Here is a 67,141-nt window from a genome sequence, read left to right on the forward strand (position 1 = left end):
ATAGCACCTGGCAGCCCCAGTTATGGACCAAGACCCCATTGTGCTAGGCGCTGTACAGACAGAACAAAAAGACTCCAAGCAGGATTTACGAAGGCTGAACATATTTTCCAAAAGAAACAAGTGACCCAAGTGCTAAACCCGTGACTCTTTCTACCAGGCTTTTGTGTGTGCCATGTGATCAGAAAAAGGGACCGGGAGCTAACTGCAGAGGTTTTAGAGTTTAGAGCAGAACCTGAACTCATAGAGCAGGCTGAACTGAAACAGAAAAGCTCATGTAGTGCTGAGGTCAAGCTGATCAAACTGCAGAGAACTCCCACCTAGTGTTGGAACTGGAAAAAAATGCTATAGAAAGCAATTGAATGTATTTTTTTTCTCTCTAGTGATTTCACCCTTGCAAATTCTAAACTTAGCAAGTGTATCTCAAAGCCAGACTCTGAAAGTGTGGTTTTAAAGATGAATAATGTCATCTTGGGGTTCTTTTTACAGTTGAAAAAGGAGCAGAATTAATCATTTTTCCATTGGCTATGAAGCCATGCTAATGACTGGGGCCATTTACCACACACTTAAAGAATCACAGCTTAAAATGTGTCCTGCTTAATTACATACTAAAATTGCAATACCCCATTTAAAGCTGAAGCTGGGTTCACATAATCCACTCAATTTAAATTACATCTCAAGTATTCTGTTTGGCTTTAATATGCACAGAATAAACACTGCAGTTAATGACCAGATGGGCTCTTTTACCAACATTATATTTTTGTCTTTATATATGAGATTATTCAGTCAGTCTGGCTTAATATGGCTAGATTACATTACAATATATATTGTAACCAGATTGGAACAAATAGCAGATTTTTTTAAAAAAATACTTGTTTGAATTTTAAATCATTTTGATTTGAACATTTTTGTGATACATATGACACACTCAAGCAGCAGAATAAGAACAATGGACTTCAAAAAAGCACACTTTAAGAAACTCAGAGAACTGGTAAGTAAGGTCCCACAGGAAGAGAAATCTAAGGAAAAAAGGAATTCAGGAGAGCTCTTTAATTACCTGAAAATTTAAAAAGTGGAAACATGGACAAATTGCTAAGGATTAGTACCAAAAAAAAAAAAAAAAAGCACAAACATGTAGGGGCAAATTCAGAAATTCTGAGGCACAAAATAAGTTACACCTAGCAAGGGACATAAAAGGCAATAAGAGATTCTATACATACATTAGGAGCAAGAGAAAGATGAAGGAAAGTGTAGGTCCCCTACTTAGCAGGGAAGGAGAGCTAATAACGGATGACTTCTGGAAGGCTGAGTGTGTTAATGCTCATTTTGCTTCAATCTTCACTAAAATGTTAAGTGTGACCAGATGCTTAACACAATTAATATTAACAAGGGGGAAGGATCACAAGCCAGAATAGGGAAAGAATATTCAGATAAGTTAGATGTATTCAAGTCAGCAGGGCCTGATGAAATTTAACGTAGGGTATTTAAAGAACTAGCTGCAGCAATCTTGGAACTGTTAGCGATTATCTTCCAGAAGACATGGAGGATTGGAGAAGAGTAAATGTAGTACCTATCTTTAAAAAGAGGAACACAGAGAACCCAGGGAATTAAAGAGTAGTCAGCCTAACATAGATACCTGGAAAGACAATGGAACAAATTATTAAACAATCAGTTTGTAAGGACTTAGAGGATAATAGGGTTATAAGTAATAGCCAACATAATTTTGTCAAGACAAATCATGCCAGACCAACATAATTTCCTTCTTTGACAGGGTTACTGGCCTAGTAGATGGGGGCAGGTGAAGATGTGATATATCTTGATTTTAGTAAGGCTTTTGACAATGTTCCATATGACAGTCTCATAAGCAAGCTAGGGAAATATGGTCTAGATGGAACTGTAATAAGGTGGGTGCATAACTGGCTGAAAGAGCATACTCAGAGAGTAATTATCAATGGTTTGCTGTCTAGTTGGGGGGACATAACTAGTGGAGTCTCTCAGGAATTTGTCCTGCGTCTGGCACTATTCAACATTTCCATTACTGACTTGGATAATGGAGTGGAGAGTGTGCTTATACAATTTGCAGATGACACCAAGGGAGGGTTGCAAACACTGTAGAGGACAGGACTTGAATTCAAAATGACCTTGGCAAATTGAAGAATTGCTCTGAAATCAATAGGATGAAATTCACTAAAGACAAGTGCTAAGTACTGCTACACTTAGGAAGAAAAATCAAATGCATAACTACAACATGGGGAATAACTGGCTAGGCAGTACTACTGCAAAAAAGGATCTGGGGAGTTATAATGGATCACACACTGAAGATGAGCCAAAAATGTGAGGCAGTTGCCAAAAAGGCTAATATAATTCTGGGGTATATTAACAGGATTGTCATACATAATACCCGGGAGGTAATTGTCCAGCTTAACTTGGCACTGGTGAGGCCTCAGCTGGAGCACTGGGACCAGTTTTGGGTGCCACACTTTAAGAAAGATGTTGACAAATTGGAGAGAACCAGAGGAGAGCAACAAAAAAGATAAAAGGTTTAGGAAACCTGACTTACGAGGAAAAGTTTTAAAAAAACCAACTGGGTAGTTTTAGTCTTGAGCCTTCCAGTATGTTAAGGGCTGCTATAAAGAGAACAGTGATCAATTGTTCTCCATGTCCACCAAAGGTAGGACAAGAAAGACAAGAGGCAATAGGCTTAATCTGCAACAAGGGAGAGTTAGGTTGGACATTAGGAAAAACTTTCTCACTATAAGGGTAGTTAAGCTCTGAAATAGGCTTCCAAGAGTGGTTGTGGAATCCCCCATCACTGGAGGTTTTAAAAAACAAGTTAGACAAACACCTGTCAGGGATGGTCTAGGGATATTTGGCCCTGCCTCAGCACAGATGTAAGGACTAGATGACCTCTCGAGGTCCCTTCCAGCCCTACATTTCTATTATTTTGTATTTGCTTCCAGCAACATTCAAGTGCTGAAGCTTTACTTGTGAAAATACACACACAAAGCAAAATTTTAGCTCAAGTCTTGCACATTTGCTAAAAGTTAATTTTTTTTGTATTGCATATTCAATTCTAATTTTTTTTGCTAAGGAAGACTGAGAATTGCCAGTTTTATAATTTAATATTCAATTGAGAGTGAATAATTTCTACAATTAAAAATTAGCCAGTCAGGGAAACATGCCACGTAATTAACCAACATAGCAAGAACTGTGAATTGAATAGTTCAGTGTTCACAGTTTGAATGCTCTGCAGCCCAAGAATTAATCATTGAAGGAATTTGTGAATAATTTTGCATGACAAGTACCTTCTAACATTCTTAAATCTGTTCATGGATAATTCATGGACAAAAGAGTGAAATTTGTCAAATTATTTATTATTCATTTATCTTTAGTTGTAACCAACTCAGATTAAGGGGCTCCAGCCTAGGGGAAAGGCATGACAGAAGCCAATGGTTGAAAGTTAAAGCCATTCTGTTAAAGCCACAAATTTTGAACAGTGATGGTGAGTAACTATTGGAACAAACTATCTGTCCAGGGATGGATTCTCTGTCTCTTGAAGTCTTCAGATAAAGACTGGATGCCTTTCTAGAAGATATGCTCTAGCCAAAAAAGTTATTGGGCTCAATACAGCGTAACAGGGTGAAATGCTATGGAGGTCAGATTAGATCTAATGGTCCCTACTGTACAATACTGTGTTATTTTATTTTAATGGAAAGGACTGATGGTTCAAATCCTGTAGGTTAAGGTCCAGGAGATGCTAATATGGACAGCACATATGATGTTTTTCCAGTAACTTTTTATATCCCTTGTGGCATTATAGCTAAAACAATGACAGTACATACTACTTCCAACAAGAATAATGGAGACATAATTGAGGACTGGGGACTTGCAAAGTATGATAAACTGGGATTTGTCTGGGTAACAGGGAGTGAGTGAATCTGTGATGTCCACTGACCATCTGTAAATCTTATTAAACTACATGTCACAAAAGTGGTGTTTGCTACAGATCATCTGACTGTGCCCAAAGATTTTGCTGCAGTTGATAGCTCTGGTATAATATATGCAAACGTGTGTTTCAGGAGGAAGCCAGTTTTCAGGAAACAGACCGAGGTCTACACCAGGTACTTCTTCCTTCTCTATCGAAGATGGGGCTGTGCTCAGATTTTCCCGCAAGTTATCCCTGGTAACTACAGCTCATTGGCACACATCACATCTCCCTGTGCCAGAAAGATGAGGCCAGCCCAGACTGGGGAACAATTGCACATCACTCATAGTAGGCTTTACATTGCTAATCCATTGAGGGGAGTCTCTTTCTTTCAAACCATTTTTTTTCTTCAGAAGTATCCAGTCTTTCAAAGAGTAAATTCTTGCCTAAAAACAACTGACAGTATATTAGAGGCTTATTTAGTGACTCCCAGCCATTATTATAAGTCTTTGAAGTAATAGTCATTGGAATGTGTTGGAGAAATATGAAAAGCACATGTTCATCTCTGCAGAGATGCTTCCAGTGAGGTGCACTTACATCGCAAACATGACTTCCACATTTGCCAATATTTCTTTCACCCACTCCAAAATCTATCTCGGGATGTTTCACTAGTTCAAGGATGAGGATGTAAGAGGTGTCTAAAGTGAAACCTATCCCACCTCACATCACTGATTTCTCTTTCTACTGAAAGCATATTTCATGGAGAAATCTGAGATGTCACCTAGAGCCTAGTTCTCAGGGGTATAATCTACACATCTTCATTAGCTAGTGGTTGTAGAAAACTCTGTCACCCAAAGGCCAGTTACTGCCATCTTTGCCCCATGAGTTGCCCTCTCCATTTCAATTAAAGGTACTTTTATGTGAGAATACGTAACAGAATCTAGCCCTAAACAAGTAGCTGCAGTAAACAGAGTGTTATATTGCGATGCTATTAACCAGAGGAAGAAAAAATGTTTTTCTTAACCTCTGAGGATAGGACAAGAAGCAATGGGCTTAAATTGCAGCAAGAGAGGTTTAGGTTGGACATTAGGAAAAACTTCCTAACTGTCAGGGTGGTTAAGCACTGGAATAAATTGCCTAGGGAGGTTGTGGAATCTCCATCATTGGAAATTTTAAAGAGCAGGTTAGACAAACACCTGTCAGGGATGGTCTAGATAATACTTTGTCCTGCCACGAGTGCAGAGGACTGGACTAGATGACCTCTCAAGGTCCCTTCCAGTTCTATGATTCTATGATATTGTGTTGCACGCCTAACCACGGTGTGGTGGATCTATCTGCCAAATGAATACTCCTACTTCCTTTAAAAAATAACTCTCTGAATTTAATAGCCTACAAATGATCTCCTGCTTAATATATACTTATCTGTTTGCCATGCATACCATACCTTTTCTGTTTCTATAATCCCCTTTGTAAGATACAATAGTCATGTACACTTAAAAAAATTAGTGGTTGGGAAAACTTTGCCATTGGTTCTGCATTTTTCAGGGAGATTAACAGAGCTGAATTTCCTTCAGAAGTGGAGTGTGTTAGAAGTGCTTGGCTTCAACTTTTTCTTCTAAAGAAAATGTTCAGTACAGGATGAATTCTAACAATAGAAAGGGTCCTGTAAATTGGTGGGCCACTAATCTCTATTAGCTCACAGCAACTACACCAGCAAGATCTATAGTCCAACAAGCTGTCATGGTATTGTGTGAGAGAAAGTGTGGTCTAAAAGACAGAGAGACTGAGAGAACTCCTGGGTTCTGGTCTTGGCACTGGCATTAGCTTTGCTGTGTAAGTCAACCATGACCTGTCTTCCAAAAATGCTGACCCCTGAAATTGCTGGGAGCTCCAGTAGTTCACTACCTGGGAAAAATCACTCTATTAATTTTTTGTGCCTCAGTTTAACCACCTATAAGAATAAGTTTGTGACTCACCTACTTCACAATTCTTTGTTTTTAAAGTGCTTAGAGATCCTCAGATGAATGGTGTTACAGAAATACAAAATATTGTCTGATGAAAGTGAAATAGCATCCCCTCTTAATTCTGTACCATTGTGTGGCTCATCTTGTTCCTTGATCCCGTCAGGCTTATTGAGTTTCTTCAGTGTCAATGGCAATAAAACCTGCGATTTGTCCTGGAGCAAGCGAACACGTTTGTTCTTTTCTACTCAAAAGGACATATTCTTTCCTTTCAACCTAAATGTCATCACATCTAAAAGCAACAGAGGGTCCTGTGGCACCTTTGAGACTAACAGAAGTACTCGGAGCATAAGCTTTCGTGGGTAAGAACCTCACTTCTTCAGATGCAAGTCTGATATCACATCTAAAGAATCACGTGAGGCCAATATCCTGGGGACCATGGGTCAGCATTGGGGCACACTGTATGAAGGGTTCTCCAAGAAGGTAACACTACTAATGCACCTGTGGCGATCCTTTCGCTAAGATAAGGGTCCATGACATGCTTTTGTGAGTCAACCAGATGTTGATTTTTCATTCTACCTCCCCTCCAGTCTTCTTCATTGGAACCAACAAAAGATATCCATTGAGCAATCAAACCTGGAATTCAGCAGCCCACCTGATATATATTCATCTCTTCCTCTTGGGGTATTCTTTGAAGGTTTCTCTTGTACCTGCAATCACATCACACTACAATACCACCCCAAATTCCTTCCAATGTCAGTCATCACTCCCTCACTGAGTTCCCCATGGACTCTAATATTGTCCAGAGCCCATCATCAAACAGACAACAACTCTAAACAGCCATCTCCTTGCCTGGTATATTAAAATCCAGACCCTTCCAAAATAATTAAAGTCTTAGAGGCCATTATATGCGTTTTGATGTCCTGCCTCCAAGGCTGCAGGATACCTACCACATTCTTCTCCCACTTCCCTAAATTAGCATGCCTTTGCCTTTGCAATGTGAGGATGAGATTACAGAAACTACAGGAGTTTGCTCTCCTCTAAACAGCTCTGTTTGAAGTAGATTACTGGTCCAGGACAGACAAGGGAGATAGTGTTGCGGCCTTTACAGCTTTTGTTCAGAGTGAAAAGGAAAATATACAGTGACAGAAACAATCTTGACTTTGATCGTTGCCAGTTACAGGAAATCAAAACATAACCTGATGTGGCGGTGGGTGGAGGAAAGGGGGGAGGAGGAGAGATAAAATATTACCAGGTCAATTTCTGTGTTATTTTCTTAGATCAAAAGAGGATTGATAGTTTCGCTTTTATTACATTTTCCTTTTGTTTCTGTTTTTGGCTTTCTGTCTCCATTCCCCCGCTGCCAAAATCAATACAATAGGATAGGTGATGCTATAAAAATTTTTCCTTAATTTCTTTTGGAATTGGGTATGTTGTTTTGCCAACTGCAGTTTTGAGCCTTTGAATTCCCAACTTGGAGTTGTGCATGTGTCACTGAAGGCAGAATCCGGCTCACACTATATCTCCACATGTTTCACAGTTGGTATGTAAGGACAAATGTTATACCAATAGAATAAAAACCAGCAGGATCTTATTAAGAGGGGTAAGGCAAAGATGCCACATTTATTGTAAATATAATGATAAAGCAAAAGATAGAAGTAAACAACATTGTTTGACTACTTATTCCTATCACTACTTATTCCTTATATACACACACATATATATATAGAGAGAGATTCATTCACACAATCATTCATTCAAGTTTTGTATAGGTGTTATAGTTACCAGCCTAGAAGTTGCTCATGCCAAGTTACTGGCCAGGTATCTTGGTCATGAGGATGGAGCCGAGTCTGTGTCAGGTGCACCTGATGCTCCTGGAGGCTGGCAGCAGAACCAGAGACTCAAAGTCATCAGTCTTGAGAGTCCATTCTTATAGGAATTAATTCCTATGTTAGTCTATGGGAGCTGTTTCATCCTGCTGTTGCTGACTCAATCAGCAGATGGCACATTCCTGGACACATTCCTGGTGGCTCCAAACTGTCCAAAGTTTGTGTTTCTCATCCTTCCAGGTGATGGGGTGGATCCCAGTTTACCCTCCGGGGGTTTCTGGTCATCCTCTTGACACATTCTTCGGCCGATGGATACTCCCTTTCTAGGCTGGCACCTCCCTAACCATTCATGTATATCAAGCATTCATCAGCATACATTCCATATCTTAACCATATTTTAATTTACTGTCTCCACCACTTTTGGGGTGTGTGCTAATTCATTTGAGACTCCCGGCCCTTTAATCACAGAGGGTAGGGGTAGTGAAAGTCACTTAACACTTTAGAGTGTTTGTTTACATTGTATCAATTACTTCAAGAACAAAGTCAATTAACTTGTTTGTAAGTTTTACATAGTAATAAAGTATCTTTCACAGGATAGATACAATCAATGGTTTCTGCAGACAGTAGCTTACAAGTTTTAACAGAAGACCCAAGAGATTTTTGTACTTGGTGAAACTGTTGGATTTTAAAGTGTGGGGGACAAATTATGAGGGGGTCACTGTCACTTGGGGGAATCACTGTTAGTACCTTCTTTAATAGCCCTACACCTGATCTTGCAAACACTGAAGCACCTGAGTAACTTTCCCTACAGAAGTAATCCCCTGGGACCTGACTTCTATGAGTTTACTCATGTTCTTAAGTATTTGCTGGAGATGACCCAAACTTGATAATTTAATTTTAAATGACTGAAAATTCATTGCCTGCAGCTCTAAGTCTTATTTGTTTGCCAGGTTTTGAACTGACCTTTTAAATATTTTTTTCTTTGTTAACACGCAGTTATATGCCGTTGATTACTTTAATTGATAGCCGGCGCCCAGATGCCTTGCTGCTGGGTGATGACTATGGCTCTTGCTTTTATATACATAAAATAATATTTGTTTTACAGACCAAATGAAGATCCTAAATGCCTGCTGATCATGTACCGTGGTGCCAGGGCATGTATAAGAACTGCAAGAGATACATAAATGCTGTAATGACAGACAAACAGCACTAATACCTTTACTTGGCATCTGCAAGAGCATAATTGACCACCAAACCTCTACTGCAACTGATGTAAATGGGTTTCTTCTGGTTTCCATGGAGCAGCATAAAGAACATAACTGCTTGTACCTGCTAGGACAGGTACACACCCATTTTGTGTGTTCAGACAACCATTTGTGCACACATATGAGGTGGTTAGGTGACTGCCTGTGCAAATGCAGGTACACCTCTTCCCCGATATAATGTGACCCGATATAATACAAATTTGGATATAACACGGTAAAGCAGTGCTCTGGAGGGGCGGGGCTGTGCCCCGGATCAAAGCAAGTTCGATATAACGTGGTTTCACCTATAACGCAGTAAGATTTTTTGGCTCCCGAGGACAGCGTTATAGCGAGGTAGAGGTGTATTGCATGTGCAGCCGGCTCTGTGGGAACAATCAGCTGCATGTGCAAAAGTTAGTAAGTCAAACCAGAGGGCAGGGCAGTGCTGAAATTGTGAACCTCATTGTCACTACGATGCTATAAGACTGGCCAGTACCCAAACAACTGTGTCCAAAACTTTGGAGATGCAGAGTTTATTGACCTCCTATAACATAGTTTACAGGCTCACACTAATTGTACTACTCATCTCCCCTTGTGGTAAGAGGTTTGATCCTGTCAGTGGCTGAGAGGCTCATGGCAGATGCTTGTAGGAGATCCACTTTTCAGGATTGAGCCTTAGGATTTTATAGCATACATATTACAAATGCAGACATGATAGAGAACCCACAGTTATAACACCTGTTTCTGCTGCAAGCCCGTTGATCTTATCTATACTGCCTTGTGTGAAACAGAAAACGGTCTCATTTTACTGGGAGGAACCTGCAGGGTGAACTATTGCCTTAGCCTGGAAATGCTATCACCACACAATTCATAGAGAACCCCTGCCAGACAAGATTAATGCTCTGATTAACTGGGACAAAGGCCCAGATACCAGCCAGACTTAAATCCTTCTTGATCCCAGTAATGACATCACAGTGTGTAATGAAACTCATCTGTCGGTCAGCAGAAGGGAAACGTTAGTGACAGAATTAAAATTACATGAATGCATTTAAATGCTCAGGGCCTGATCTGTGAGTATCCATTACATGATCCAGCCCTGCTCAAGGATGCCTTCTTCTGCTGCATCCATGTAACTCCCATCAATATTACAGAAGGAGAAAACATTCCTAGTTTAAGGCCTGGAGGACATGCTTATTATTATTTCTATTACAGTACTGTCCAGAGAGCCCAAGTAGATCAGGGATTCCATGTGCTAGTTGTTGTACAAACATAGTGAGAGTCAGTCCCTGCCCCCAAAGAATTTACAATCTGTTTAAAACCAGATGCAACAAGTAGGAGGAATAAGTCTACAGGGAGGATGGATGTGGGTGTGAGGTTAACATTTTTTGCATACACTAGTTATATACTACTGGAGAGAGTTGCGTTAACGAAACAGTTTTAATCAGATTTGAATCAGCAGCAGAATTTATAATAGGTAGGGCCTGATTCCTCACTACCTTACACCTTGTGTCATTACTGACTCCTGTGCATAATAAGTGTAAAATGCTGCCAAATCTGCATGAGATTCAAAATGTAATGCAGAAGAGACTCAGACCGATATGGCCGGAATCTGATTTTACTTATGCCACGGATGTAGCTCCATTGACTTCAGCTGAGTTACTTCTGATTTATACTGGTGTAAACAGATCCATAATCAGGCTCATCACTGAAAAGGTGCATCTCTCAGTAATACAATAGAGAGTTTAAAAATAACTCCTCAGCTGCCATACTAACTTACATAAATGGTAAATCAGTTCCAGATTTACCACTAAAGGTAAACGTCCAGTAAAAGCTGTAATACTAAACAAGCCTGTCAGAGGTCAAGATCTGAAGTGTCTGACAGCAATGACGAGGCAGACGGACCTTGTATCTGGATTATTTGTGACAAGCAGGGATTCCCTGCTACTCCAGTCTCACTTGTGTCAATGACAAAATAAACGGAGAAGCCACATTATCCCAACTGTAGACACCTTAAATAAATGAAAGACCTGCCATTTACAGCTCACTGGTTATTTTTTATGAGCCTCCTCCATTTCAACCAGAGCTGCAAGCATAGATTTTTGTCCTGTGATAGTAGACAGCGCAATCCTTCAGTTCAGCCAGCATTTATTAGGATAAGCTGCAGTTCACTGTGTTTATTACCTTCGAAAAGAATGATGCAACCATCTAGTGAAGATAGTGAGAGATTTGCTGCCACCTTTTGGTGGATGCATGTTATGGAAGTAGAGTATCAAGTTATTTTACAGTGTAGTTCTCATCCTTACTCACCCATTATAAACACCTGCTTGCTCTGCTCTGCCTTAGCCCACCTGCCAAGTTCTCAATGCCCCCCACTCCACCAAGTAGCAGTGGGTCTCATCCCTTATTGGACCGTCCCACCCAGCTAGCACCATGTCTCTTTCTACGGGCAGGGTCTTGACAGCTGTGCCTTTGCTGGCCTGGCCTCTAGCGCTGGTCCGTTCCTCCTGGCAGATGTGTGTCATTGGGGCAGTGCCTGCCAGGCCAGGGACGTTCCAAATTTGATCGATCCCTAAAGCACTAACTTGATTTACCAAACTAACTAAAAGTAAAAAACATCAAGTTTAGGGATGAGTAGAGCTATGATTTTGATATATAATAAATAGGTATGAACCTCATCTCCCCAGGCCTGATTCTCTACAGGAAAAATGGCAGAGATTAGCTGCTAGATTTTAGCTAACTACAGGTACTTTCCCATCCACTATGTAGTATGTGCATTTGCAGCAGCTTTCTAGATGGCTTTGCCTTTCAGTCCCAGACTCTCTACTGGTTCAAGAATTCACTGGTGTCATGGCTTCTACAGCCTCATCCTCAGTGGTAACCTTTCCTTCTCCATCTCCCCTGTTCAGGGACAGGCTGGCCCACTTCTACAGTGTTTGGAGCTTGATTACCATGGATAACTAGGTCCTGAGCACCATCAGATTGTGTTATGTCAGACGGTTCCTCTCCATCTCTCTTTCCAGCTCTTTATCCTGTCCCTCTTCAGGGACAATGCTCCTCGAATGGGTTTGGGGGCTGTAGAGGAGGTCCATGTGCATCATCGGGGTCAGGGATTCTACTCCGAGTAGTTCCTGGTCCCCAAGGCCAAGGAAGAGATGAGAGCTACCGTTGACCTCCGTGATCTCAACAAATACATCAGATACATTAGATTCCTGTGGTCACCTTAGCAACTATCCTCCCCACCCTGAATCACAACTGGTTTTCTGCCCTGGACTGTCACCCACACAAAACTATCTTTAACTCATACACTCTAGGGCAGGGGTGGGCAAACTTTTTGGCCCAAGGACCACATCAGGGAATAGAAATTGTATGGAGGGCCATGAATGCTCACAAAATTGGGGTGAAGTGCGGGAGGGGGTGTGGGCTCTGGGGTGGGGCTGGGGATGAGGAGTTTGGGGTGTAGGATGGTGCTCTGGCTGGGACTGAGGGGTTTGGAGGGCGGGAGGGGGATCAGAGCTGGGGCAAGGATGCGGGAAAGGGTTTGGATTCTGGCTGAGGGTGCAGGCTCTGGGGTGGGGCTGGGGATGAGAGGTTTGGGGTGCAGGAGGGTGCTCCAGGCTGGGATCAAGGGGTTTAGAGAGTGGGAGGGGGATCAGAGCTGGGGCAGGGTGTTGGGGTGTTGGGAGAGGGGGCTCAGGGGTGTGGCCCCAACCCAGCACCCCGCTGAGTGGGGCCGAGCCATGTGGTGTGGCCCCAACCCTGCTCCCCGGCCGGAAGGGGGCTGAGACACTTGGTGCGGCTCAGGGGCCAGCTTAAAACAGCTTGTGGGCCAGATCTGACCCATGGGCTGTAGTTTTCCCACCCCGGCTCTAGGACCACCCACCCTTACCCAATTCCTAGGGCTCAGAGTGTAATTTTCTGCAGGTTTGCAGGACCTTTTACCAGTGAAAGAACCTGTGATAGGGCCTTCAGTGGCTGGGCAGCCTACTGGCTAGATGGTTGTTTAGGGACTGGAGAGGGGGACCTGCCCTCCTTTCCCTCAGGTCCTGGTTCAGAGTCCTGGGCCACTCACCCCCCAGGACTGGGGAGATGGATCTTGCTCCCAGCCATTAGGGGGTGGAGGCTCACTATTATCTGAGCTGCTGCGTATGTAAGTCTTTTAGTTTGGGGTGAGACCCTGGTAGTCCAGTTTCCCCACAGTTGGGGCTTGACAGTAGATTGCCCTTGGCAGGGGAAGAATTACTTGCTTCCAGTATCTGCGTTGGCAGGCAGGTTGCCTCTGTGCCTTCAGGCAGACACAAAGAGCGCTCCTGCCTCTTTGCCAATCAACCCGTGACTGAGCCAGGCGCCCTTCTTTTCTCCCTTTTCCAGGCCCGGCGTTGGCTGCAGGTATAATGGGGCGGGGCTAGCTGAACCCACAGGTTTGCTTTAACCCCTGCTGTGCCTGGCAGCCATCTCTCCGCTCCTTCACACATCCCCCCCCATAACCCCATTTGGAGTCTACCCCCTCCCCAACTGTCCTCCACCATCTTATGAAAAGAAGTCCGCATTCAGATTGGCTCTCCTGGATGCGGAAGGAGAAAGGTTGGAAGGAGAGGTACCATCTCATGATTCGGGGGTTTGTGTTCTTTATGGCATGAAGCCAGTGGAAGGGGGCATGGTCGGTAACTAAGGTGAAATGCGTGCCCAAAAGATAATAACGGAGTGAGTCCATGGTCCATTTTACTGCCAGGGCTTCTTTCTCGATTACAGAATAGTCCTTCTCTTGCAGGAACAGTTTCCTGCTAATATACAGGATGGGGTGTTTGTTGCCCCCTACTACCTGCGATAGAACCACTCCTAGGCCCCCATCTGAGGCATCTGTTTGCAATAAAAACTCCTTGGCAAAGTCAGAGCTGTACAAGACAGGTTCCTGAGAGAGCTGGGCCTTCAGAGTTTGAAACGCCTTCTCACAGGCTGTGGTCCACTGAATCCTTTTATGACTCTCGTTCTTGAGGAGATCAGAAAGAGGGCTGCAATGGAGAGGAATCCCGGGATAAAGCAGCGGTAATATCCAGCTAGTCCCAGGAATCGACATAGCTGCTTCTTTAAGGACGGCATGGGGCAAAGCTGGAGGGCCTGGACTTTGCTAATCAAGGGTCGGATTATACCTTTTCCCAATGTGTACCCGAGGTAGGTGGTCTCATGCTTCCCAATGTGACATTTGGTGGGGTTCACTGTCAGGCTGGCCTCCTTGAGGGACGTAGGACCGTGGTCACGTGTTTCAAATGGTGCTGCCAGTTGCGACTATAGATCACCATATCATCTAAGTATGTGGCTGCATATTCATTATGGGGGTGGAAAATTCGGTCCATTAGCCGCTGAAATGTGGCCGGGACACCATGCAAGCCGAAGGGCATAGTCTGGAACTGGAAAAGCCCGAAGGGGGTGGAGAAAGCGGTTTTTTACCTGGACTCGGGTGTGAGGGGGATCTGCCAATAGCCCTTCATTAAATCTAAAGTGGTATTCCACCTTTCCCAGCCGGTCGAGCAGTTCATCAATCTGAGGCATTGGGTAGGCATAGAACTTGGATACTGCATTCACCTTGTGAAAGTTTATGGAAAGTCTATGGTGCTTCCATCGGGCTTAAGGACCAGTACCACGGGACTTTTCCAGTCGCTGAATGACTGACTCCTCAATCACCCCTAATGCGAGCATAGAGTGGAGTTCCTCTTTCATGGTCTCTCTAAGCTTCTGGGGAAGGGGCTGGGGGTTTTCTCTGACCTTAACGCCTGACTCTGTCTGAATATGATGAGCTATCAGGTGAGTCTGCCCTGGTTGGGTTGAGAAAAGGGAAGAGAAGGCAGTGATCAGTTCTTGTGCCTGGCCTCTCTGCTCAGGGTTAAGATTATCCTCAATCATGATCATCCCGGGGTTTGAGGCCTCCATGGCCTGCAGGTCTAGTTTGGGCTTTGGTGGGTAGGGTGCTATTAGTAAGTCTTCCTGAGCTTTCCACGGTTTTAACCGTGGTGGTAGATCTGTTGTACCTTACGTTTGTCAAGTTGCTTGATTTCATAGTTCACCTGCTCCACACGCCGGATCACCTCGTATGGTCGTTGCCAGCGGGCAAGGAGCTTCAACGCCAAACTGGGCAACAACAACAGCACCCGGTCACCGGGCTGAAACTCCCAGAGGTGTGCCCATTTATTTAGCCGCTTCTTGGGTATCCTGGGCATGTAGGAGGGTCTCCCTGGCAAATGAACCTCGGGCCTCAATTTCTTCCGCAGGTTTAGCACATACTGTACCATGTTGTCAGCTTGGGATGGTTGCTCCTCCCACATTTCTTGAACCAGGTCTAAAATCCACCAGGGTTGCCTCCCATATAAAAGCTCAACTGGTGAGAAACCAGTACTTCTCAGACCGCGAACAAGAGAGGCGGGAGCAGCTGGTCCCAATGTCGGACATCCATCAGGATGAACCTTTGGAGCATTATTTTTAGGGTTTGGTTAAAGCGCTCTACCAGGCTGTCCGTTTGGAGATGGTATACAAACTTCGTAAGGTCTTGATCTTGAGTAGACAGCAAAGCTGTTTGAATGTTTGGGACATAAAGTTTGTCCCTTGATCTGTCAAGATTTCCCGGGGCACCCCGACTTGGGCAAAGATGTTCATAAGTTCCATCGCCACCCCCTTGGTGTTCATGGAGCGTAACGGCACTGCTTCGGGGTACCGGGTCGCATAGTCCACCACCACAAGGATGAACTGGTATCCAGTGGCGCTCTTCTCAAGAGGGCCGACTATGTCGACTCCAATCCGCTCAACGGGTACACCTACAAGTGGGAGGGGTCTCAATGGGGTTCTCTCAGCTGGTCGTGGTGCGGTGAGCTGACACTCTGGGCATGAGGCACAGAAACTGGCCACATCTCAGTAGATCCCTGGCCAAAAGAACCGACCTAAAATCCTGGCCAATGTCTTTTCCCTTCCAAGGTGCCCAGCCATGGGTATGGCATGGGTGAGCCACATAACTTCTTTCTGGTGAGGCCAGGGCACCAAGAGTTGATGTCAAACCTCTTCACTTGGTTGATCTTTCTCTGTGCAGTACAGATGGTCACCTTGAATCTCAAAGTGTGGGAACCATCCTGCTTGGCGGGGTTCGACAGTCTCCCCATTCACCACTGCCACTTGAGTGTATGCCCAGCTCAGGGTGTCATCAGTCTGTTGCTTCACCACAAAGTCAGAGAGGCAAGTCAGGATCTCTGATTCAGGTAAAGGGGTGAGTTCCCCTCCTGGCTGGGAGGGGTTCTGGTGGGCCCAAGTTGGCGCTGAGGCCTCTGATGCCCCTTCACCAGGGTCAGCAACCTCCCTCTCGCCCACAAGGGTCGCCGCTTCAGGCCGGCTGTGGCCGAAGGTAGGGTCCTTGACCGTTGGACGGGGGCCCCACCAGGTCCACTAACAATTCTCCAAAATAGTCCCAGTAACCGGGTAGGCCAGTGTCGGGGCGAGACTGACCATTAGGGGCTCTTCACATTTCCCTATTGTTAAAGTCACTTCTGTGTGGGGGTAGGTCCTCACATCCCCATGCACACATTGCAACATGATGGTGCCCTGAGTTGGGCTAGGATTAGGCACTACTCTACTTCATAGCCTGGTCTGGGCACACCCTGAATCTACGAGTCCCATCACTTCTTTCCCATTTACCTGCAGCAGGATGGTCAGGTTTGCTGGATCCCCCGGGTGCGCTCGTGCCTGCGGAGTCCAGATCTTCCCAAAGCTACATTCCATGAACGGGCAGTCTCTGGACCGGTGCCCAGAACGGCCACATGTGAAACCCCAGTCTTGCTCTTGGGTAGCGCATGGGGTTTCCTGCCTGGGTACATGAGTGGTCTGGTCGCGACGGGCCTCCCCGAGCTCTGGGCTGAGCAAGGGCCCTGGCCGGGCCGCTGATGGGCTGTGGTCTCCTGAACTGCGGGGTGAGTAACCAGCTCTGGGCCTCTGGATGGGGGGCGCTGGCGCCTCTGGATCCTCTAGCCCTCCGGAGTTCTGGTGGGGGCGTGGAGGCCGATGTTCCTCACGATCCAGGGGGCCCTGGGTGGTTTCATCCTTCAAGGGTGTGGAACTCTTGATTCCAGCCAACCCCAAAGAGGTTGTCATCCCCAGGGGGACTTGGAGGCTAGGTAGTTCTCCATGAGCTGAATGGCCTCCATCATGGTGTAAGGGTGATGCCGCAACACCCACTCTCTTCCCCCAGGGAGCAGGATCTGGACAAACTCAGGACCCGTTGTCTCAGCTGCTCCCTATGTAAATTCTTTAGTTTGGGGTGTGGCCCTGGTAGTCCAGTTTCCCCACAGTTGGGGCGTGGCGGTAGATTCCCCATGGCAAGGAAGACTTACTTGCTTCCAGTGTCTGCGTTGGCAGGCAGGTTGCATCTGTGCCTTCAGGCAGACATACAGAGCACTCCTGCCTCTTTGCCAGTCAACTCCTGACTGAGCCAGGCGCCCTTCTTTTTTCCCTTTTCCAGGCCTGGCACTGGCTGCAGGTATGGGGCGGGGCTAGCTGAACCCACAGGTTTTCTTTAACCCCTGCTGTGCCTGGCAGCTGTCTCTCTGCTCCTTCACAGAGCCTTACACAGTAATATTCTTATCCTCTATTTATGACAATTCCCAAGCAGAATACACATGCTAAGCACACAATGCTATGCTCACCAATCCTGATCAGGCAGGTGAACTTTCCCTGTTGGCCAGACAAGGTCAGTGTCGTCTGGATTCTGGTTGCTGCACATCACGGCCATGCAGAGGATTCTTAACAGCTCTGATCTTAGCCTGTGTCTTGGAGGTGACTTCTTCTTCCAGGTCTTTCCTTATTCTTCTGTTCCTTCTCCTGGTCTCCTTCTTGGACCCCAGTTTATATAGTGAAACTTGAGTCCTGCTTAGCTATTCCTTAACCAATTATTTTACTAAATTTTTACTAACCAATCATAACATATTGTAACAAAATTCTCTAATCAATCATACCCTACCACCTTCATTAATTTACACCTATCAAAATTAATTATGTAACAGACAGAAACAATCACAGAACCAAACAGAGATCATACAGACAAACAATAGGGAAGTGGGGACCATAATAACAAAATAATAAAGAAATGAGGATTTCATAACCACAATTATTGATAAGTGGTTTCTTGCCAGACAGACTGCTATCAAACTAAGGGTATGTCTACACTACGAGAGTAGTTCGATTGTACTTAAATCGAATATGTGGAATCGATATTACAAAGTCGAACATGTGTATCCACACTAAGGACAGTAATTCGACTTTGTGAGTCCACACTAATGGGGCAAGCGTCGACATTGGAAGCGGTGCACTGTGGGCAGCTATCCCACAGTCCCCGCTGCCCATTGGAATTCTGGGTCGAGCCCCCAATGCCTGCTGGGGAAAAAAATGTGTCGAGGGTGTTTTTGGGTAACTGTCATCATCCAACCGTCACTCCCGCCCTCCCTCCCTGAAAGCGCCAGCGGGCAATCAGTTCGCGCACTTTTCTGGTGAATGACAGCGCGGACGCCACAGCACTGCGAGCATGGAGCCTGCTGCGACCATCGCTGCAGTTATGGCCGTTGTCAACATCTCGCACCTTATTATCCACCTTTTCCAGAGGCAGATGCTGAGAAATCGGGCGAGGAGGCTATGGCAGCATGGTGAGGACATGAAGTCTGAGAGTGGCACAGACCTCTCACAAAGCACGGGACCCCGCACCGTGAACATCATGGTGGCAATGGGTCATGTTGATGCTGTGGAACGGCGATTCTGGGCCCGGGCAACAAGCACGGACTGGTGGGACTGCATAGTGCTGCAGGTCTGGGATGAATCACAGTGGCTGCGAAACTTTCATATGTGGAAGGGAACTGTCCTGGAACTTTGTGAGTTGCTGTCCCCTGCCCTGAAGCGCAAGGACACCCGGATGCGAGCAGCCCTGACTGTCCAGAAGCGAGTGGCCATAGCCCTCTGGAAGCTTGCAACGCCAGACAGCTACTGGTCAGTTGCAAATCACTTTGGCGTCGGCAAATCTACCGTGGGGGTTGCTGTGATGCAAGTAGCCAACACAATCGTTGAGCTACTGCTGTCAAAGTTAGTGACCCTTGGAAACGTCCAGGTCATCATAGATGGCTTCGCCGCGATGGGATTCCCAAACTGCGGTTGGGCTATAGATGGAACTCACATCCCTATCCTGGCCAGCCAGTACATTAACCAAAAGGGCTACTTTTCAATGGTGCTGCAAGCACTGGTGGACCATAGGGGACGTTTTACAAACATCAACATAGGATGGCCGGGCAAGGTTCATGACGCTCGTGTTTTCAGGAACTCTGGTCTGTTTAGATGGCTGCAGGAAGGTATTTACTTCCCGGACCAGAAAATAACTGTTGGGGATGTGGAGATGCCTATAGTGATCCTCGGAGACCCAGCCTACCCGTTAATGCCCTGGCTCATGAAGCCCTATACAGGCGCCCTGGACACTGAAAAAGAACTCTTCAACTACCGGCTGAGCAAGTGCAGCATGGTGGTGGAGTGTGCTTTTGGACGTCTCAAGGGGAAATGGAGAAGCTTACTGACTTGCTCTGATCTCAGCGAAACCAATATCCCCATTGTTATTGCAGCTTGCTGTGTGCTCCACAATCTGTGTGAGAGCAAGGGGGAGACCTTTATGGCGAGGTGGGAGGTTGAGGCGAATAGCCTGGCTGCTGATTACGCCCAGCCAGACAGCCGTGCGATTAGAAGAGCCCAGCGGGACGCGCTGTGCATCCGGGAGGCTTTGAAAGCTAGGTTCCTCAGTAAGCAGGGTAACCTCTGACTATTAAGTTTGTTTAAAGAGAAGCTGAACCTGCCCCCGTTTCTTTACCCACTTACTGTTGACTATCCTCTCCAGCTACATACCCCCCACTTCCAACACACGTTTAAAAATAAAATAAATGGAACTTTGTTAATGAACACCGTTTTCTTTATTACGGATTTCGCGGTAAAGTGTTGAAACTGGGACGCAGACTGTGGTGGGGAGCGGGCGTAGTGATGGAAAGAACGCTTCTAAACTTGAGGAATGACAGGCTCCTGCTCCTAGAGTGGTCCGCAGTGGTGGACTGGTTGTTTCAACGGAGCCTGCCACCCCTCCTTTTCGGGAATCTGTGTGTGGGGGCTATGTGACTTTGTGGCGGGGGAGGACGGTTACAGATCCCCTGCTGCGTGGCTCTGTGATCCAGGATAAGGACCGCTGCATAAGATCTCTATCCGCCCTCCCCTGCCACAAAGTCACATCCCCCCCAGAACATGAAAACCACCTCCCAGACTGACCAGGGTGCCTAGTGACTGTAATGTGTGTGTGACCTTCTGCTGAACCTGCCCCCGTGTCTGTACCCTGGTAAAGGTGACTGTCCTCTCCAATTTCCAACCCCCTTCCCCCCCTTCAAACACACTCTCCCCTAAAAGAACATGATGGAAACAGTAATTAACAGAAACGTATCTTTTATTAGCAACTACACAGTTAGGGGATGAAACTGGGACGGGGGCTTGGGTGAGGCGGGAAGGAAAGGACTTATCAAACTTTTGGGAATGAGAGCCTTCTGGTACTTGAGCAGTCTGCAGGGGTGGAGTGACAGTTTTCACGGTCCCTGCCGCCCCTCCTTCTTGGGACTTTGGGTGAGGGGGGTATGGGAGGGCGGTTAGAGATAGACTGCAGCGGGGCTCTGTCCTCCTGCCTCCGGTCCTGCAGAACATCCACAAGGTGCCGGAGCACGTCCGTTTGCTCCCTCATTAGTCCAAGCAGCGTTTGAGTCACCTGCTGGTCTTCCTGCCGCCACCTCTCCTCCCGTTCGCTGTGTGCTCGCTGGTATTGCGACATGTTCTCCCTCCACTGGGTCTGCTGGGCCGCATCGGCTCGGGAGCAGCCCATAAGTTCTGAGAACATGTCGTCCCGTGTCCTTTTCTTTCTCCGCCTAATCTGCGCCAGCCTCTGCGAGGGGGATGCCAGGGTAGGTCGGGAGACATTCGCAGCTGTGGGATGGGAAAAAGGAAGTGAATTCCTCACAAAGATAATTTTTTGTGAACAATGAACATAGTCTTTCTCTGTGAACAAGACCATGCACAGCGCCTATCACATGCGCACTCAGGACAAGGTCGAATTTTCGGCCTTCGCATTCAGTGCCTGGGGTCTTACAGTGGAGATCAGACAAGCGGGGCAGGACAGCGGAATTCGGGTAGCAGGCTGACATGGTAGCCGTAGACTTTTGGCTGCTTAAAACTTAAATTATAGCAGTGCCCTCCTTTCACGTTCAAAGCAATCCTCCTATCGTTGGCCAGTTCCTGCTGCCGGCAATCCGGCAAGCATGAACTCTGCCCCTGTCCCACCTCCTTGCGGCTGTCCCCGGGAAAGATCCCTGTATGCTGCCCCTCTCCCGCCTCCACCGCGTGGCTGTAAACCGCCGGTGACAGTTCTGTAAAGGAACAGGCAAGAAGTCCCAATAGTAACATTCACCTAATTCTAAGCAGGTCACCATGAGCGACATCACTCTGCTGAGAATTTCTGAGACCGAGAAAGAATGCATGCTGCGTGAAAGCCAGCAAAAACCAGGGCCGTATGCCGCCATGCTCTGCAAGGCAATGATCCCAGAATACTTGATGATAGCCTGGCGAGGAAAAGTTTCCTACCACGGAGGACACAATAAGGCCGCTCTCCCCAGGGACCTCATGCAAAGGCTTTCCAATTACCTCCAGGTGAGCTTCATGGAGATGTCCCATGAGGATTTCAGCTCTATCCCCGGACATATAGACCTTCTTTTCCAGTAGCTGCACTGGCAAGGACTAAAAAGTAGAGCGCCTAGGGCAAACTAATCATGATAAACCGGACATTGTTAGATTCTTTTGCAGTAGTTGCACTGCCAAGGACTAAAACGTTAAGCGCCTAGGGCAAACAAATCATGAAAAACCCATTGTTAATATTCCTGTTCTGTTCAAAATAAATGTTTACATGTTTAAAACACTTACTGACTGATCCTTCCCCTGATTCAGGGTCTGGGTTAACGCCTGGGAATGGTTGGTAGGGGATCTCTATGAGGGTGATGAAGAGATCCTGGCTGTCTGGGAAATCAGCGTTGTAAGCACTGTCGACTGCCTCCTCCTCCTCCTCACCTTCCTCATCTTCCCCGTCTGCTAACATCTCCGAGGAAGCGGCCGTCAACAATATCCCATCCTCAGAGTCCACGGTCAGTGGTGGGGTAGTGGTGGCGGCCGCACCTAGAATGGAATGCAGTGCCTCGTAGAAATGGCATGTCTGGGGCTGGGATCCGGAGCGTCCGTTTGACTCTTTGGTCTTCTGGTACGCTTGTCTCAGCTCCTTGATTTTCACGCGGCACTGCGTTGCATCCCGGCTGTACCCTCTCTCTGTCATGGCTTTTGAGATTTTCTCGTAGATCTTTGCATTCCGCCTTTTCGATCGCAGCTCCGAAAGCACGTACTCATCGCCCCACACAGCGATCAGATCCAAGACTTCCCGATCAGTCCATGCTGGGGCCCTCTTTCTATTCTGAGATTGCATGGTCACCTCTGCTGGAGAGCTCTGCATCGTTGCCAGTGCTGCTGAGCTCGCCACGATGTCCAAACAGGAAATGAGATTCAAACTGCCCAGACAGGAAAAGGAATTCAAATTTTCCCCGGGGCTTTTTCCTGTGTGGCTGGTCAGAGCATCCGAGCTCGGACTGCTGTCCAGAGCGTCAACAGAGTGGTGCACTGTGGGATAGCTCCCGGAGCTATTAGCGTCGATTTCCATCCATACCTACCCTAATTCGACATGGCCATGTCAAATTTAGCGCTACTCCCCTCGTTGGGGAGGAGTACAGAAATCAAATTTAAGAGACCTCTCTGTCGAACTAAATAGCTTCGTTGTGTGGACGGCTGCAGGGTTAATTCGATTTAACGCTGCTAAATTCGACATAACCTCCTAGTGTAGACCAGGCCTAAGTTTTCTTTAACCATCTTAAGATCTGTTTCTTTATCTGATGATAGTGGGTGCTATTAGGACGGGGTCTCCTTAACAGTCCCATGATTCTATGATTCTAAGTAACTGTCAGCTTGGAACATTAATACAAAGGCTCTGTTTTTAGAACAAATGGCCCCATCGCTATGCATGAACGCTAAGGTCCATCCATGCAAATCAGTTTACAGGGCTGAGGCTTTAATTTGGTAGTGTGTATTGTGCACAGCTTCCAAACTGAGTTGCTCCTGTTAGTAGGCAAACCTAGTACTGTGGCAACAGTAGCTGTGATCAGTAAAAACAGTGAGTGGCTGTCACTTATCTCCCATCCACAGGCATTTAAAAAAAACAAATTTTTACTTTGAATAATAAAAATAATAATAATATATAATCCTGCACTCATTGATGGGGGAATTGAAGGAGGCTAGTCCTAACAGCGATATTTATCCACAGTCTCTTTTTTACTTTCCCCCTTCCTAATGTTCTTTTTAATGAAATCCAAAAGTTTTTGTAATGAAATCCAAAACCAATTTCAGCTGGTTTCATGCTTTGTTACTCAGCCCACATTTTTGGTTTGTACGTCAAGCAGTTTGGCAAGGTGTGAGAACTCTGGTGTGCCACATTTTAAGTAAATTTACCTCTAATCTAATCTAATCTTTATAATGCACCCATCATACTAATATCTAGGCACGATCTACAATGGCGAATGAGAATAGCATTTTTCTATTTGAGCGGGCCACGATGTCCATCAAAAATTACTCCTTTTGACCTGAGCACTTTGCCAATATTTGGGGTCTTGCAGATTGTTTCCAGTAGGAGGAGAAACTGGTGATAGTGTCAGGTATTTCTTTGACACAATCCTATTTATTTACAAAGAATTCACACAAAGTCCTGTTTCACTGAATGCAGTAGTATCAAATGACAGGAGGCAATTTCCTTGCTCACACTTCCAAGCCTGCCTTTCCAGCCAGCCCAAGGTAGATTGCCTCTTTTTGGAACAACTCACAGTTCTTTGGGTTCGATTTCAGATTGGCAGCCTGAATCTTATCACAAACCATTTGTGCATGCACCAGAATGTCATGTAGGTATAATACGCAGGCTGAGAATGGGGTAGAAAACTGTTCTAAATGTCCTGTTTCTGGCTGGCCCAATTCCTCGTCCAAGTGACTGACTTCTTCCACTGTGGTCTGTGACCCTTTGATTTCTTTCTCAAGGTGATTTTTTAGCTCCTTAAATCTCTTCTAGCAAAATTCTAGGTAAGAGGGGATCTAAAACTAAAGCACCTCTTTGGTCTCCAAAGGAGACAGTGACTGGGGAATTTTCACCCATCCAAAAATGGTGGCAATTGTGTTTGAAACTTGGACTTCTGTAATTTGAGCAAGAACTCCGGATAGCGAGACAGGGGATGAGGTAATAATTAGTTTGGATTTCATTGTGGCTAATAATTGCGTAATAAATGCCAGGAAAGGCGTCCTATGAATTCATTCTGTGGAAATTCCCTTTAAAGATGTGGCACAAATAAGACAAATGGTTTTAGGCATCTGGTTTGCAGTAAGCAAGTTGTCTTACCTTCAGCAGCTTTTGAGGAAAAGGAAGATGGACAGTGGTTGAGACCTGCTTTAAAACCCAGGTTCTCAGAGGAATTTTAGCTGCTAAGGTTCTTGGGGGTGGGAAGTGGGAATGGATTCCTGTTCATTTACTTAAATGTTTCTGATAAATAGTAAGTATTAGAAAAGGGAACTAAAGTTGCAAAACAAGAACCAGTGGATCTAGTAAATACAAGGGAGAAAGGGGTGAAAGTGAGCTCCCAGAGTTCCAATACAGTGCTGTACATCTCAATGAGAAGCAGGCAGAGAGCAGCAGAAAAACCAGGAGACAGCAAGAGAAGCACTTGTAGTGTGGCCCTGAGGGAAAGCAAGAGAGAGTATTTTGGGCAGAGTGCTGGCTACAAAGGGAGGCTTGGGATTGTGAGCAAGGAAACTATCTCCTGTTGTTTGCTCCTACTGTGTTCAGGGAAATGGTACTTTGTGTACATTCTTTGTAAATAAACAAGACTGCATCAAAGAAATAACCTGACTGTATCATGAATTTCTCCTCTTAATGCAAGGTCCCAAATACTGGCAAATGGCTCGGGCCAGAAATAGTAACAGTACCAAAATCAGCACCCCTTTCTTAGGTGGGATTATCATGTTTTGTACTTGAAGGGGTAATGCTGCTAGGCTATCCTGCAGTGACTGGTATTGGACAGCCAGTACCTCTTGCCCATGGGGTGCTGGAACAATTTTTTTAGTGTGGGTGCTGAGAGCCATTGAACCAAACTGTAAACCCTGTATTTAATGGAAACTACTTCAAGGCAGGGAATGCGGCAGCACCCTCAGTTCCAGCACCTATGCCTACTTCCAGCACCTACGTCTTGCCCTGAAGGAAGCAAGACTTGGGTGATGCTGGTCTCTAATAGCAGGGAGTTCCTCGGCTGAGGGCTTTTTGAAAAGGATGCATTGTCCTCAGCCTTGTGAATTTCACCCAGGGCTCAATCAGTCCAAATATACCACTGGTTCTCATTCATGAGTTTGCTGGAAATGGTTAACAATGTAAAACGCAGTGATTCTGACTGTATGACTTTGGGTTTTGCCCCCCGTTCTCCCCACCACAGTGGTTATCTGGCACATTGCTTGTCTCCCTCCATGCAGTCCTGCATTTCAGCCTGTCTGACAGCTCCTCATGGATGGCTGGCTATCATCTTTCATTTGACGTGGCCAATAATGAACTTATTATTCCTCTGAAACCGTCTCTGCCACTGTTGACACCATCACCCACCTCATCAGGGGTCATTGTTAACTCTTTTCCCTGTTCCCTTCCTTCCCAAATTCAGCCACTGTCCAAATCCTTCCACTTGTTCCTCCACAATATTTTTAAGATCTGTTTTTTTTATTTTCTCTTCAGACAGCTTTCTCCTCTTTTTCAAGCCTTGTTGTCTCCTGCCTTGATTGCTGCAACCTCAGCATAGTGGGTCTCCCTACACACACATTGCCTGAGTCCATACAAAACGCAGCTTCTAACTTTACCTTCCATGTCTGATCGAGCACAACCTCTCTGTCAAGTGTAGTGCTGACTCCCATGCTGCACACACTTCAGCACGTGAAAAGCTTTATTTCCATGAGTAACCCCACCAACTTCAGGGACTACTACTGGAGTGAAGTATCAGAGGGGTAGCCGTCTTAGTCTGAATCTGTAAAAAGCAACAGAGGGTCCTGGGGCACCTTTAAGCCTAACAGAAGTATTGGAGCATAAACTTTCGTGGGTGAATGCCCACTTCGTCAGACTGGAGTGAAGTTACGTATGTCTGCGTTTGCTGGATCAAGGCCTTCGATTGTAAAGTCCTTGGGGCAGGGAGCATATTTTCCTCTACATTGGGTACAGTGCTGTAGTCAATAAATGAATGCGTTTCACTTTCTGGTTCTACCCACAGCACCAGGATACCCCGGCTGGGTAGCAGACAGGGCAAGCGGATGTTTCTTCAGTAAAAAATAGAAGCCGTAACAAACACACACCCTGTTGCCACTAGAACTACAAAGGACACGGGTTTTATTAGGTCCATATTTGACCGTCCCGCCCCCCCCCCCCCAATGTGACAAGAACAGGGGGTGCTGAGAGCCATTGAACCAAACTGTAAAACCCTGTATATGATGGAAACCCAGTTCCAGCCCCCGTGGCGAGGCGCTAGCATGCCCTCGAGGCCTCCCAGAAGTTAGAGGTGGATGAGCCTTCTGGGAACAATCCTCCCCGCACGCTGCGAGGGCAGGGCTGTGCCCAGCGGTGCCTTCCCTGGGACTCTGCCCAGCACCGGCTTAAACCACGGGGATGCTCCCGGAGAGCCGATGAGCCTCCCGTTGCTTGTCACGCCCTGCAAGAGCTCCGCACCCAGCGCCGGGGCGAGCCTGCCCTGCCCAGCCCAGCCCGCAGTCACGTCTCCCGGCCGTCAGGGAGTGGCGGAGCTGCTCTCGCGGTCTCTCCCTAGGCCGGGCGCCTGCCAGGCAAGGTCCGCCCCGCTCCCGCCCCCAGCTGTCACTCAGCCCCGCTGCAGCCGCCGCAGAGCCCGGCGAGCAAGGTAAGCGCGTGGGCCGAGCCTCCTCCCGTGCCCCGGGCAGGCCGCTGGTCCCGCGGCGGGGCTGCAGAGGTAACCGGGCGGCGGCCGCCGTTGCAGCCTGCAGAGGGGATGGGGCAGGGCCTGGTGCTCGGTGCCATCGGTCGCGCAATGGGCATTGGAAAGCCAGGCCCTTGCGGCTGCCTGCACCCGCCGAGGTCGGGAGGGGCTCCCTGGAGCGGAGCCTGACCCATGCACCAGCTGCCCGGATCCCAAAGGACGGAGCCGGGGGCCCCCCAGTCACCTTCGGGGGTGGTGCATTCATGCGGCACTAAGCATGGGGAGTGGGCACCTATTTTAGGCAGCGCCATCGGTTTGCCAGCCGGGACCCGGGGGCCCGCCCGCCGCCAGCCGCCAGCCGGCTCAGAGTCAGACAGGGAGGGGTTTGCAGGATGGTAGCTGCCGCTTCCTTCTCCGCCCCGTACCTCCAGGAGAGGTAGGCTGTAGGTGACCTTCTCTCTGGGGAGGGGAAGGCATGTTCAGCACTGTGATTTACCTCAATGCATTATCATTGCACAGGGCCCAACAAGAAGATGTAAGTCTGCTTCCTGGCGAATAACTAGACTCGAGCTGGTTACATCTCAGTGCGGGGCTGTGCTTGCTGATTCAATATATACATTATTTTCACAGCCAGGATGCTAGGAATATAAATATAGGGCCTACAAATTGTAACTTCTGCATTAGCAAGTTTTTACTGTTGTTCATTCGCTATACTGCGTTTATAACTGTTCTTGATTGGATTTTGGGCTCTAAGACTTCCAGTATCCTTCTCCCCCCCCCCCCCCCCCCCCGAATGTCCTATATGGCTGTCTTGTATGATAGCATGACTCAGCACCGAATCTTTGATTGCCAGTAATGTACCTTATTTTAACCAGCCCATTATCTTCCCTATTCTTGTGGAAAGTGTGAATAAATGATGGGGCTTAGTGGAGTTCCAGAAGTTAGGAACATTCAGCATGAGATCTTTAAAAAAATGCGCACAAACTCCAACCCCCCAAATACTTGTAATTAAAAAAAAAAAGTTATTTATATTTTTAATTGTATTTTAATACTGGAGCCGTGGGCCAGTTTGAGAATGCTAGGGACTGAATTCCTTTATCCTCAGAAAAGGCTCAGCCTTGTGCAGCAGCCACAAAAGTTTGCCCACCCTGTCCTGTCACAGCTGTGACCTGGAAGAACTATATCTGGTGGTATGAAGTACCTCTATCTCCATGTCCTTTCTGTCTTTGGCCATTAGTTAAAATAAAATTGGAGTAGACTGGGTCCATGCTGTTGAGTTAGTCAGGCTATTTCGAAAGAGCAGTGATAATGATACCAACGAAAACTGTTCTGATTCTGTGTTGCATTCCAGATTGCCTTTTGAGAGTCAGAAATGAAAATTCTGTCATTCCCTGGTATGAATTGTGTCAGAATCTCTTTGAAGAAGGACTTTCACACTGTGAAAACTCTTTTTAAAATACATCACCTGCTCCAACTTTACACAACAAGTGATTTATTTGGTCCATCATTTTCTGTACTGATTGAGCAGTAGAGTCTGAATTGGGTATGGCAACATGAGTGATGTCCCCAGGTCAGTACTGTGACTTCCCTGCAGGATGGTGTCAGCAGAATCTAAGCAGCGAGATTGCAAAGCCCAAACATACATATTTTGAGAACATGGCAGATGAAAAACATAGAGAAAATTGATTTAAGATTAAATATAGTAAATGCTTTTCTACAGTGTGAAAGGAACTAGCAAACAAAAATACCCTGGAGGACCAAATATTGCCCTTATTTTTAACTAGTCAGGCCCATTGATTTGAGGGTGCACTGATGTAATAGAGCAGGGATTCCCAAACTTGGTTCTCAGTTTGTTCAGGCTAAGCCTCTGGCGTGCCGCGAGATGCTTTGTTTACCTGAGTGTCCACAAGTACCGTGGCTCGCAGCTCCCAGTGGCGGCGGTTCCCGGCCAAAGGGAGCTACGGGAAGCGGCGCGGGCCGGGCCACTGCTTCCTGCAGCTCCCATTGGCCAGGAATGGTGAACTGTGGCCACTGGGACCTGCGAGTGGCTATACTTGCGGCCGCTGAGATAAACAAAGCATCTCGCGGCCTGCCAGGGGCTTACCCTGAACAAGCCGCAAACCAAGTTTGGGAACTCCTGTAATAGAGGATATAATACAGCCCAGAAAGTTTAGGAAGTGCTCTGGCCCCTCTTCAGTGCTTTACCCGTGCCTACTGTGCCCTCTGTACCTGGCAAGCTTGCACTGCTTTGGTGATATAATTGTGGCAACTCATAGATTTTACTGGCCAACTAATTAACTGTCCTAATTCTGTTCCCATCCTTGCTGCCAATGATCACATTATTGCTCACTGCTTCCTAAACATGTATTTGCATGAACAGTTGTTAATGTATGGTTTGGGATTTTATTCTAACAAATAGGATCCTTGGGACTTGTTCGGCTTTCACAGCCTTTTTAACTTTATTGGCCACAGCGGGGAGGGCAGAATTGTATCCTGTGTTTTTTGTTTTGTTTTGTTTAATTAGTATCTTAAACTTTGCAAATAATAATAAAACTGTCTTAATTAAAAGTTGTATTTACACCCATGAACTCAGATCAGACTCCCCTCTCTTTCTTTAATTCCCTAAACACAAAGATCATTGAACTGTTCTTGTAAATATGTGCTAAGGGGTTTTTTAAAATGCGTATTGTTTGATTAATCACTAGAGTATGTTAGCTACATCAGTATTTAAGAACTAAACAATTACTTATTTGGATGATAATGTAACTAGTTTGAGAGGGTTTAAAATGTGCAATATTTGCTCAATAAACTAAGACTAGGGCCCTTATGCTGCACACAGTTCCATGAACTCAATGTGGGACTGAGGGTCAAGTCCCTGCTCTGCCACAGACTTCCTGTGTGACCTTCGGCAAGTCACCTAAACTCTGTGCCTCTGTTCCCTATCTGTTAAATGTACCTCCCTACCTCACAAGTGTATTGTGGGGATATTGCTCAGATACTATGGTAATGGGTGCCATATAAGTAAGTACCTTAGATCCTTTGACACTGCAAGGGCTTAGTGGTCTGCCTGTGTGGAACAGCTTGCAGGCTTTGGACTTATATTGTATATTGATTTAAGTGGACTTACAAGTTGGGGCAAAATTTGGACTTTGGTTTCCTATTGATCCATAGTTCAGAGTATTCATAAATATGTGCACTTAGGCCCAGGTCCTGCAAAGACTAACACATGTGCTTTAGGCTGACTTGTGTTTAAAGTTAAGCATGTGCATAAATCTTTGCCCTGATCCAAAGCTGATTGCAATCATGACTTGAGTGGGCTTTGTATTAGGCTCTTAAACTTCTTTTAAAACAAAGCCTGGGCAGGTTTAGTTATTTTTTCAACTGCGAGTAGTTTTTTGAGACACTGAAGTCTGGTTTGTTTTCGTTATTTTTAGGACCATCGTTTTTGTAATTCTGTCATACAAATCCACCATCCCTCATGCTTTTTTAAAATTATTTTTAATTTGTAAATTAAATCTCTTGGCCAAAGAATCCAGAGCATTGTTTCAAGTTGTAACTTTCTAGCAACTATTTTAAAAATGAATCAAATTTCTTAGGTGTGTGGACTGTAAGGGATGACTCCTTGATTTGCCTTCCCTCTTATGCAGGGAGATTGTCGTTTGTCTCATAATTTGTGATAGTATGTCACTGTGGTTTGTACAAATAGTTCAGTGGAACATATCATTGGCTTATATCACGGCACAAAGTCTGCCTTTAAGATGCTCTAAAGGAAATAGTGGAAATGGTAAACTGAAAATCCTTTCAAATTCAATAGGGATCACCATTTTCAAGAATTGTTGCATATGTTCAAGTTTATAAGTGAAAATTAGCCTGAACTGTGGTCTAAATCACGACATCCTTACTCATAGATTCCCACTAACTTTGGTCCTGCCTGGGTTTTTTCCTTCTTATTTTAAATTTGTGGTATATTTTCCACCATAGAAATATTAATAAAACTAAAGGAAAAGCCAGTAGTCTATGCAGGGAAAGTTCCAGTATCATAGGAGAGGCATGTTGGCTGATGGATAGAGCGCTGGACTGGGATCAGGAGATCTGGGTTCTGTTCCCAGAACTGCCACTGGCCTGCTGGGTGTTCTTTGGTAAATCACTTTGCCTCTCTGTGCCTCAGTTTCCCCATATGTGTGAAAATGGGGATGATAATACTGGCCTCCTTTGTAAAGCACTTAGTTCTCTTCACCAGTAGATCTCAATGTAATAGCTAGGTAGTATCATCATCATCATTATTAATTATATCGTTTCAGCCTCGCTGTGGGAAGGGAGGCTGGTAGCAAACAGATGTATTTAAAATTACTGGGTAAAAAAAATAAATGACACTTTGTATGACACTCAGGTAAATAAATGGTTGTTTGCTTGTAGTTGGGTAACGGCTGACACAGGACCCCAAAATTGTGTTATACAATGGAAACTTGCCAACCTCACAACATTTGGAAACATTTAGAGCTAGATTTAGCCCAGGTGGAACTCCGTTGACTTCATTAGAGTTTTCTTAACTAAGGCTGAATTTGGCCCCTGTTGTCTACAATAAGTAGAAGCTGCTGCACACTCTAAAGGAAGCTTTCCATTTTTTCTCTTTACAATTCTGAATTTAGTGCTTACGTTAGTAGCTCTACTGTGAGTCAAGCAGTCTGTTCAAAGTTTCCCCATGTAGCTCTGTCAGTGCCTCAATGACTTCCAGTATTTCCTACTATTTAAGTCTTGGCCTTTTATGAACAGAGATTGAGTCATGTGGTAGTTTTATGGTCTATACACACAGCAGGGCAGGGATAAGACCAGTTTTTTCAGTTTCACTTATGACCTAGTCTGAGTTCACCTCCTGGAATTCCAGAGGTGAAAGACTAAGACATGCGCTCGGTATAGGGTGACCAGACAGCAAACGTGAAAAATCGGGACAGGGGGTGAGGGGTATTAGGAGCCTCTATGAGAAAAAGACCCAAAAATCGGGACTGTCCCTATAAAATCGGGACATCTGGTCACCTTAGCTCGGTATGTCCTTAGTCCCTGGCCCTTTATTCTGGTTAAGCATGCTGCAGTCTTATATGATGTGATGGATTTGTTTTTTCTCCTGTAATACAGTAGGCCTCTGTTGACCAGCTGATGTGAACAGAAATAATTATTTTTTCTTTGTCACTGACAACAATAAGGTTAACTACCAACTTATACACAGAACGGTTTTTCACCCATTTTAGACACCTCTTTCTATGTTACTTAAATGATCTGCCTTACAAATAGATTTACAATGGACATGGATTTAGCATTATTATATTATTTCTTAATTATAGTGATTGCATAAGAGGAGACTAAGCATCTGTCACTGCCCTAGAACCACAGACAACTGCTGCATTGGATCAGCATGTCACAGCTGATTCATCACACAAGCATGACTGACTCTCCCTGCTGATAGCTTGCTGGGGAGAATATCTTAGAACTGAATCCCGGGGCCTGCCTCCGTTCTGTTACATTTGCGTAAGAGTCACTGCATTGCCGTTAGTGGCATTACACAAGTGTAAGTGAGAGCAGAGTTTGGGACTGTGGAATTTTATACAGGAGAATTATTAAGAGTATATAAATAACACAATAATATTGGCACACAGTCTTGGTGAAAACAAGTTAGTGTAAAATTTTGATTTTAGGAAAACCAACTGAATCAATGTGATCATAAGTGTGTATTGGAAATGCATATGATCTCTAAAATACTCCTTGTACTGAGAGCAATTAGGGCTTCTATAGAATGACAGCAGTTCGAGTTGCCCTTCACAGCAATACTTACCTGCTTTTCAAATGTAGGAATTTTTAATACTGTGATTTGATGCTGCTTGGTGTTTTGGAACTACTCCTCACTTAATTCTAGTGAGATTTGGCTGCTATGACTGGAAAGTAGCATTGTCTAAACTGTAAGTGGTCCTGATTCTGAATCCTCTCAATATGTCCAGGATTCTGGAGTTGCTGGGCCTACCTTGACTCTATTTTCTGTGAAGTGATCTGTGCACTGAGGGCCATAGTTGTGCTATGTTTTTAAAATTGATGGTCTGCAGAGCAGAGGAATTTTTTTTACAAGTACTGTAGAAGCATCAATAGATTTGTAGGCTGTTTCCTCCCCTCTCCCCCCTCCCCTCCCCCGAATCACATCTGATCAACTTTTTAAAATGGTTTCCACTGTAGGGAGTGGAATTAAATCCCGGCTTTCATGCTGGCACAAAAAAAGGGCAAAATTCAGCCCTAATGTTGTAAGCAGCTTCAAATCTTTTGGATTATGGCCTGAACTTTTTATTAACCATTTAGCTGCTTGATGTCAGCCTATCGTTCCTCAGATACTTTGTGATGCATCCGACTAATACATTGCAAGGGTTTTCTGATGTGTGTTGTTGTAACTGTGTTGGTCCCAGGATATTAGAGAGAGAAGGTGGGTGAGGTAATATCTTTGATTGGACCAACTTTTGTTGGTGGGAGAACTTGAAAGTTTGTCTCTCTCACCAACAGAAGTTGGTCCAATAAATGCTATTACCTTACCCACTTTGTCTCTCTAAGGGTCTTTTGATACATCCAGATACAATGTAGTCTGGGTAACTGAGTCTGCATCTTAATATGTCTGTTATGCTCCCTTATATACTACTTTATGTGCATTCTGAGAAGACAGTTCAATTTGATTTAGCTACCACGTCTGTTTTGTACACTTTAGGAAAGGGATTCTTCACTTATGTAAAAGCAAGATCCTATCTTGGCAGGCAACAACTTGTTGAAGTGAATGCTTGAGGCTTTAAGTGGCTGTTTAAAAGTGCCTGCCAGGTATTAATGGGTAGCGAAGTTCATGTGGAAACAAATTGCATCCAAGTCTGAAGCAAAAAAAAGAGTAGAAGCAGCACCCTCTTGTGTGCATGTGATTGGTGTCTTTTTGTTTGGTGGCTTTAGGTCTTACATTAAGGCATTGTTTTCTGGCATTGCCCAGCTCTTGTGGTATTGAGTCAGGATTGGTTATTCCTGGTAGAAAATTCCCTCTATCACATTTGCACTCTCCTTTACTGGAATTATGTCATTAATACACAAAACCAAGAAGGAATTTAGGAATATGAAATCCCACTGCAACGTCTGGTATTGATAGGCAGGGAGAAATCATCGATTTTGTGGTTTTTAAATTGTAATGTGTGAGGAATAGTGAACTTCTGTATGCGGGAAGAAGGTCTGTAAAACTTCAGGTCTGCTGACTTTGATTATCCCTTTCAAAAAAACAAAACAAAACATGTCAGGGTCACAGCTTCGTATCTTGGTGTTTAAAAAAAAAGGGGGGGCAGTTTTCTTTCCCCCTGGCATGGCATATCCTACAAACCTCTGTGAGTGTGGGGAGTGAGGGGAAATGTGATGAATCCTTCCTTCTTGCTGGCAGGTATTGAACCAGCAGGGGGCAAGTTCTGCTGAGCGCATACAACCTGAAGAGCTGTTTGAAAATCTGGGCCAAAGCTTGTGGTTCGCAGGATATCCATGCCAAACAAAGCATCTCACACAGTCACCTCTCCCAAGCTCCATTCTCCCTCATCTGGGCAGGCCATGCCTCAGAGTTTGCATGGTGCTCGGATTTTGTATCTAGTTAGTATGGAGAGGTAGCCAATGGCTGCCTGTTTGGGTGCATTGTATATAGCCACTCTACCCTCTATGCAATCCCCTCAATTCCAGTTCTGCACAGTGAATTCAGTTTTTCTCCCCACTGGGCAACAGAAAGGAACGGAGGGATCCATGTCTAAGGAGGTTTAAAAATCTGATCCAGTAGTATCAGTGATACCCAAGTAAAAGAAAGTTTAGGGTGAAGAATAGCCACTCATAGATTTTGCTGGCATAAATTGTATCCTGCTGGACTGTGTAACAGAGGAGCTTACCTTACTCTGTGCTTGGAATCAGATCCTCGGAATTAGAGGGATTTTGGTGCAATTGACTATAGATGTTAGGCATGTTCTGAATTAAACCTGGATTGCTCACAGTCCCGATTGATTGTGATACTCACCTTGATTAATGGAAGTAACGAACATAAAGAGAAACTTTAATGAGAACAAAAACCAGGAAGTAAATCATGCAGTTCTTCTTGAAAAAGCATCAGCATTTAACTGCCTTCAAAGGCACAGAAAGTTTCTTCACATGTTATTATCCTTTTTGTATTTGTTTTGCAGACTGTTTCTGATTCAACATGGCATATATGCCTTAGTGACTAATACTGGCCAATAAAGAAAATGTCAATATTGCTGCAGATACTTTATCCAGCTCTATAGCTAATTGAGAGCTGATGGTTGGAAAAAGGAGAGTGGCCGTACTGTGGGAGTTTTGCTTAAATTATCAGCTAGAATCTAAATATTGTAATCTCTGTTGTTGTTTTTGCAGAAAATGGCTGTTCCACCTGCTTACGCTGATCTAGGAAAATCTGCCAGAGATGTTTTCACCAAGGGCTATGGTAAATAATACCAGGAGGAAAATATATATATATATATTTTTTACTGAATAACTAACTCCTGAACCTGTTTTCCTAAGATTTTACTCTCTTCCCTACTAGAAATTTCAGTACATTCTATTAGACCCCATTACCTGGTTTCTGCTACTCTGGTCTCTGTAGGTTATTAATGGAGAACCAGTAGTCCCAGGAACTGGTCGACCAGTAGACCTGTTGCAAAACCTAATAACTAGCTGAAACTGTGAGAACCAATTTAAAAATCTCAGCTGAAATTTCCACCCAGTCTTAATCAGATTTGTTTTGAGCCGTTGACAGCTTGACTGCTAATTTGAGTGCCTTCTGTGATGAAGACATTTGAAGTTATTTTGCAAATGATAATATTTGGGTTCAGGCTGAATTCCAGGGTATTGGAGGAACTGCATTGCACAAGCTGAGATTTAGAGTGCTGTCCGTCCTGGCTGGTAAAGACCAGAGGGGAGCTACTTGTTCTCCTGTGGTTGAAGATCATCAATGTCTCCCTTAGCGTGCTCTCTGTTTGAAGGAAACTGGTGTATAGTACCTTTTTATGGCCCAGATTACAATCCCCTTACTCATGTTGAACATTACCTTACTCTAAGCATGGTATCACTGAAGTCAATAGGGTTACTTGTGGAGCAAGGTACTCCTCAGTAGTACCAGTAGTAGAAGTATTCCAATCTAGCATTGTGTAAGTAGCACCACTGAAATCACTAGGACTAGTGTAGGAAGGTGCTATCTAATATGAATATAAATGGCAAAATCTGTCCTGGCAAACAAGTAATAGGAGCAGCTGTCGACTCTTGTATAAATCCTATTTTCTTAGATTGTTCAAAGGAGATGGAGCTGGGAGCTGTAAGAGATAACAGAAATGCTGTTTCTGTATGTTGCTGTTTCAAACAAATATGTAAAATTCTTGTTTTTTTTTTTTGCCATTTTTTAGGATTTGGATTAATAAAACTTGATTTGAAGACAAAATCTGAAAATGGACTGGTGAGTTTGGAAAGAGAAAACATTAGTATCTATCAACTATATGTTTATTATGTCCCCATTTCTAAAAGTGGAAAAATATGAATTTCATACCTTTTACACGCTGGATTATATTATAACGTAGCTATGCTATGTTTTGCGGTTATCTTTCAGTAATGAGGTATGTATGACATAGTAGATGTGTTCATTTGCGGTACTATGCATCACTTGTATAAAATACTAGTTATACCTTGCATTTTATGAGAGCAGTTAAATTACAAAATGACTTAAACTTGAAATTTTAGCAAGTAGGAAAAAAATTATCATTTCCACTCTGATTGCCATTTTTAAAAATTCCTCCCTCTTAGCAGGTGCAGTTTTGGTGAACAGACTTGTATATGGCATAATATTTGTGAGAGAACATTCTACTATGCAACATAGAGTGACCAGATGTCCTGATTTTATAGGGACAGTCCCGATATTTGGGGCTTTTTTTAATATGGGCTCCTATTACCCCACCCCTCCACCCCATCCCGATTTTTCACACTTGCTATCTGGTCATCCTAACAATGCACCATCTTTCTATAAGAGAATTCTGGAGAAAGGGCTCCAGAAGAGATCCTGGCAATTACAAGCCGGTAAACCTCGTTTCAATGCCAGGCAAATTGGTAGAAACTGTAGAGAAGAACAGAATTGTCAGACACACAGAGAAACATGATTTGTTGGGGAAGAATCAGCATGGCTTTTGTAAAGAGAAATCATGCCTCACCAATCTATTAAAATTCTTTGAGGGAGTCAGCAAGCACGTGGACAAAGGTGATCCAGTGGATATAGTGTCGTGGATTTTCAGAAAGCCTTTGACAATGTCCCTTACCAAAGGCTCCTAAGGGAACTAAGTAGCCATGGGTAGGTGGGAATGGTAAAGTTTGCAGATGATACAAAATTATTCAAGATAGTTAAGTCCAAAGCAGACTGCACGGAGTTACATAGGATTTCTCACAAAACTGTGAGACTGGGCAACAAAATGGTAGATGCCATTCAACGTTGATAAGTGCAAAGTACAGTACAACCTTGCTATAACGAACACGTCAGGATCCACACCATTTGTTCGTTATAGCCAGGGGTTCATTATAGACCGTGAAAGAGCCCAGCCACGTATGGGAGCCTCCACTGGCACTGCTGCAGCCGCTGGAACCCCGGTTGCGGGTTTGGCGGGGGAAGTTTTTGCCCAGGCAAGTTCTGGGGCGGCTGAAGAAGTGGTATGTGCTATTCAGCTTCCTGGATTCATTAGTAATGTCCCTGGACTCCAGAGAGATTACTGAGGTACCCAGGAAGTTGAGTAGCAAATACTGCCTCCTCAGCTGCCCCGGAACCTGCATGGGGCATATCAAAAGCGTCTTAGTGAGAGCTTTTCCCCACAGCAGCTTGGGGTCTGGGGAGGAGAGGTGCAGCTGTGGCTGGCCCAGGGCTCCTCTGAGCAGGTGTGTGTGTGTGTGTGGTGGTACCTCCTGGCAGGAGGGATGGTGGCTCGGGGCTTTGATTAGCCTGGGGCTTCTCCGTGTGGGACGGTCTTGGGGCTCTGGCCAAGGGGGGGCTTGGGGCTCTGGCTGAGGTTGGGGGTGGGGACACTTGGGCCTCTGGCCAGCTTGGAGCTCATCAAGCCCAGAGGTGGGATGTTTAGGGCTCCTCCAGGTATGTGTGTGGGGTGTCTCGAGGCTCCAGCTGTGGGGGGAGAGTGCGGCAGGAGGAAGCGGTGGAGCGGGGTACTAGCCTCCCTGACACCCCGCAGCAGGGGTCAAAAAGGCTAACATAACAGTATGTTATGGACTATTAGGAAAGGGATAGAAAGTAAGACAGAAAATACCATAATACCACTATGTCATTTTATGCCCACCCCTTGAATACTGTGTCCAATTCTGGTCACCCCATCTTCCAGAGGATATAGTGGAACTGGAAAAGGTTCAGAAAAGGGCAACAAAGATGATTGAGGGTATAGAATAACTTCCATGTGAGGAAATGATTAGGGCTGTTCAGCTTAGAAAAGAGACAACTAAGGGGGGGATATGAAAGAGGTCTATAAAATCTTGAATGGTGTGGAAAAAGTGAACAGAGAAGTGTTATTTGCCCTTTCACACAATACAAAAACCAGGAGTTGCCTGATGAAATAAATCAGCAAAGGGTTAATACAAACAACAGAGAGTACTTTTTCAGACAATGCACAGTTAATCTGTGGAACTCATTGCCGTGGGATGTTGTGATGTCCAAAAGTATAACTGGGTTCATAAAAGAACTGGGTAAGTTCATGGAGTCCATCAACTGCTATTAGCCAAGATGGCCAGGGACGCAACCCCATACTCAGGATGACTCTAAACCTCTGACTACCAGAAGTTAGGTCTGGAAGACCGATGGACCACTCTATAATTGCCCTGCTCTGTGTGTTCCCCCTGAAGTTCTGGTATGGGCCACTATTGCAGACAGGATACTGGGCAAGATTGGACCATGGTCTGACCCAGCATGGCAGCTCTTCCGTTCTTACGTAAACTGCATCGTGATGTGTAATCTGTACAGAGTACGAGTGTGTGTGATGGACTTCAATAAAAACAGGAGCAGGAAGCCAGAGTAATAGTGCTTCCTAAACCCCTCTGGAATTTTATTCATCTTTCTTTCTCACACACCCCAGGATCGCATACGTGCCCCCAGCACTAGTTGAAATTCCCATGACTTTTTTTGATCTGATGATTTGCCACTTCATCTCCCCCTGCCCCACCAAAAAAGAATAACATTTTGTGAAAATGTTCATGAATTTCCCCCCCCTAAGATTAGACTAGCTCTGTTCACACCCCTCCAGCTTTATCTCACACTCCCTCCCTCCTAGTACCCCCGCTAAGGGACGTCCCAGGGAGTACCCCTTTTCCCAGTCCATCCTCTAAAAAAATGCAGTTTTCCCTATCCCTGGGAGTGCTCTGTGTTCCTACTGTCTGTGCATTTTTTAGGCCAGGCCCCCTGCCCACTTGATGATGAGGGGTTTGTCTTTCCCTCTCTACCCAGCTGAATAGGATGATAGAAACTGCATGAACTTCAGCTTGCAAAGGCTGCTGGTTCGACTGTGTTTTTTTCCCTGCAGACTTTGAGTTGGCTCTTAGTAAAGTGTTCAGGATTGAGCCACTGCTCTCTGGGAACCTATGTCTGAATGCCGTTCGGCAGCATTGTCAGTCACTTGTTTTAAAATAAAGTGTGTACACACTTGGCGGCTGCTGTGATTTGCAACATCTCTTCCCCACTGTCAGAACTTTTGAAATGTGATTTCACCCCCCCCCCCCAAAATGTCTGAAGAATTTTTCTCATTTGGCTTATGCTACAAAATAATCATTAATTGTTGTTTGATTGCTTAATGGAGCTGATTGAAATACCTGAGGAAAGATGTAGTTGAAGGCTTGAGAGAGTAATTATTTTATTTCACAGGCTTTATTTTGCATAGTAACACTTGAAATAGTGTCTTATTTTGTGTTATGTCAGCAGAGAAAATTATTCACACACGCATCACTAGTGCATTCCTTAAATGTGAAGCATTCTTATTTTGCAGTTTTGTCAGGGCAAGTGTGTGCTTATATTAATGACAAGGAAACAAATATAGAAAAAGCATTTGAGAAAGCACTGTGATGCTGAATACGACCCCTAATTAGTACATTCTGCATCTTTATTTATTTATTTTGCTTTACTTTAGGAATTTACAAGTTCAGGTTCAGCAAACTCAGAGACAAGCAAAGTTACTGGCAGTTTGGAAACAAAATACAAATGGGGGGAATATGGCTTGACGTTCACGGAGAAGTGGAACACCGACAACACACTAGGCACAGAGATTACTCTTGAAGATCAGGTAACTCTTCGCTCACAAGTCACAGTTTACCAATTCACTTATCACAGTCTCCTTTTTAATTATAAATGCAACTGGTGAATTTCTTTTCTGTTCAGCTTGCACATGGACTGAAGCTGACCTTTGACTCCTCGTTCTCTCCTAACACTGGGTAAGAAGTGACGACAAAAAGGGATATTTTGCTTGTTTTTATTTATTCTATTTTATTTATTTTATTTATTTAGTTATTCTTTAACTCCCTGTAAACTGAAGAATAAGAACAGCTAGCAGGTATGCCCCGAGCAATCAAATCCTGTCACATCTTACTAAACCTTGGAATTGAAAATTCCTTTTTTGACATAATTTATAAGTAGCAAAGGATTAAGTACAATAATTTGAAAATTATAGTCAAAACTGGTGTCCGGTGAAACAGTTTTGTTTTGGTCATTGTGACTTAATGCAGTTCATATCTTAAAATGTTCACTTGGCTACCACACCCTAAACAAATCAGCTGAAGTGCGGAGATTAATGAGCACTGCAAGCTATTTGGCTGATTGCTGCAATAACTCAGTTCAGTAATTGGGTTCTTCTTTCAAGCTGGATGTAAAGCCTAAATTCTTGCAGGCTGTAACCATGTTTGGGATTGGATGAATGTTTTGGTTGGTGTGATTGGACAGTGACATATTATATGGGCCAGGAGGATTAGGCAGCTGAAAGACTAGATGTTGGTTGATTTCCCCTCCACCCCCATTGATTTCCTTCCCACACACAAACAAATGTTGTGATGATTGAGAATATCATGCAGATTTGCCTCTGAAAGTAGCAGATGGCACTGCAAATGACCAGGCAATAATCACAGTGACCATTTCACCCCAAGTTGCAGACCTCATATTCTAATTTCAAATTGCTTGCTATCTCATGTGCAGATAGTATATTCAGTTTTAGTTTTAAAGCATAAAAAGTAGGGCTGTCAATTAATCGCAGTTAACTCACACGATTAACTAAAAAAAATTAATCGTGATTAAAAAACGAATTGCGATTAATCACACTGTTAAACAATAGAATACCAATTGAAATTTATTATATTTTTGGATGTTTTTCTACATTTTCAAATATGTTGATTTCAATTACAAAACAGAATACAAAGTGTATAGTACTCACTTTACATTATTATTATTTTTATTACAAATATTTGCACTGTATAAATGATAAACAAAGAAATAGTATTTTTCAGTTCACCTCATATAGGTACTGTAGTGCAATCTCTTTCATGAAAGTGTAGCTTACAAATATAGATTTTTTTGTTTTGTTACATAACTGTGTTTTTCTTTTTTGAGTGTAATGTAAAACTTCAGAGCCTACAAGACCACTCAGTCCTACTTCTTGTTTAGCCAATCACTAAGACAAATACGTTTGTTTACATTTACGGGCCATAATGCTGCCCGCTTCTTCTTTACAATGTAACCTGAAAATGAGAACAGCCGTTTGCATGGCACTTTTGTAGCCGTCATTGCAAGGTATTTTAGTACCAGATATGCTAAAACCTTCGTATGCTCTTTCATGCTTCGGCCACCGTTCCAGAGGACATGCTTCTATGCTGCTGACACTCGTTAAAAAAATGTGTTAATTAAATTTGTGACTGAACTCCTTGGGGGAGAATTGTATGTCCCTTGCTCTGTTTTACCCACATTCTGCCATATATTTCATGTTATAGCAGTCTCAGATGATGACCCAGCATATGTTGTTCGTTTTAAGAACACTTTCACTGCAGATCTGACAAAACTCAAAGAAGGTACCAATGTGAGATTTCTAAAGATAGCTACAGCACTTGACCACAGGTTTAAGAATCTGAAGTGCCTTCCAAAATTTGAGAGGGACGAGGTGTAGAGATGTTTTCAGAAGTCTTGAAAGAGCAACACTCGATGCGGAAACTACAGAACTGAACCACCAAAAAAGAAAATCAACCTTCTGCTGGTGGCATCTGACTCAGATGATGACAATGAATATCTGTCGGTCTGCACTGCTTTGGATCACTATTGAGCAGACTCCATCATCTGCACAGACGCATGTCCTCTGGAAGGGTGGTTGAAGTATGAAGGGATATATGAATCTTTAGCACATCTGGCATGTAAATATTTTGCGATGCCGGCTACAACAGCGCCATGCAAACACCTGTTGTCACTTTCAGGTGATGTATACAAGAAGCGGGGAACAAGATGTAGGACTGAGTGGACTTGTAGGTTCTAAAGTTTTACAATGATTTATTTTTGAGTGAGTTATATTTTTGTACATCATCCTACATTTGTAAGCTCAACTTTCATGTTAGAGAGATTGCACTATATTGGTATTAGGTGAATTGAAAAATACGATTTCTTTGTTTTTTTTACTGTGCAAATATTTGTAATAAAATAATATAAAGTGAGCACTGTACGCTTTGTATTCTGTATGGTAATTGAAATCCATATATTTGAAAATGTAGAAAACATCCAAAAACATTTAAATAAATGATATTCTATTCTTTAATAGTGCGATTAATCGCGATTCATTTTTTTTAATCACTTGACAGCCCTAATAATAATCTGAAGTTTTGTTGAAAATGAATTATTACATCATTGGATTTTAAAAATAATCACACATGAATGGGAAATTATAGCTGAGCTGTTATCTCACAACAGCTCCCCAGATATTATACCATCTGCCTTATAATTGAAACGGGGATTCCTCTGTGGAGGGCCATTAAAAATTATCTGAATAAACTGGGCCAGAATCAGGTGTGACTCCATTGAATTCAGTAGAATTACACCAGACATGAGTTTGACACATCTTTTGCTTTCCCTTCCTTCCTGGATGAACCTATTAACCATGAATGGGAATTTCAGACGTGCTCAGTGTTGGCCTGTGCCATTGCAGTCGTCGTGAGTTTTACTACTATTGACTTCAGTGGAAGCAGAGGTAGGCCAATGCTGAGTGCTGCTGACAGTCTTTTTGACTTCCACCTCCTACACTGCTGCAGAAGAGATGACATCAGGAGAGAACATCAGCTGAGCAATGCAAAGTTTAGAAGCTCCTGAGAGTAAAAGGAAGGGTGCAATCACTGTAAAAGTGTAATACAGGCAAGTTTGAAACCATTAAAGTGAAAGACTTTTTTCCCTCCAGCTGAAATAGAGCATTACTTTGAAATTTCAATTAGATTGAACCATATGTTTGGACCGACTCTGGGAAGTGACCAAGTAAAGTGGCAGAAGAAACTTTTTGATACAATTTTCCCAAAATGTAATGTTGTTGATGGAATGAACTTGTAAGTTCAAAGGAAAGAAAAGATCTTAAAAATGACAGTCAAAAATTCTGGAGTGAGAGTCCACCAAGTAATGAGAATCTGCTCCCTTAATGTAAACAAACCTAAGGAAGTGTAAGAGAAATATTATGCATTGGACAAGACTAGCAAGGAGCAAGTGATTCCAGGCAGCTGGTCTGTCTATAAGTGTAATTCCATATTGAAAGATACAAGGACAGTATAAGGGGGCTCAGCACACTTTTTGGCTTTCTATTCTAATGTGCTAGGTCCTGGTACTAGTCTTTAAAACCCTTAACTGATTAGGGCCTAGCTGAGAGAATGCCTCTCCCTCTGTCACCCACTGAGTTAAGAGAGCACAAGATGAAACTTTCCAGGGGCAGTGTTGGTCTTGGAAGAGAACCCACTAAAGAACTACTTGCCACAGAAGATCTAATGAACTTGAGCCTATTTTCAGATCGTGATGCACGACCCAGCCTGTTTGTGCAAGCCTACTTCAGTAATGGGTGTGGAAGAATGACACAGCATAATTTCTTTTAAATGCAAAGAAAGAAAAGCTAAGTAACAGTGACTAAATCAAGGAGTGATGGAGAAGAGGTGCTTTGTGGACTACGATTATGCATTATATCTTGTATTATTTTTGGAGACCAAAATGCTATTGATGTAAATATCTGATAATCAAGGCAGAGGGATATGTGGTAGCTGCCAAGGCCATTAGCCACAAGTGATCATTAGTCATTAGAAGTGTCCTTCTCTTACTGTTATGTGGATTGTGGATAATGCATCGTTGCTAATAGAAATTGAACAGGATGGCAAGTAGGGGATTGGTTATTTTTAATGGGTGATAGCTTAATTAAGTAGGTACAGAGTATTTCAAGAGAATGAATGCCTTAAATTAATACTTGTATACAGAAAGACTAGATGTGTGATAGGAAAAGCCCTTCCTCCTTGGGTTGCATGAAAGGAAACCCATTATACTGAATTGAAGTGTTTGTTAGGCAACCAGCAGTCTGCATATGTCACTTGATTAACAAACTTTTTACTTCCTGTTTTTCTCAGAAATTTTCCAGTCTTAGGTAGTCAGGCGATATCAATGAAACAGTCTTTTAACATTATATTCAATTAAAAATTGTCTAATGCAAAGTAATCTTCTTCCTCATCTATACCAAGTTACAAAGCAATTAGGTAGGATCATATATAAATCAGTCTTTAATTGCAAAGAATTAACATGGGATGAACAACTTTTGATATTTAATAATCAAATCATAATACGATTGTAAGGGAACCTCCAAACGCACAATTTAGCCAAGCTGTAATCTTGTAGAAATTGATCTTGGAAAGTGAACACACTGTCAAATGGGATTATAACTGCTGTTAATGCCATAGAGTTGAATAATATTTCTGGGAAGAGAAAGGCAGGGAAAAGGTAACACTTTCTGCCTTAGGACCTGATTCAGGAAGGTACTGAAGCACCTGTGTACCATTGAGCACATGAGTAGTCCAGTTAAAGGCTACTTAAAGTTTAGGGACAAGATTCAGTATTTTGCTGAATTGGGGCTGTAGTTAGTAAGATATGGTGGAGCTGTCTGTTACTGTGTGGTTAACAATGGATTTTTCTTGACACAGTTCCCACCTATTTAGAACCCAGAACAGGACTTGAGTTGATTTACAGCAGTCTGCATATGAAACTTGACTAAGCAACCTTTCTGCTTCATGTTTTCCCAGAAGTTTCCAGTTTTAGGCATTTAGGAGCTATCAGTGGAACAAGCTTTTAAAATTATATTCAAATAAAAACTGCAAAGTCATCTTCTCTCTCACCTACACCAGTTTACAAAGCAATTAGGTAGGATCCTAGATAACGCAGTCTTTAATTGCAAAAATATTCAGTACATACTAGGTTTGTTTCATGCTTTTTGTATTGCAACTTTCAAATACTGTAATTTAGTTTCAAGATCTGCATGTGAGGCTCAGTATTCCAAACGGTTTTTTATTTTATTGCTTCATGTGCACATAATTTATTTGCAGTTATGTATACAGCGTGAAACAAATTTAAAGGATGGATCTCTGGGTATGTGTACTTTGTCTTCTGGCATCGTTATGTTTTGTTAAAAGTAACAATGGATTGATAAAATCACTACGTATGAATGATTTTGTCATAAAACTTTGTTGCCACCCCATCTCTACCCTTTTCTTCTCTCCCGCCCCTTCCTTCAGGAAAAAAAATGCTAAAATTAAGACAGGATATAAACGGGAACACATCAACCTTGGCTGTGACATGGATTTTGATATTGCTGGACCTTCAATACGTGGAGCCTTTGTGTTCGGCTATGAGGGTTGGTTGTCAGGTTACCAAATGACTTTTGAGACAACTAAATCCAGAGTAACCCAGAGCAACTTTGCTGTTGGTTATAAGACTGATGAATTCCAGCTTCACACTAATGTGTAAGTACCAGCAAATGAGCATTAATGTATATTGCTCCCTGGTTTAGTAACGAAGTGGAAAGGTTGTCAAAATTAATAAGAGGGAAAATGATGGAGTTGGCATGGACTCTTCACTTACTGAGAAGGCTCAGTAGGAACCTCCAGAAATTGGAGAGAGATCTGCTTAAAGACTTCAGATGCTGTTTTGCACTGGCCCTTTGTTTGATGTATGTGGGTGAGGGCATGGGAGACTGAGGGAACCTTTAGCACTCATTCAATTTTGGAGGGAATAAGAACAGATTGTGAGCGATTGATTGGCTTGGCATTCAACTGTACAACTTTGTAACAGATTTTTATTGGAAAAATAAAAGAAGCAAACGTATTCAATTATACACACTTTCTTCATGCAGGAGAAAATAAAAGCTACTACTCCATTTATGCAAGGTAAATTGGAATAGAGACTAATGGTTTGGCCCAAGAGAGAAAACAAACAATGTACAAGAACAGAAACAAAAGGAAATGAAACACAAGAGCAAGGGAGTTTAATCAAACTTCATATAGCCGTAACCCTGGGATGTTTCAGAATTGGAATTCCTAATAATCCATCTACACAAGCACTTGTCATTTCTGCACAAATGGAAAAAAGAGGACAAAATTTAATTAAAACCTTCAGTTCTGTCCTCACCCTTTTCTGATAACAATCATTTTGTATGTAGCAGGGCTATTGTAAGCCATTCCCATTTGGAACTTGAACAACTGTTCTGCCTTCTAGGAGCTGCTTATTCAAACCTGCTTCTGTTCAGTTTTCCCGGGGTTCTGCAAGATATGATTTAGGAAGCTCAAATTGCCTTAAAGAACAGTTGAATCCATGCATTCCAGAAGGAATGACTGGCAAATCACAAATGCACTTCGGATCCAAGTGCATTGGTCCCTACAGATTATCAAAAGTTATGAGCTATCCCATCAAACACTTACAATGGCTTTCAACTACAGTAGTCTGTAGTAGTCCAAAACATTGTGTTTGGGGCCATTACTATAAAATACAGATTTTTTTTTTTTTTTAATTTCTGTGCAATTTAAAATTAATCTGCTCATTACAGGAATGATGGCACAGAATTTGGAGGATCCATTTATCAGAAGGTGAATGATAAATTGGAAACTGCTGTCAATCTCTCTTGGACAGCTGGAAATAGCAACACTCGCTTTGGAATAGCAGCCAAATATCAGATTGACCCTGATGCATCTTTCTCTGTGAGTACTGTACAGGTGCCGTTATAAGCAATGGAAAACAGATTCTTATACTGGAAATTGAGTAATCTCAACTATAAGTGTTGTTACCCGCACTGCCTGTAATAATAGAAAGCTCTAAACTTTGTAATATTTGTTTTGGATTTAGTGGGTCAAATACATCCTTGATGTAATTCCATGGGATGAATTTGACCCATTCTCTGTATTTTGTCTGCTGTCCATCAGTCAGACAGTCTGAGATCACTATTACCTATACTTTTTGAAAAGTAGCACAGAGTGCTGTCTTACCAGTAGACTGGCATATAAGAATTGACCTAGGTGAAGTGGAAGAGAGTATTCTCTGGTATTCATGACTCATTACAATAGTTATTAAGTTGGTTAACAAAAACATCTTTAAAAAGAACAGGAGTACTTGTGGCACCTTAGAGACTAACAAATTTATTAGAGCATAAGCTTTTGTGGGCTACAGCCCACTTCTTCGGATGCATATAGAGTGAAACATATATTGAGGAGATATATATACACGCATACAGAGAGCATGAACAGGTGGGAGTTGTCTTACCAACTCTGAGAGGCCAATTAAGCAAGAGGGGAAAAAAAAAAACTTTTGAAGTGATAATCAAGATAGCTCAGTATAGACAGTTTGATAAGAAGTGTGAGAATAGTTACAAGGGGAGATAGATTCAATGTTTGTAATGGCTCAGCCATTCCCAGTCCTTATTCAATCCTGAGTTGATTGTATCTAGTTTGCATATCAATTCCAGCTCAGCAGTCTCCCGTTGGAGTCTGTTTTTGAAGTTTTTCTGTTGTAAGATAGCTACCCGCAGATCTGTCATTGAATGGCCAAAAAAACATCTTTATATATTGGAAGTATTTAGTGGAGTTGCATAGATGTGAGTAGTGGCAAAATTTGGTTCATATTATGTCCATATGATTTGGAATCTGAAATAGTTTAACCTTTTAAACAAAGCCACTTACCTTTTAAACAGCAAAGACTTTGAAGAAATATACCAGATTATTAAAATGACTGTGTGTTTTTTTGTTTTTTCAGGCTAAAGTGAACAACTCCAGTCTGATTGGTTTAGGATACACTCAAACTTTGAAGCCAGGTAAGTGTAGACAGAAAGAATTCAGAATTTGAGAAAGATACATTTTAGTCTTTAAGCAGCAAAGAGTTTTTCATGTGGAAAAGTGATTTGGTTTTATAACATTGTTGTCCTACTTGCCAACTCAAGAAATGACCCTTTTAGAGCTGGATTTTTTTAAAAAGTTTTTGACATTCAATGAGGAGCAGATTTGCCAGAAGCATGCAGCACCTCAAATGACCGGTTAGATACACAAACAGGCCTTTTGTACATGTAAAGTCCTGATTTAGCAAGTGCATTCATAGTCACTGGAAGCTCTCCTATTGTAAGCCTCTCTTCTGATTCAAAGCATGACACGCTTGAGTTCCACTGGCCTAGAGAGGAGAACTTCAGTGCTGCTGATCACAGAATTATTGAAGCACAATGATGTTGCTGTCAGAATACCAGATTGATACAAATTTTTATAACTTTTGCATTTTGCACTATTCATCCATAGACCTAAATGTGCTTTAGGAAGTTGGGTAGACATAATAGTCTTGATTCTATCATTCACACTCACATTAAGTAATGCCTTTGTCTGCCATTAGTCCCACTGAAATCAATAGAATGACTCAGGTCTTATCTACACTGCGATGTTGTCGCCAAAACTTTTGTCTTTCGCGGGTACTTAAAAAAGCCCTCCCAACGAAAGACAAAAGTTTTGCCGACACAAGTGGCAGTGTGAACGCAGCTTTATCGGCAGGAGCACTCTCCTGCCGGCAAAGCTTATGCCGCTCGCGGGGCTGGAAGTATTTTATCGGCAAAAGTGCCGACAAAATACTGATAGAGAATGTTCACACACACTGACTTTTAGCTGTGTCAACACAGCGTTGTCACTAAAAGCTGCATAGTGTAGACAAGCCTTCAGAGTAATGTACCACCCAGATGAGTAAACATAGGAGAATTTAGCCCTATGTTGTTGTTCATTATTATTTCTTTTGATAGAAATGCATCCACTGCTTTAGGCATTCTACAAGTTATTTTAAAAGAACAATCTTTACACGAATAGTCAACCCCATACAACCAAATTAAATTACCATAACAGGCCAATAATTCAAAGAAGCAAAATATACACACCATATTTTATGTGGTACCTCTTTTCCAGGTTTTACCTTCTCCCTCTTTGTTCTTTTACGCAGGTATCAAACTTACATTGTCGGCTTTGTTGGATGGCAAGAATGTCAATGCGGGTGGACACAAACTTGGTCTAGGATTGGAATTTGAAGCATAAAAAGGGATTGTACAATCACTAATTTGAAAATACTTTACAGCATAGCTACCTTCAGAATTTAGTGAACCTTTCAATGTTTTATGTCTGGGGTGCAAGTATTGTTGCGTATCAGTCATGTTAAACCTGGTTAAAGACCGCTAAGCTTTAAAGTGTCGTTCTTTTGAGAAGAAAACATTTTAAAAAAACCTAATTCCAGGCTTGTTGCCCATCACAGCTGCTAATTACAACTTCACAAGGGATATGATGAAGGTACTGATTACCTGTTCCAGAGTAATGGCTATATAAAGACAGAAAAGTGTGATATAGAAACCGTGACTGAGAATTGCAATCCACCATAGTGAACTCTTAATTCATGAAGCATAGATTTTTGGATATTAACTTATCAGAGTTTCAGTCCATGATGGAGTGTGCAAAACTATCAGGAAAAAAAGGATATTTTTAGACAGATATTCCATTAACTGTTTGTCTTATTTAGTTATCTGATACCTACAGCTTCAGAGTGCTTTAGATTGTTCACCTTGTATAATTTTGGTATGGAGAAGGTTTGATGTGACTCAGTCAATAATACTTGTTTTGTGTTGTGGTTCCTTTCCCTTGCACTAAATATGGAAAAGCTTGTAAGACAGAGCCATAAGCAGGGAAGAGTCTTTGTAACTGGCATCACATAGTGGCATCACTCTGAATTTAAAATGGACTTTTGTTTTATTACCACTTTTTTTAGCAATTTAATGGGAACATTTTTAGTCTTCCATTTTGTGTGGAACTAGACCCCAAACTGCTGTACTTGACACTACTTAAAATGAAATAAACAAAAAACCCAACTTGAATAAAATATTGAAACTTCACCTTTTACTTTGTCTTTATATTAATTCCTCTCGCTTTGTACAAAATGGTCCTGCATCATCGTATTTTCTTGCTGTTATTTTTTTCTAACTTGTATCTTTGTACGTGATGAATAAATTATTTGGGAGACTTAAAAATTTAGAATAACTCATTCAGAAAAGATAATTGTAATTCAGTCTTTTCCATAAGACAGCAAATATTTAAGAATTTAGTACACCTCTATCCCAATATAACACGAATTCGAACATAATCCGGTAAAGCAGTGCTCCAGGGGGGGCAGGGCTGCACACTCCAGCGGATCAAAGCACGTTCGATATAACATGGTTTCACCTATAACGCGGTAAGATTTTTTTTTTGGCTCCCAAGGACAGCGTTATATCGGGGTAGAGGTGTACATTTCTTGTGGTTCTCCATTTATAAGCTGGGAGTGGTGCAGGGCTGAAGCTGGCGTAGCACAGCAGTTTGTGCCACTACACTGGCACCTCTCCAACCCCCCGAAGCCGGGAGCATTGCGAGGCTGAAGCTGGCAAATCTCCCCCCTCCTCCCACGCCAGGACCAGTGTGGGGACTGAAGCTGGGAGCTGCATCGGGAGCCCCCCTGCCTGTACACAGCTCCTAGCTATCCCCTGCTTGCACCCTGAGATACTCCTCTGCTTGCACACAGCACCTAGCTATGTCTTCCCTGCACCTTGAGTGGTTTTCATACTTTTTGAACTGGGTTCCCCCTTTCGAGTTATATTTTTTTGGTTGCGTTCCCCCCACAGCCCAGACAGGTTGGGTGGCCCCCTGAGTGAGTCGGGGGGTGGAGGTGGTGCTTCCTCTCTGGACCTTGAGGTACGGAGCTAGCTCGAGACCTGCCAGCCCCCAAAATAGAAGTAAAACTATGCCTATGCCCAAGGGACCCCACCCCTGGGCCATGGAGTTTTTATAACATATTGAGGGGGGCCTTAGCAAGAAAAAGGTTTCAGATTCTGCAAATGTAGCATATTTTTAGATCTCAAATGAAAACATCTGTCTCGTCCGTTGCCTGCAGTGCCTCACGTATGTCTGCTGCTTTTTAACTCTACAAATCTATCACCTAGGGGTGCAGCTAGAAGTTGCGAAAGGTGCAATGCAAAATTAGGCCCTGATGTTGGTCACTTATCTGCCTGCTTAACTTTTCACTTGGGAGCAGTTTTATTGCTCAGGCAGCCTCTCCTCTGTGCAGCTCAGCCCTCGTGGGCAAAGGGAAGGGCAAGGCAGTGCCTCAGCCTCTCCTTTTTCCAGGCCACACTGAACTCTGCCCCAGCTGCCCTGGGACACTGCCACCTTCCTTACAGGCCAAACCCACAAAAAAAACCCAGCAGAAATTGGGCTTGTTTTTGGCTTAATTGGCTTGTGAGTTGCTTGTTGGCTAACTTTTGGCTCACTTTTCTCTTTTTTGATCGGCTCTCGGCAAGCAGGGGAGAGTCAGGGGTGCACACCACTGTCTCAGACTGCAGGCCAGGGGAATCTAGTCACATAGACTGTTGGGGTTTTCAGGGATTGGCTTGTTTTGAAAAGGGATTAGCTTGATTTTGGGCTTATGATGAAAGTCAGTGTGCTTATTTACCACAGGAAAGTTGGCAACTGTGCCTTGTTTTGGCATTTATATTTTCATGTGAGTCATGGAGCATGAGGCCGAGGGTGACTATCGGTCCAGTTTTGGCCAGGACAGCCCCTTCTTTAAGCCCTGTCCCCCCCCGTCCTGACTTTTTGGGGGCAAAAGTGAGCATGTCCCCCGTTTGCTTTTGCCAACTTGATCAGTGGGCAGGAGCAAACGGGACAAATGACCATTTTTGTCAAAAAAAGTGGGGTGTGGAGGAACGTGTGTGTGTGGGGGGGGGCGAGTGCCGTGGGCCAGCCCCATGCAGGGGGAGGGGTTCGGGCGAACAATATGGCCCGGCCGAGGGCGGGGGGGGGAAGCTCAGACTAGCCCCACGCGGTGTCTCCTTTTTCCTTGAAAAAGAGTCAGCCCAGGCAGGGAGCAGCCACTAAAACCGGGGGCCCCTGGGGGCGGCGCTGCTTAGCCCCGCAACAAACTTCCTCACGCCTGGGCCGCGCGTCGCCGGCCGTAGCCTTATAAACGGCCCAAGCACCCCCCCAGAACCCGCCCTGTCTGGCGCATGCGCACTAGCAGTCCAGCTCTAGCGGCCGCCGTGGAGTCTTCCCGGAAGTTCCCGCCCCCTCAAACAAGCGTATGCGGAGCCTTCTACGCCGCGTGCGCAGTAAGGCTCCTTATGGCGCGCATGCGCTGTCCCTTCCTTTTCTCTGTTAGGGTAGCGGGGCGAGAAGTTCTGAGAGCGCCTAGGGGTGGAAGAGGGAACACGTCATCGTCGCGGAACCTCACAGCCTAGCAACGATAGACTGGACCTAGCCACGTCCGAGTCCCGATTCCGAACCCATCACCCCACCGTGTCCGCTAAGATGGCCGCTGCCAGGGAGAGGATACGGGCAGCGGTGAGAGAGGCGTCCCCGCCGGGCCGGACCCTTTCCCTGCTCCTGCTGCTTGTTGGCCTGGCCTTGCCGGCCTGTGGCCTGGCGACCAATGGTGAGTGCGGGGGGCGCTCCGGCCCCGGCCGCGGAAGGGACTGGGGAGGCGCTGCCTGGGCTGGGGGGCCGGGGTGAATGGGGGAAACCTGGGCAGGGAGGGGCGCCGGGGTCGGAAGAGTGAGGGTCAGAAGAAGGCGCCTGGGAGGGCTGCGGTGGATAAACAGGCCCTCGGGAAGCCACCTCACTAGAGGTAAGAGAAGGGCTCGGGGTGAAGCGGGGACACCTGTCGAGGGCTGGGGTGGAGACAGCGTTGTCGGTGGGTGGGGGTGGGGGCCCTGTTCCGTTATTGGGAAAATGTTTAAATCGGGGAGACACTCCATTTATTTTACTCAAGTGTGATTTAATGAGAAGTTTCTCCCCCACATCCCGTGCTAGGCCAGTTCTGCGTTTCCTGCTTTCCTTCCTCTCAGGGCTTTAATTTAGCATTTTTGAGTTCAGAAGTTTGGAAATCTGCAGCAGGTACCCTTCTATTTCAGTATCCTCATGAATGGCGAAGAACCCAGGAAGCTGTGTGCTGTGAACTCCTACCTGATTAAAATTAGGAGGATTCCTGTTGCTATGTCCCTGCTAGTGAGAGGTGTTGACAACAGGAATCTCACACAATTAACTTTAGGAGCAGACTTAACATTTTCTACAGTATGGCGTTGTCTACACTGGCACTTCATCTGCAAAACTTTTTTCGTTCAGGGGTGTTTTAAAAAAAACACCCACCTCTACCCAATGACAAAAGTTTTACTGACACAAAGCGCTGGTGTGAACAGCGCTTTGTCGGCAGGAGCACTCTCCTGCCAACAAAGCCGCTTCTGTTTGTTGGGGGTGAACGTTTTTGCGCGCCTTTTAGCGGCATGGCTGTAGCCGTTTGTTTACCTGCCCCGTCCGCAGATCCGACCGATTGCGGCTCCCGCTGGCCGCAGTTCGCTGCTGCAGGCCAATGGGAGCCACTAGAAGCGGCAGCCAGTACGTCTCTCGGCCCGCGCCGCTTCTAGCAGTTTCCGTTGGCCTGCAGTGGCGAACCGCGGCTAGCGGGAGCCGCGATCGGTCGGATGGGATAGGTAAACAAACTGGCCCGGCCCGCCAGAGGCTTTCCCTACACAAGCGGCGATCCCAGTTTGAGAAACACTGATTTAGACCATCCCTGACAGGTGTTTGTCTAACCTGCTCTTAAAAATCTCCAATGATGGAGATTCGACAGCCTCCCTATGCAACTTAATTCAGTGTTTAACCATCTTGACAGTTAGGAAGTTTTTCCTAATGTCCAACCTAAACTGCTCTTGCCATAGTTTAAGACCATTGCTTCTTGTCCTATCCTCTGAGGTTAAGAAGAACAATTCTTCTCCCTTCTCCTTGTAACAGCCTTTTATGTACTTGAAAACTGTTATCATGTCCCCTCTCAGTCTTCTCTTTTCCAGACTAAACAAACCCAATAGGTCATGTTTTCTAGATCTTTAATCATTTTTGTTGCTCTTCTCTGCTCCAAGTAATGGAGGACACCCTTCCCCTCCCCCCTCTCCACTCCCCCCCAGTCCTTGGTAAATATATGGGTCACTCCCACCAGCTGATACATTAGATATTTCTCACCTTGTTTCTGTTCAGCAACATCTAGTTTTAATCTGTCTTTGTTGCTTTTAATGTTGTGCATTCCAGTGAATATGGAATGCTGACAGACTGCTTTATTTAACAGCATTGTCCTATGCACAAAGTATGCCTTTACAATATTTTTAAAAAGTTAAATATTCCTGGAGATATATGAACATACTGTTTACATGGTGCTATGCTGATTGCACCAGGCTGTGCACAGTGTGAAACCATGCAAATAATCATGATTATATTTGATTATAAAAATGACTGAGACTTTTGGATAAAAGTACATGGTGAAGGTTAAGGGGCAGTATGAACCTCAGATTATATAAATATGGATCATCAAACCAATCCCTGAAGTGCAACCACCTCTAGGTTAAAGCTACTAGCATATGACATTGCATGACAATGCTATGTAACAGTACAAGACAAGGTGAACAATACTTTGTCCAGTCAAAACTACAAGATACATTTTGGGAAAATATAATTTACATTTGTAGATAGGCTATGACTTCGGTGTTAAATCCCGACTTCTGGGAAAAGTGCCATCTTTCAGGGAAACATAAAACTGAAATTCCGGCTATTTCTGGCTATAAGTACTCCCTAGGATTGTTTTGTGGCATCCATTCAGTGATCAGCATAGACACAGAAAGAAGATTTATGCTTTCTGACTCAACGCCACTTTTAACAATAACTGGGTTTTCTTTGATTAAGTTTCCTTTTAAAGAGCTGACCAGGTGTGACTCTGAGTTCACAGCTCAAAGATATATGGCCAATTGAATGATGTATGTTTAACAAGAATTTTAAACTTTGTTATTTCTTAATTTACCTGTTTTACTGATGTAAAATAGCTTGGGGGGGGGAAAAGAACTCTATTTTCTAAATCATCCACAAATAGTATGACTTGAGTTCTTAAAAGTCAAATGTTTTATACCATACATAGTAGTAACTGCTGTATAGTTTTATTTCTGAAAGGGAGATCCATTTTTGTAAATATAATTTCTGGTTAATAAGAACTTCTTGTCTTCTGCATATATGTAGGCTTTAGGAAGATTTCATTTTCAAAACCACTCATTTTTTGTGCATTTTTAAAAATGTGAGGATGTACAAAACTGGATAGTTCAAAGGGAAAACTAACTTCTGCTATATTTGCATTTCATTTGTTTTAGCAATTACCTCAGGGTGCATCAAAATCCTACTCTATCTGGTGAGGTCACTTCCCAGTGTTAGCTGTCCAGCATATTCTGTGACCAGTAACTACAAATAGGAAACAGGATAAAATTAATTTTTTGCAACTCTTTCCTAATTTTTTCATCCAAGTCAATTCAGCCCTATTGACTTCAGTGCAGGATCCACCCATATAAATTCAGTTGAGAAGCAGACTTTTATAAGCTTCTCTCATGCAGTGAGCTAAAAAGGTATATTTTGAGGTGAAAATACAAACGAATAAATTTGTCTTGCAGCATGAACAAATGTCTCAAATGTAAAGTGATACACTTCAATTTATATGTAGGGCCTCCGCATGTTAGGTGTTGTGCAAACGCATGAAGACATGGCCCAGGCCCTGAAAATTTTTTTACCTTTGACAACTTTGTTTTCTCGTGCCCTTTTTCACGAACTAGATGTTTTTCCAGACCCGTGCACAAGTGATGGTTCTTTCTGTCACTGCAGCAAGGTCCTCCATCCAGGTCTCCCCAAAGAGTCAGCAAGCAAGCCAGTGCTTCATGGTTTGCACCTCACTGCACTCACATATATTCGTGTCTCTGACTTTAAATACCATTCCACGTGTAGTGGCAGCAAATAAATTAGGCTCTCAGCCATCACCTCTCTTGAGTGGAGACCTGTGTCTGTCTCCCTCTTGCCTGGGGTTTTAAGGCTGTGGAGCTCCTCGCCTTATACAGCAATATCCCCAGCAAGCTAGTCTGCCTAAAGGCCAACACCAGTGCTTTGTTTTCTCTCTGAAGGCTATGAACAAGGTATTGCTAGCAGTTACAAGGTACCTTGCTCTTTGTAAGCAAAGATCTTTATTCTTAAGGTAAAAGAATTAAAGAAAAAACAAATATAAAAACAATAAAAGTTCCTATATGCATTCTAAAAGTTTACCAGATGTCACTGCTCAGTCATATGAGGCCCTGGTAGGCCAAACTCTTTCCAGCCCTTCTGCAAGGGTCAGGGCCTCCATTGGCTAAAAGGTCTTGCCTATTTGGAGGTTCAGAAAGAAGGCCCTGAGTCAGTTTAAATCCAGCCATTTAGATCAAAAGATTTTCCTGATGGCTTCCGAAGGGGTGGTACCTCTCTAGAGGCGGTTATATCCGGTCTTAAGTGATTCGCCTTAAATACCCCCCCACTGGTTTTAGTTCCTGGTCGAGCTGTGTCGACGCTCTTCTCCTGGAGATGTATAAACTTAATAAACATGGTTCCCAAAGATGTTGCATGGGGTTTCAATATCTGTCATAAGGAGGAGGAATTATTTTTATTGTATTTGTTTTTATTGACTAGATTTCAAGTTGATGGTGTCTCTTTAAATATCTCCTTTAAAAGAATATACAAACAGATCTAAAAGGAAATGCCTTGCACAGTAAGCCATATTTCCTCTTTTCCAATTTCTTCATATAACGTGTATTGTGCTGTCTGCTTACAAAAAGGTAAAGAATTTTCAGTGGCTATACTGACTTCCTTGTCAGACTTTGTCTCAGTGTGTGATCTGTGTGAATGTCTCAATAACACACCATTTGATCTTACTGTAAACTTATCATATGGTATAAGTCTTGGTTGAATGAATCATCTGTTCTGATGGAATAATGTGGGAGAAATTTAGTGGCTCTGTGTATTGACTTTTCTTGTGATCTGTTGGCTCTCTATTGAAGCCTTTAAGTGTAATGTGTTTTTTTTTTTTTTTTGAGGCATTCACATAAGATGTGACTGTCCACACTGAAAGTCTTTCATGTTTAATGCCATCAGTTGCAGTTCCAGCTAACAGAAATAGGGCATTGATGGATTTCCTGGCAGAACTGTAGCTTTAGACATGGGGGATGCTCATCTTGGCATCACCAACCAAGCATTTATTTTTTCTGCAAGTAAAAACTAAAAAAAATTCTAAAATTTATGTAAAATTCCATCACTAGTAGCAAAGGTAATAATTTAAAGAAATAGTTTCCTTATATTTGGTAAATGGTACCTCTGTAGTCAAGACTAGATTGTTTGTGACTTTCCTTTATTTTAGGAGCTAGAAGGCTCCATGATATCTAGCTCAACTTTGGTTAGTTGAGGGTTTTTTGTTTTTACAGTTGGTTAAAGCCTATTTCATGTTGGAAAAGTTTGCCATATAAACAAAGAGTAGTTTGTTCAGCTTTAGTCCTTTATAAATGTACATGGGTCTGTGAGTAACTTGATTCATTCTACCGTCTGTATGACATGTTATTGATAAGTAATCTGACAAAAAGTGGCTAGATATTTTAGGTGCCAAAGTTTGTAATTTTCCAACATGCCAAAGAACTAATAAATTATTAAATAACCATAAATAATGGCACGGTTTTAGAAAATACATTCCTATGTGATTTTTGGCATGCGAAATGATTTTTCAAACTGCAGTATATAATGTGACTTTATTTTTTAAGCAGTCTCCTAATGTTTTGTGCTAGAGGTAAAGTGCCATAAACATGAGCAGTTTTATGGTCTACAAGGTGTTGAGAACTTGGATTATCTCGCACATTTAGGCCTATTAGCCATTATGAGCTTTTTTTTTCTCCTTACAGAGGGAAATGGGATTTTGTGTAATCAGATGCATCTCAATCCAGGACTTCACGTTGTATAGCTTATTTGGGGGGGCAGGGGAGGGAATGGCAAAAAACTTTTACCATCTGAAGGAGTTTGTCTCTGCTCTGAGGGTTTGCCAGTATACTGGCAAAGGCTTTTTAGTTTAGACAAGGCTCTAAGTCAGGGGCGGGCAAATTTTTTGGCCTGAGGGCCTTATCGAGTTTCCAAAATTGTATGGAGGGCTGGTTAGGGGAGACTGCCTCCCCAAACAGCCAGGCGTGGCCCAGCCCCTGCTCCCTATCCGACCCCCCGCCCCGCTTCTCACCCCCTGACGGCCCCCCACCTAACCCCCCCCCCCGTTCCCTGTCCCCTGACTGCCCATGGACCTCCTGCCCCTAACTGCCCCCTACCGCCCCATCCAACCCCACCTCTCTTTCCTGACTGCCCCCCCGGGACTCCTACCCCCATTCAACTCCCCTGTTTCCTGCCCTCTGACTGCCCTGACCCCTATCCACATCCCCGCCCCTGACCACCACCCCGAACTCCCCTGCCCTCTATCCAGCCCCACCCTCTCCCTTACTGCGCTGTCTGGAGCACCGGTGGCTGGCGGCGCTACAGCTGCCCTGCCCAGAGCACCAGGATAGGCAGCCGCACCGCCCAGCTTGAATGAGCTACGCCACTGTGCAGCACAGAGCACTGGGTCAGGCAGCGCAGCTGCAGAGCTGCGGCCTGGCAAGAGCTAGCAGCCCTGCCGCCCAGAGCATTGTGCCAGCGGCTCAGTGAGCTGAGGCTGCGGGGCAGGGGAACAGCGGAGGGGAGAGGGCGGGGGGGCTAGCCTCCTGGGCCAGGAGCTCAGGGGCAGGGCAGAAGGGTGTGGCCCGCAGGCCGTAGTTTGCCCACCTCTGCCCTAAGTGGTAGAGCTGAATAAATAGTGGATTTTTCAGTTTTTTGGGGGGACGGGGGGAGCGGCAAATGGAAAAATTCCAAAATTTTGGTTCGTTTCAAACCAAGACTAAACTTGCCCTCTTCCCTCATTTTGTGTAGCATCAGAGCAAATATTTAGTTACACCTGAAATAATTTTTTTGGGTCTTTTTTTTGGGTGTTTTTCACCCTTTTTTGGTTAGATACATTTCAAAAGAAAACTTCATTTCAGAATGAAACTTCAAAATGTTTTATTTCGAAATTGTCAAAATGAAACGGTTCTGCATTTCAGAAACTGCTGAATTCTACCCGAAATCACAAATAGTTTCAGTGTTCTGAAAAATGCATTTTTCAGTGAATTTAATATTCACCAAAAATATTTCACTCTGGAGTAGGAGTTCCATTGACTTTCACTGAGACTTGTGCTTCTAGGTCACTCAATTTTTTTTTTTTTAAACTATAAAAATCCCACCCAAAATCACTTTGATTCAAAGGTTCTGGTTTGAAATGTATTGTTTTTTTTTTTTCCATACAGAATGTAGAGACGCTGCCAACTTAGTTTATTCTAAACAATAAGTCTTCCAAACTCTAATAATATAAATATTCTTATGACTTTGGCTTATGCCCTGAAACACAAAGGCTTAAAATCTCGAACTATTAGAGATCAATTTGAGACCAAATGTGAGGTCCAGGTTTATCTGATATCTGCATCTGCAGAGTTCTTATGCCTTCCTCTGAAGCATTTGGTACTGACTACTACGACAGAGGATACTGGACTCAATCGTGGCTCTGATACAATCTTGCAGTTCCTATGTTCCACTTTTAAGTGGTTTTGTGTGTGTGTGTGTGTGTGTGTTTAGTGTAATCTATATACTTGTTACAAAATTGTGATCCTGGACACTGTAAGGGTATGCTAATACAGGTGAATTGGAGTATTTTATTAAGATTTCTGCAGTAGAAATGAAAACTTTTAAAAAGTAAAGTCTGCTGCTGATGTTGTCAGACTGATTAGTTTTGATGTGAAATATATAGAGTAATTTTATTAGTTGTACTTGGTTTAAAATCTAGTGAGTAGTGAAGTTTTGCTGACATGCTAAAAAATTGCGCTAAGTTATCCTCTGTAGCAACTGAAAGTTATTGTCACATGCCAAGGAAGTCTTTTGACAGAATTTTTCATAATAGTTTCCCTAAAACTCAGAGCACAGATAAATGCAGTTTATTGCAGCTTTCAAGAAAGGCACTTCAACATTTTAATATGGAGTAAAAAGTAGATCATTATAAGTCAGTCAACCTTATTTCATGTGCCATGCCTTGAACAGCACAATCATTAACGAAGAAAAATATACTACGAATAAATGCAGTGAAATTTGCTACTTTGTTAAATGGCTTGGTATGTGGTTTTTAGTGCTACGTTGTAAACCTGATAAACACTTCCATTGCAAACACACAAAAATATTGAACAGTAAAACTGCTGAAAGTGGAAATAAAGAAAAACATCTTAATCACCTCTTAAAATAGAACTTCTGTATCAGTTTTCTGTGTGCTTATATATAGTCATGTGACCTCTGCCCTTTAACATTGTTAGTGAATTCATAGTTTGGTGAGTAAAGACCTTTTAACCACCAGTCATAAAGCAGGCAAAGCAACATTTTTTCCTAGACTAATTTCATTGTCTTGGCAGTTGAGCACATTTGCAGGGTGTAGGCATAGTGTGCACATCACACAAACCCAGTGCCTGTTTAGAATGTTTAGCTGGGACATCAATAATTATATAAAGTCAGATGATAATATCAGAGTGCTGATTATTTTGTTAAATGGGTCAGACTCTGGAAAAAATCAATGCTCTGGTCTTTTCAATTTGGGTTCTTGATCGTTTTAAGCCTTGTAAGCATTGACAGTGTCCTTTAGTGCTTGTGCTGCCTATACATAGCTTCAGAGCTACTTGCAAGTGGTGAAAATAATTTCTTGCTCCCTTTCTATCTCACAGTCTTAATAGTGGGCTTCTCTTCTTGTTTGGATGATTGGAGGTAGGCCAGACCTTTGTTCTACCCAGAGAACAGGACAGCCCCTTCTGAGTCTTTCCCAGATTTCTCTTTCTGGGACTTTGGGTTTGAGGTACTTTGGGCTTAGGTACTCTTCCTTCCTCCATCTGCCACCTGGGTCAAAGATCGCAACAAAGAGGAAAAAAAGGGAAGGCCAAGTCTAAGAAATGTACTGTGTTCATCATACCTGCAACCTAGCACAATTGTGTGGCTTTTCTGTCTTGCTAGGCTTCTCAGTAACTCTGAGAATTTAAATGTGTCGGAGAAAGCTGGGGACATTTTCATTATTATTTATTTATTTGTTTGTATTACCAGAGGTCCTAGCAATGGACCAGGACCCCATTCTGCTAAGCATGATACAAAAGTAAAACAAAGATGGACCAAGGTGCTTTCCGCTAAGTATTCTGTAATACTACAGGAGTCTTGTATGTAAGACATGGGAGGTAATTGTCCACTCTTGTTTGCAGTAGTGAGGCCTCAACTGGAGTACTCTGACCTGTTCTGAGCACCACACTTTAGGAAAGATTTGGACAAATTAGAGAGTCCAGGGGAGGGCAACAAAAATGATAAAACGTGTTTATAAAAAAAAAAAAAAAAAAATTGAATCTTGGGCAAAGAAGACTGAGAGGGGATGAGATAAGTTTTCGAGTATGTTAAGTGCTGTTATAAAGAGAACTGTGATCAGCTGTTCTCCATGTCCACTGAAGTTGGACAAACAGTAATGGGCTAATCTGCAGTAAGGGAGATTTAGATTAGCTATTAGGGAAACTAATAAGGGTAGTTAAGCTCTGGAATAGGCTTCCAAGGTGAGGTTGTAGAACCCCCATCATTGGAGGTTTTTAAGAATAGATTGGACAAACCCCTGTTGAGGTGTTCCAGGTTTGTTTAGTCCTGTATTGGCGCAGGGGCTGGACTTGACTTCTTGAGGTCTCTTCCATGATTCTGATACCTGCCTTATTCTGTTGGGATTTCCTCATCAAAAGGACTGAAAGAGGTATACCTCCATATTTGTATCCACATGTATCATCGCAGGTATCTGAATTTTTTTTGTTACCACTTAAGGGAATTACGCACTTTCTTGAGATCCTTCTGGGAAAGGTGCAGAAGATGCAGTTACATGTCCTAGCCAGGACAAGGGGTCGTTTTTTCCCCCTGATCACTTACGAGAGAGTGGAAAAACCCACTCTTGTGATCGTGGGACGTGAGGAATTCAAGAAAGGAAATTCTCAGATGAAAACAAATTTTCCTTTTTCACTGGAAAACATTGATGAAGTGGGAAATGGGGGCCTTGTAAAAGCTGTAATTTTGAGGTGAATTGTGATTCCTTGGCTGTAAATTACATTTATTAATAGATTAATTCTTCATTTCTTCTATAAGTGCAATCCTTTTCATCATTTTTGCTTACCTTCCAGATAGTGTTCATGGTTTAAACAGATATATCATTTCTTTATGGAGTAAGTTAGTGGTGGAGGTCTTGATTTGTACTAATTTATATACTTCTGGTGGAAGACAGTGGTGTGACATACTGACCATTTTGTGCAATATCCTGAATTAATTTGTATTGAATTAAGTTAAACCTTATTGAATTAGTTTTTTATCTTTTGGGGTTAATTGTATTAAAAATTCAAATGTTTATGTTCTACTGTGAAATTGTATGGAACTTCTTTAGCAGGAAGACAAGATTACTCTGGAAGTTATTAGGAACTTCAAAGGGCTTTTTGGAACAATACATGTGAAGTGGGTTTCCTAGGAAGTACCTGGGTGTGAGTGGAATGCAAATTCTCCCCTCCTAAGAATCTCTTCAAGCAACACCCTAGGGAGTGAGGAGTTTTGCAGTCTTAGGGTATGTCTACACTACGGGATTAATCCGAATTTAGATAATTCGGATTTGAGAAACAGGTTGTATAAAGTCGAAATGAGTGCGGCCACACTAGCACAGTAATTCGGTGGTGTGCGTCTGTGACAATGCGGTTCTGGTGGAACCCAACTGAGAGCGCCAACTCAGGACAAATTGCTAAAACAGGGCAGTTACAGCCCAAGGCTGGGGTTTTTCCACCTCTAAGGCAAACCAAACCAGCCAGACTAAGACTTCGGTCTCACCCCACTGGCTAACCGCAAGTCTCACAAGCAATCTCCTTAGACACTCCAGTTTCCCAGTATTACCACCAGTGCCACACGTTATGGGGACAAATGGTTATAAAAACCAATACCCCAGTAAAAGAAAAATGTTCTCCTGATCCCAAAGGACCAAGCCCCAGACCCAGGTCAATGTACAAGTCAGACCTTACCCACAAATCACGCTACTGCCAATCCTTTAGAATCTAAAATCTAAAGGTTTATTCATAAAAGGAAAAAGATAGAGATGAGAGTTAGAATTGGTTAAATGGAATCAATTACATACAGTAATGGCAAAGTTCTTGGTTCAGGCTTGCAGCCGCGATGGAATAAACTGCAGGTTCAAATCAAGTCTCTGGAATACATCCCCAGCTGGGATGGGTCATTCAGTCCTTTGTTCAGAGCTTCAGTTTGTAGCAAAGTCCCTCCAGAGGTAAGAAGCAGGATTGAAGACAAGATGGAGATCAGGCATCAGCCTTATATAGTCTTTTCCAGGTGTAAGAATACCTCTTTGTTCTTAGTGTGGAAAATTACAGCAAGATGGAGCCTGGAGTCACATGGGCCAGTCCCTGCATACTTTGCTGAGTTACAAGGCGTATCTGCCTTCTCTCAATGGGTCCATTGTATAGCTGATGGTCCTTAATGGGCCATCAAGCAGGCTAGGCAGAGCTAATCTCAGCTTGTCTGGGATGTCACCCAGAAGCATAGCATAAGTTTGCCATACAGACAGTATAGAGCCAATATTCATAACTTCGACTACAAAACTGATACACACATATAGACAGCATAATCATAACCAGTAAACCATAACCTTGTCCTAGACACCCCATTTGACCCCCTTTATACAAGATTTGGGTGCCACTACAGGACCTTGGTTGCAACAATGATCTATACGGTCCCAGTTTATGTCAATAACATCACAGCGTCCAAGTACCGGGGCTAGCGTCGATTTCTGCACCGTTGCACTGTGGGTAGCAAATCCATAGCTATCCCATAGTTCCCGCAGTCTCCCGCGCCCATTGGGATTGTGGGTTAAGATCCCAGTGCCTGATGGGACAAAAAACATCGTCGCAGGTGGTTCTGGGTACAGTCTCACTTCCTCCCTCCCTCCCTCCCTGCATGAAAGCAACGGACGGCAGACAACCATTTTCGCGCCCTTTTTCCTGGGTGGGTGAACACTGCAGACTCCATACCACGGCAAGCATGGAGCCCGCTGAGGTCAAGACAGCACTCATGAATATTGCAAACACCTCGCGCGTTCTCGTGGAGTTTATGCTCAGCCAGGACCAGAAAAACGAGGAGAGGAGGCAGCGGCGGCGGCAGCATGATGAGGACATGGACACAGACACGGATACAGAATTCAGTGAAACCACAGGCCCCGGTGCTTTGGAGATCATGTTGTTAATGGGGCAGATTCTATCCATGGAACGCCGATTCTGGGCCCGGGAGACAAGCACAGACTGGTGGGACCGCATAGTGTTGCAGGTCTGGGACGATTCCCAGTGGCTGCGGAACTTTCGCATGCGTAAGGGCACTTTCATGGAACTTTGTGACTTGCTGTCCCCTGCCCTGAAACGCCAGAATACCAAGATGAGAGCAGCCCTCACAGTTGAGAAGCGCGTGGCGATAGCCCTGTGGAAGCTTGCAACGCCAGACAGCTACCGGTCAGTCGGGAATCAATTTGGAGTGGGCAAATCTACTGTGGGGGCTGCTGTGATGCAAGTAGCCAAAGCAATCACTCAGGTGCTGCTACGAAAGTTAGTGACTCTGGGAAATGTGCAGGCTATAGTGGATGGTTTTGCTGCAATGGGATTCCCTAACTGTGGTGGGGCAATAGACGGAACCCATATCCCTATCTTGGCACCGGAGCACCAAGCCACCGAGTACATAAACCGCAAGGGGTACTTTTCAATGGTGCTGCAAGCACTTGTGGATCACAAGGGACGTTTCACCAACATCAACGTGGGCTGGGCGGGAAGGGTTCATGACGCTCGCGTCTTCAGGAACACTACTCTGTTTAAAGGGCTGCAGCAAGGGACTTACTTTCCGGACCAGAAAATAACCGTTGGGGATGTTGAAATGCCCATAGTTATTCTTGGGGACCCAGCCTACCCCTTAATGCCATGGCTTATGAAGCCATACACAGGCAGCCTGGACAGGAGTCAGGAGCTGTTTAACTACAGGCTAAGCAAGTGCAGAATGGTGGTAGAATGTGCATTTGGCCGTTTAAAAGGCCGCTGGCGTTCATTATTGACTCACTCTGACCTCAGCCAAAGAAATCTCCCCATTGTTATTTCTGCTTGCTGTGTGCTCCACAATCTCTGTGAAAGTAAGGGGGAGACCTTTATGGCGGGGTGGGAGGCTGAGGCAAATCGCCTGGCTGCTGATTACGCGCAGCCAGACACCAGGGCGATTAGAAGATCACACCATGAAGCGCTGTGCATCAGAGAAGCTTTGAAAACCAGTTTCATGGCTGGCCAGGCTACCGTGTGAAATATCTGTTTGTTTCTCCTTCATGAATACCCTCCCCCTTTACTGACTGATTTTCTGTAAGGAACCCACCCTGCCCCTTCCCCCAGCTTTCTTTCAAACCAAATAAAGTCACTATCATTTAAAAATCATTTATTCTTTATTAATAGATTAGAAAAAGAGGGAGGGAACCCGGGTGGTATTTGGGAGGAGGATTGCTGGGAAGGAAAAAGCCACAAAGAAAAGGTTAAAAAAATGACAGCCTTTTGCTTGGGCTGTCTACTGGGGTGGAATGGGAAGGTGTACGGAGCCTCCCCCCCCCGCGTTCTTACACGTCTGGGTGAGGAGGATACGGAACATGGGGAGGGGGGAGGGTGGAACAGGGGCTGAAGCGGCAGTCTGTTTTCCAGCAGCCGTTCCTGAACCTCCACCAGACGCCGGAGCAGCCCCAGCGTTGCATCCTTCATCCTCTGGTCTTCCTGCCGCCATCTCTCATCTCGATCGTCCCTCCTCTCCTCACGTTGGTCCCTCCTCTCCTCACGTTGGTCCCTCCTGTCCTCACGTTCACTGACTTCTTTCCTATACTTTGAAACTGTTTCCTTCCACTCATTCAGATGAGCTCTGTCACTCCTGCTGGATTGCATAATTTCAGAAAACATGTCCTCCCGCGTCGTCTTCTTACGACGCCTTATCTGTGATAACCTTCGGGATGGAGGAGGGAGGCTTGAGGAATTTGCAGCTGCTGTAGGGAGGGGAAAAAAGAGAGAATTGTTTTAAAAGCTACATTTTGCAGAACAATGCTTATACTCTTTCACGGTGACCAACACTGTTCACATTACATAGCACATGTGATTTCTGTGCAAGGTCGCATTTTGCCTCTTAATGCTGAGTGCCTGTGACTTTGCTGCTAGAGATCAATCACAGGTCTGGGCAACAGAGGTTCACGTTCCAGCAACAGAATTCGGCTTGCATGCGGCCATGGTAAGCTTCAGCGCCGTCCGTGCTTTCCAACATACCAAGCATAGCTTGTAGAGTGCTGCAGAAGCCTGGCCAATCTCAGCCAGTTGGGGGGGGGGGCAGTGTGGTGGTGCTTGTCTGGGCCCCTTCAGGCAAGTAG

At 43.9% G+C, this 67,141-nt stretch overlaps 1 protein-coding gene across 1 annotated transcript; it reads left to right on the forward strand.

Annotated features, from left to right (window-relative positions):
* Positions 1-26,925: 26,925 nt before the first annotated feature.
* Positions 26,926-50,573, forward strand: VDAC1 (voltage dependent anion channel 1). Its single transcript, XM_034779513.1, has 9 exons — positions 26,926-27,051; positions 35,509-35,578; positions 36,534-36,583; positions 40,284-40,436; positions 40,532-40,584; positions 45,919-46,146; positions 47,226-47,376; positions 48,425-48,482; positions 49,637-50,573. Exons 2-9 carry the CDS (start codon positions 35,512-35,514, stop codon positions 49,726-49,728), a joined length of 852 nt encoding a protein of 283 aa, XP_034635404.1. The 5' UTR covers positions 26,926-27,051; positions 35,509-35,511; the 3' UTR covers positions 49,729-50,573.
* The last annotated feature ends 16,568 nt before the right edge of the window (positions 50,574-67,141 follow it).

The sequence above is a fragment of the Trachemys scripta genome, chromosome 8 (genome assembly GCF_013100865.1).
Source record: "Trachemys scripta elegans isolate TJP31775 chromosome 8, CAS_Tse_1.0, whole genome shotgun sequence".
Lineage (NCBI taxonomy): Eukaryota > Metazoa > Chordata > Testudines > Emydidae > Trachemys > Trachemys scripta.

Bases quoted from the DNA above. Each gene is read 5' to 3' on its own strand.
- VDAC1 (XM_034779513.1), top strand. From the start codon at position 35,512: ATGGCTGTTCCACCTGCTTACGCTGATCTAGGAAAATCTGCCAGAGAT. The intron at 36,584-40,283 runs GTGAGTTTGGAA...GCTTTACTTTAG, and splicing joins CAAAATCTGAAAATGGACTG to GAATTTACAAGTTCAGGTTC. The intron at 48,483-49,636 runs GTAAGTGTAGAC...TCTTTTACGCAG, and splicing joins CACTCAAACTTTGAAGCCAG to GTATCAAACTTACATTGTCG.